Source organism: Sceloporus occidentalis, unplaced genomic scaffold (genome assembly GCF_023333645.1).
Source record: "Sceloporus occidentalis isolate IW3139 unplaced genomic scaffold, rSceOcc1.0.p SCAF_8, whole genome shotgun sequence".
Classification (NCBI taxonomy): domain Eukaryota; kingdom Metazoa; phylum Chordata; class Lepidosauria; order Squamata; family Phrynosomatidae; genus Sceloporus; species Sceloporus occidentalis.
The window spans coordinates 26,764,335-26,833,469 of NW_028316988.1; the positions used below are offsets into that span (position 1 = coordinate 26,764,335).

At 44.6% G+C, this 69,135-nt stretch overlaps 5 protein-coding genes and 1 non-coding gene across 11 annotated transcripts in view; 2 read left to right on the forward strand and 4 right to left on the reverse strand.

Moving 5' to 3' along the window:
• The window catches only part of DAZAP1 (DAZ associated protein 1), a 47,420-nt gene extending 46,269 nt beyond the window's left edge, over positions 1 to 1,151 (reverse strand). The window contains exon 1 of one of the 3 annotated variants that reach the window (XM_089535720.1): positions 852 to 1,145. In XM_089535720.1, coding sequence (XP_089391846.1) covers positions 852 to 883 — 32 coding nt within the window. In that variant the 5' untranslated portion in view covers positions 884 to 1,145. Of the gene's footprint in view, positions 1 to 851 lie in introns of all 3 variants that reach the window. The other 2 variants (XM_089535721.1, XM_089535722.1) reach the window with 2 other exon arrangements.
• A 5,136-nt stretch (positions 1,152 to 6,287) lies between these two features.
• Positions 6,288 to 17,640, forward strand: LOC149308398 (HAUS augmin-like complex subunit 8). Of its 3 annotated transcripts, none has more exons than XM_089535725.1 (14): positions 6,288 to 6,337; positions 6,432 to 6,472; positions 6,580 to 6,630; positions 8,899 to 8,946; positions 9,049 to 9,104; positions 10,587 to 10,686; positions 12,238 to 12,318; positions 13,093 to 13,163; positions 13,553 to 13,627; positions 13,754 to 13,912; positions 15,128 to 15,269; positions 15,891 to 16,032; positions 17,061 to 17,221; positions 17,555 to 17,640. In XM_089535725.1, exons 1-13 carry the CDS (start codon positions 6,303 to 6,305, stop codon positions 17,179 to 17,181), a joined length of 1,122 nt encoding a protein of 373 aa, XP_089391851.1. In that variant the 5' UTR covers positions 6,288 to 6,302; the 3' UTR covers positions 17,182 to 17,221; positions 17,555 to 17,640. The 3 variants fall into 3 exon arrangements, with proteins under 3 accessions (XP_089391851.1, XP_089391850.1, XP_089391853.1); XM_089535724.1 differs by having other exon boundaries at positions 17,551 to 17,634; XM_089535727.1 differs by lacking the exon at positions 8,899 to 8,946 and having other exon boundaries at positions 17,551 to 17,634.
• NDUFS7 (NADH:ubiquinone oxidoreductase core subunit S7) lies at positions 17,568 to 40,996 on the reverse strand. Of its 2 annotated transcripts, XM_089535729.1 has the most exons (9): positions 40,855 to 40,996; positions 38,127 to 38,163; positions 37,645 to 37,707; positions 36,482 to 36,599; positions 35,203 to 35,382; positions 34,158 to 34,204; positions 33,171 to 33,259; positions 32,171 to 32,255; positions 17,568 to 17,735 (listed from the first exon to the last, which is right to left on the reverse strand). In XM_089535729.1, the coding sequence occupies exons 1-9, from the start codon at positions 40,868 to 40,870 to the stop codon at positions 17,654 to 17,656; spliced, it is 717 nt and encodes a 238-aa protein (XP_089391855.1). In that variant the 5' UTR covers positions 40,871 to 40,996; the 3' UTR covers positions 17,568 to 17,653. The 2 variants fall into 2 exon arrangements, with proteins under 2 accessions (XP_089391855.1, XP_089391856.1); XM_089535730.1 differs by lacking the exon at positions 17,568 to 17,735 and having other exon boundaries at positions 32,031 to 32,255; positions 40,855 to 40,990.
• Positions 17,751 to 31,407, forward strand: GAMT (guanidinoacetate N-methyltransferase). The gene is made up of 7 exons (XM_089535728.1): positions 17,751 to 17,777; positions 21,556 to 21,754; positions 23,497 to 23,642; positions 27,139 to 27,202; positions 28,683 to 28,750; positions 30,172 to 30,282; positions 31,078 to 31,407. Exons 1-7 carry the CDS (start codon positions 17,766 to 17,768, stop codon positions 31,213 to 31,215), a joined length of 738 nt encoding a protein of 245 aa, XP_089391854.1. The 5' UTR covers positions 17,751 to 17,765; the 3' UTR covers positions 31,216 to 31,407.
• A 450-nt stretch (positions 40,997 to 41,446) lies between the features above and the next one.
• Positions 41,447 to 41,520, reverse strand: TRNAN-GUU (transfer RNA asparagine (anticodon GUU)). Its single transcript has one exon. It is a non-coding gene; the product is annotated as a tRNA-Asn (tRNA).
• Positions 41,521 to 46,276: 4,756 nt separating this feature from the next.
• The window catches only part of PWWP3A (PWWP domain containing 3A, DNA repair factor), a 23,381-nt gene continuing 522 nt past the window's right edge, over positions 46,277 to 69,135 (reverse strand). The window contains exons 2-14 of the mRNA XM_089535731.1: positions 64,327 to 64,451; positions 63,469 to 63,560; positions 61,297 to 61,367; positions 57,626 to 58,537; positions 55,604 to 55,723; positions 54,352 to 54,422; positions 53,572 to 53,648; positions 52,500 to 52,560; positions 51,566 to 51,641; positions 51,042 to 51,092; positions 49,698 to 50,125; positions 47,958 to 48,046; positions 46,277 to 47,318 (exon numbers count right to left, since the gene is read on the reverse strand). Coding sequence (XP_089391857.1) covers positions 47,261 to 47,318; positions 47,958 to 48,046; positions 49,698 to 50,125; positions 51,042 to 51,092; positions 51,566 to 51,641; positions 52,500 to 52,560; positions 53,572 to 53,648; positions 54,352 to 54,422; positions 55,604 to 55,723; positions 57,626 to 58,537; positions 61,297 to 61,367; positions 63,469 to 63,560; positions 64,327 to 64,389 — 2,169 coding nt within the window. The 5' untranslated portion in view covers positions 64,390 to 64,451 and the 3' untranslated portion in view covers positions 46,277 to 47,260. The remainder of the gene's footprint in view (positions 47,319 to 47,957; positions 48,047 to 49,697; positions 50,126 to 51,041; positions 51,093 to 51,565; positions 51,642 to 52,499; positions 52,561 to 53,571; positions 53,649 to 54,351; positions 54,423 to 55,603; positions 55,724 to 57,625; positions 58,538 to 61,296; positions 61,368 to 63,468; positions 63,561 to 64,326; positions 64,452 to 69,135) is intronic.

The window sequence follows — 69,135 nt, forward strand, 5'->3', positions numbered from 1 at the left end:
TGTCCAAAGGAGGGCGACTAAAATGGCGAAGGGTCTGGAAACCATGAAGCCCTATGAGGAAAGACTCAGGGAGCTGGGGATGTTTAGCCTGGAGAAGAGAAGGTTAGGAGGTGATATGATAGCCCTGTTTGAATACTTGAAGGGATGCTATATTGAGGAAAGAGCAAGCTTGTTTTCTGCTGCTCCAGAGAACAGGACCCAATGGAGCATTGGACGCAAGCTCAGAATGGGGTGGGACTGGATCCCTGGGGTTCCCTCCAACTCTGTGATCCTATGCTTTGTCTTTCAGTTGGACCTACCTCAAAGGATTGCAGTGGAGCCTCCTTCTTTGGAGGCCTTTATGCTGGTGTGTGTGTGTGTGTGTGTGTGTTTCGATTGCGACCCTCTGAGGGGTGTCTCTTCCAACTCTAGGCTTGTGACCCAGTCTCTCCCGGCTAATGTGGGGAGGAGGGGGGGGGGCTGAAGAGAGGGAATTGGGGTGCCCTTGGAAAGGGTTAATGGAGGGATTATTAGTGGTGGGGTTATGAGGGTTATTTGGGGGGGGGTTGCCCCTCAACGACCCTCACAACCCCCCCCCCACTATTCCCTCATAATCCCCTCCATCCTGAACTGGGTCGGGAGGGGTCCTTGGAGGGGCTTGTGAGGGAGTTATGAGGGAACAGTGGTGGGGGTCACTCCCCCCCCTCAATAACCTCCATATCCCCTCGCAGCCCCTTCCTAAACCCTTCCAAAGGCTGCCTCCATTCAGCCCCTTCCCAACCGGTGCCACGTGACCCCGCCTCACGTGACCTCCCCTCCCCTTCGACCGTTTGTCCTTCCCTTCCTTTCCCTTCCCTGAGGGAGGGCCTCACCCGATTTCGTCGGCGCCCCCGACACTGTTCATGGTGGCGGAGAAGGAGAAGAAGGGAGGAGCCCGGGGCTGAGGCCCGGCCGGCCGGCTGCCTGCCTTGCCTCTTCCTTCTCCGGTTCCCTCAGGCGGCCGGTCTCTCTCCCTCCGTTCCGCTGCTGCTGCTTCTTCCTCCTTTTACCTCAGACAAGAAAAGGGCCCCGGCGACGACGAAAGAGAGAGAGAGAGAGGGGCTGCTGCTGCTACTGCAGCGCGCAGGCGCAAGCGCACGCGCGCCAACCGCCGCTCTGGGAGCCACCGCGCATGCGCAACAGGCGCGCGACCGAGGCTTTTTTTTTTCTCCCTCCTTCCCTTCGCTTCTGTTGTTGCGGCTGATGCTTCCGCCTCCTCTCTCCTTTCTCTCGCCCCTCATTGGCTGACCTCGCCTACGGGGTTTCCGCGCACCAGAGAGGGGGCCCGTGATTGATAATGCGCCTGCGCCGCCGGCCGGCTTTCTGAGGGGGGGCTTTGCAATGCGGCACTGCGCATGCTCCGTGACTGACAACGCGCCTGCGCCGCCGACCGGCTTTGTGAGGGACTTGGCAATGCGGCACGTGCGCATGCTCCGAAACGAAATGCATGATGGGAAGTGTAGTTTTTCTGTCAAGAATCCTAAAAAGGCTAGGGATAGGAATGACCTCTATATGAAAGGACTAGATAACAGCCCAAAAAGCCAAGATATATATAAAGCTGGACACTTCATGTTAAGGTTGTCCAAGTCGTTCTGTTCCTTATCAGCGTGGAAGAGTTGGAGAATGAAGAAAGCTGACAGGGGAAAAAAAGTCATTTGAGTTGTGCTGAAGTGGAGTTCAGTCAACAAGGCCCCTCCTGTGTTCAGGGTGACCAGGTGTCCTCACTACAAAGGAGGACAAAGGCACCATGAAATGGAGGACATTTGACGGGGAAAATGGTGGACATCACCAAGTAATAGCTAAAAACACATAAATATAAACCCATGCTTCTTAGGCTGCATCTACACTGGAGAAATAACCCAGTTTGGCACTGCTTTAACTCCTTCTGGCTCAAGGCTATGGAATTCTGGGAGTTAGAGTTTGTTGTGGGCCCAGAGCAGAGTGACTTGAAGGCAAATGATACACACACACACACACACACACTTCTGGCTTGTACCGCCAGCTCTGCTGTCCTCTTCCTTCATGGCTGTGTGGCATGTTGGCATCACCACAACCACCGATGTGTCTTTTCCCATCCAAGGCTGACCCACAAAGTCTTGGTGTCCATTTTACACACAAACACACAAGAGCATCCCTGTCTCCAACCTCCAGCCCACTCCTGTCATGCAATGCAAGCGAGGGATAGCTCTAGAGCAGCGATTCCCCAATGCTGGCCCTTCCGATGTTTTGGACTTCAGCTCCCAAAATCCTAGACCGTTGGCCAAGATGGAAGGTAAAGCCCTGGAAGCTGAAGTCCAAAATACTTGGAGGACCAGAGTTTGGGAATCGCTGCCCTAGAGCAGTAGTTCCCAAACTTTGGTCTTCTGTGCGTTTTGGATTTCAGCTCCCAGAAGCCCCAGACACATTTCTGGGGGTAAACCAGGGACAGCTGGACTCTCAGGAAGCTTTTCCCCTTCCCTCTCCGTCTCCTTTCCTTTAAATGTGGGGGGCTATTGCTGCCTGAGGTGGGGAATGAAAGGCTGCAGCTGGTACCAGACATTGCCAGAAAACTGACCAGGACAACAACAAATCTTGTTGGGATGGTCAAAAAAACACCCCAAGACCTCCCCTCCAGCAACCTTTCCCCCAAATGGAAGAGTCTAGAATGTGCTGCACTTGAAGCATAACTTAGCTGCACCACCCTTACAAAAACCAAGTAACTTGTTGTGTTGCTTCCAAGTTGTGCAAAACGTCTCCACAAACTTCACTGAGTTTCAAAGGGCCACGTAAAGTACGCACAGATCTCTTTTTCTCTGTGCCTTCCTTTAACTCCCACTTAAAGCGATTGAGGCTAAACAGCTTGAAAGGGAGGCCAAGCAATCTGTAACAGACAATCTGGTACAATGGACATCCATAGCTCTATGTCGACCTCAAATACCAGAGTCTGCGGAGCAATAATAATATGGGATGGCCGGCCTCTTTCTATACTTATCGTATGCTCCAGTGTGACCAACAACCTAGATTTTGGCTGCTATTAAGAGCATACTAAGCATTTGCAAATAATAAAACACCATATCAAGTGTGGACGAACACAGCAACGCTGCGCTCTCCCTCGCTCACACATCGTTTTGTATAGTGTAGTTAGCAACAGGTCACACAACTCATTTTGGCAAAACAGGTACTGTACATAATTCTCCACTTTAATGGTCTTTCCTCATAAATCAACCTTCTCCCCTTGCCCCAATCCCAACAACCAAACATCCCCTTGCCATTGCTCCAAATCTGGCGCTGTTTCGGTTTAAGTGCTATAAAGAGTGTTCAGAAATGGGCACAATCACCAAAATAATTGCAAGGACAACAACCATAATAATAATAATAATAATAATAATAATAATAATAATAATAATAGTGATGATGATACTAATAACAGGAACAAGCTTTAAATAACTTGGTCTTAACTGCCCAGCAGAATGGAAGCATAGGACAACACCTGGAGCTTTCTTGGTGCAAAATACTACCAGCCGTGGTGATGGGAGACTGGCGAGAAGGAGAGGAAGACCCCTCAGCTGTTGAACACTTAACGCCACCAAAAATGGCACACCTGGGACAGGATCCATCCTGGCTTTGATTGGTTTTCTTCCTGCGGGTTCTTTCTCTGGCCGCACAATCCAGCCCCAGATGCATTGGACAAGGGAAACTGCTAGAGTTTGGGGGACTGGCTGGAGCTGGCTCACTCCATGGATCACAGTTATGATGGCGTTCCTATGGGTCTGTCCCCTACGGTGCAATGGATCCCGTGGCCATGCAGTGGGGCTCACATAGATGTCTCACTGCTGAGGTGTTTGTGGGTTTCATTCTCCTGGTAAATGAGGTGGTAGGGCTTCTCGTTCTCCTCCATAACTGAGTTGCTCAGCTCCAAGTCCGGCAACTCCAGCTCACGGCAGGACAAATGCTCCACAATGCCAGCGCCCAGGGAGTCTCCCAGTACGTTGATGGTGGTCCTGAGCCGGTCCCTGAAAGTGACAGTTCACAGCCTTCACAGAACCATAGAGTTGGAAGGGACCCCAAGGGCCAACCCCTCCAACCCTCTGCCATACAAGAAGACACAATCTAAGCCCTCCCTGTGACAGATGACCATCCAGCCTCTGTTTAAAACCCTTCAAAGAAGCAGAGTCTGCATTGGAAAGAGCAGGGAGGAGGTTAAGAAAGTGAAGAAGGTATGAGTAGGTATGTCTGGAGGAGGAGAGATCAGTGAAGAATGACGATAGATAGAGAATGTGCAGGAGATGATAAGGAAACTGGAATGGTGGTTGTAGGGTTGATGGACAAAGAAAGTCATATTGAGGAGAGAGCAAGCTTGTTTTCTGCGGCTCCAGAGAATAGGATCCAGTGGAACAATGGATGCAAGCTCCAGGAAAAGAGATTCCAGCTCAACATTCGGAGGACCTTCCTGAAAGTAAGGGCTGTTTGACAGTGGAACACACTCCTTCCTCAGAGATTATAGTGGAGTCTCCCTCCTTAGAGGTCTTTAAGCAGAGGATGGATGGCCATTTGTCAATGGGGATGCTTTGACTGAGAGTTCCTGCATGGCAGAAGAAGGGGGTTGGACTGGATCTCTTGAGGTCTCTTCCAACTCTACGATTCTATGATTCTCTATAGAGCAATACGTTTACACTAAAATTACAAAAATATTCCATAGAAAACCATATCGCAGTTTCCCATCCTCTACTCCAGTTAATCTAATCTGTTTACTGCAGATTCCCATGCAGGCCTTGATCCTCAAAGTCTAATTCAGTTTAGCTGCTTCCACAGCAAACCTTGCAGTGTTGAACACGACAGACCCAGTTGTCTTAGCTAACAAGTAAGTGATGTTCTCCAAGTCATCGTGGTGAGCTACAAGGTCTAAACTTCTCTTCAGAACCTTTTATCTCTTGGGGTTTTATCTATCTTGTTAATGTACTGAAGGTGGAAATGTCCAGATGTGGCAATGGTTGCAGAAGCCTAGATTGGCCACAGCTGGAGTCCAGACGCTGAAGGTCAAGGGAGCCGGACTCAATGTAAATATGCTGTGTCTTCAGTCAGAAGAGGGACTGGGTCTATGGTGCATTATAGCCACTTGTATAGAAGAGGCTAGGCTTAGTGGCCGCCTCATGTACCTCTGTATATAAGCAAAACGCTGGTCTTTACTATGTGGGATTGTGGGATAGTGTGGTGTCGGTGGGTAAGAGTCTTCCTCTCAGATCCAAGATGGCAGTTTAAGGAAAAGCACGAGGGACAAGGAAGGCAGGCTGGTTCTTCTTCGGTCCCTTTCTCCTGCCTCGGGTGCCTGCACCTGGGATGTGTGAAGCCTGCCAGGACCATGTGGCACCCTTGGCCTGGAAATGACATGGATGTGGCCACTAGGTAGGACTGCCAAAGAGGGAACTCTAGTTCAGGTGGCAGCAGGTGTGCCTGAGTCAGCATTTGGGAGCTGTGTATCATGGGACATCTGACCCACAGTCCTTGGAGATTGTGGCGGAGTCTCCTTCCAATCCTTGGAGGCTGTCTTGAAGCAGAGGCTGGATGGCCATCTGTGTCAATGGGGAGGCTTTGACTGGGAGTTCCTGCATGGCAGAATAAAGGGCTTGGGCTGGATCAGGGCCCTTTTTGGGGTCTCTTCCAACTCTATGAACCTGGAATTATAACCAGCTCTCTTTTCTTGTATTGCATCCTATTTATCTGTTGTATTTGATCTGATTGTATTCTCTGTATTCTTATGGCTGTCATCCGCCTGGATTCCTTGGGATTGGGTGGGCTATCAATACATCATCACCATGATCATTATTCTGACCCCACTCTCCAGCCAAGGCCCTCAAGGCGGCTTACAATGTGTCCCTTAGGCCTTGAGGCCTCCTTGGTCCAGAGGAGGCTGGCCATCCTTTGAGGATGCCCTGAGGATGGATGCCATGGCTCTCTGTGAGGCTGAGAGAGTGGCACTGGCTCTCCTTCAGGCCCAGCAGAAAGGAAAGGCTTCCAGAGGGAGGGAGGAGGAGGAGGAGGAGGAGGAGGAAGCACGTGCCTCGGTTGCCATGGCAGCCGTAGAGGCGGAAGTGGAGCTGGACTACAACTCCCATGATGCTCGAAATCAATCACATTCCTGGCTGTGGACCAAGAGAAAGCGGGGCCTGCGCATGCGCAGCTGCTGCTGCTCCAGAGCGGAAGTGGGCCTCTCTAGGCGCTGCCCTTCCGACCCTTTCAGTGGTGCCTGCCTATTTCTGGGCCTTGCGCATGCGCGCTGGTGTCCGCGTCTTCGTGCCAGGAGCGAAATGGCGGGAAAGCCTCCTGCGAGCAGCAGCGGCGGGTGAGAGGACTAGGAAGCCGGGAAGGGAGGCAGGGAGGCCGGGAGGCCTCTGGGCCTTTCTCTCACGCTTCTCCTCCGCCTTCTCTCTCCTCAGGAAAGCCCTCCAGGAGCCCGAGGCAGCGCCCAAGCAGAAAGGTGAGGAAAGGATGCCTGGGCCATTGGCCTCCCTCTTCCATCTCTCTCTCTCTCTTATTTCATCCTGGCTGTGTTTGTTTGTTTGTTTGTTTGTTTGTTGTCTTTAGGGGGAGGAGCCATGCCTGACGCTGAGCCCGGGGCCAGGCCCAAGAAAAGAGGTGAGCAGCTGCACTGGTCCTTTGGACCGAGCCTTCTTTTTCATGGCACTGATATGGACTATTATTGCACTCTCCTTTTGTATTGACTGAGCTTATATCCTGCCTTTCTCCCCAAATAGGAGTCTCTTAAAGGGGTTTGTTTTGCATAAAAAGAAAGGAGGGTATAATGCCTTGGAATTTAAAATTATGATAGATAGATAGATAGATGATAGATAGATAGATGAGAGATGAGAGATAGATGATAGATAGATAGATGATAGATGAGAGATAGATAGATAGATAGATGAGAGATAGATGAGAGATGAGAGATAGATGATTGATAGAGAGATGAGAGATAGATAGATGATTGATAGATGATAGATGAGAGATAGATAGATAGATGAGAGATAGATGAGAGATAGATAGATGAGAGATAGATAGAGAGATGAGAGATAGATGAGAGATGAGAGATAGATGAGAGATAGATAGATGAGAGATGAGAGATAGAGAGATAGATGAGAGATGAGAGATAGATGATTGATAGATAGATAGAGATAGATAGATAGATAGATGAGAGATAGATAGATAGATGAGAGATAGATGAGAGATGAGAGATAGATGAGAGATAGATGATAGATAGATAGATAGATAGATGAGAGATAGATAGATAGATAGATAGATGAGAGATAGATGAGAGATGAGAGATAGATGATTGATAGAGAGATGAGAGATAGATAGATGATAGATAGATGATAGATGAGAGATAGATAGATAGATGAGAGATAGATGAGAGATAGATAGATGAGAGATAGATAGAGAGATGAGAGATAGATGAGAGATGAGAGATAGATGAGAGATAGATAGATGAGAGATGAGAGATAGAGAGATAGATGAGAGATGAGAGATAGATGATTGATAGATAGATAGAGATAGATAGATAGATAGATGAGAGATAGATAGATAGATGAGAGATAGATGAGAGATGAGAGATAGATGATAGATAGATGAGAGATAGATAGATAGATAGATGAGAGATAGATAGATAGATAGATAGATGAGAGATAGATGAGAGATGAGAGATAGATGAGAGATAGATAGATGAGAGATGAGAGATAGAGAGATAGATGAGAGATGAGAGATAGATGAGAGATGAGAGATAGATGAGAGATAGATAGATGATAGATAGATAGATGAGAGATAGATAGATAGATGAGAGATAGATAGATGAGAGATAGATGAGAGATGAGAGATAGATGATAGATAGATGAGAGATAGATGAGAGATGAGAGATAGATGATTGATAGATAGATGATAGATAGACAGATGAGAGATAGATAGATCAGAGATGAGAGATAGATGAGAGATAGATGATTGATAGATAGATGATTGATAGATAGAGAGATAGATGAGAGATAGATAGATAGATGATTGATAGATGATTGATAGATAGATGATAGATAGATGATAGATAGATGATAGATAGATAGATAGATAGATAGATAGATAGATAGATGATTGATAGATGATAGATAGATAGATAGATAGGAGTCTTGGAATTAAAAATCGTGTGTCTGTGTGTCTGTGTGTGTATATATATATATGTCTTGGAATTAAAAATCCCTCTTGGAAGTGGGAATGAAATGTTGTGTGGATGCAGCCTGGGTTCTTAGCTCAGCTCAGACGTTGGAAGGCAGTGTCTCTGAGCATCAACAGAGTGTCTCTGAGCATCAACAGAGTGGCTGCCACTCATTGCTTGAGCAGCTGCACCTTGCTTTATCGACCTGGATTCGTCTGATGTAAACACCTTCAGAGGAAGGACTCATGAAAAAAATAATCCGGTTCGATGCCACTTTAACTGCCCTCGGCTCCATGTCGTGGAATGCTGGGATTTGTAGTTTGCCGTGGCGTCTGACAGAGATGGCTAAACAGCTCCTCAAAACTACAGATCCCAAGATTCCATAGCAGCACGGAGCCATAAGGGAAGTTAAAGTGGTGCCATTGTGAGGTAAACACTCGACCCTCTTTTTGTGTCGGGGGGGGGGCTCTTAGCCTCTGAAAATGGTGGCTCTTAGTCTGGACCCCCCCTTCCCAAAATCAATCCTTCCTTCCTTCCTTCCTTCCTTCCTTCCTTCCTTCCGCAAGGTGTCCATCTGCCTCTTAGCAAAGCCACTTGGCTGAAGAAGGGATTCATGGGCCATTGGCCTCCGTCTTCCATCTCTCTCTTTCTTTTATGTCATTCTGGCTTTGTTTGTTTGTTTGTTTGTTTGTTTGTTTGTTTGTTGTGTTTAGGTGCAAGAGTTGCGCCTGAGACAGAGCCCGGGGCCAGGCCAAAACGAGGTAAGGAAGGGATTCATGGGCCATTGGCCTCCCTCTTCCATCTCTCTCTCTCTTTATTTCATTCTGGCTGTGTTTGTTTGTTTGTTTGTTTGTTGTCTTTAGGGGGGAGAGTCGTGCCGTCCAGATACATGGACTATAAGAAGAAAACCATGGGGAAGGTGAGGCCCAGATTTGGAACCATTTATTTCCTCAGTGTTCTTGTTTGTCTGTTGTCTTTAAGACCTGTGTAAGGCCTTGGGCATAAGAAAAGCTGGCCATCTGCCTTTTCAAAAGGGAGCAACTGCATTGTTAATGTCATGTAAGTCTGAAGACCAGAGAGGTAAGCTATTCTATCATAGGAGTGACTTCGGACCCAAACACCCTGCAGAAATAATCCAGCCTGAGGCTGCTTTAACTGCCCTGGCTCAGTGCTAGGGGATCCTGGGAATTGTAGTTTATTGTGTCACCAGAGCTCTCTAACAGAGAAGGCTAAATGCCTCGCAAAACTACAGTTCCCAGAATTCCCTAGCATTGAGCCAGGGCAGTGAAAGCAGTCTCACGCTGGATTGTTTCTGCAGTGCGTTTTAACCCTGCAGAGAGTCACCTCTCTGTTCTTATGAGCTAATATTGCTCACAAGTCAGACCTTGGTTTGTTTTCTGCTTCTACATGAGCCGAATTACATCCAGGAATGCAGAAGGGACTCCTTTTTCCCTCTCTTCTAATTGAAACAAACAGGCAGGGATCTTCTTCCTTTTATGCTTTGCTTAGAGAACCATAGGTATTTTCCGAGGGCCAAATAATAAGGCTGGAGGAAAGTAAAAAGTAGTTGCTAGCCTCAAAGAGAACAGGTTTTGGGGGCTTCTTATTCACCCAAAAAAAGAGAAGGGGATCAGGAAATGAGAGGGGATGAGTTGGTGCCAATCCTATCTTTTACATTAGATTTTTAATAGAGAATGCAAAGAGAAATGAATTTGTTATACCGTCTATACTTGACTCTAAGTCGACCTCATGTATAAGTCGAGGGTAAGTTTTGGAGCCAAAATTATGGATCTTGCTATGACCTATAGATAAGTCGAGGGTAAAATTTAGGGGTGCATAGCAAAGATCTAAAGGATGAAGCGAAGCAAAACAATGCCAAAGAACTTATTAAACTCCATCAGACATAACTCTTTGTGCTTACTCTTAAGATGGATGGATGAGAGAGCAAAGGGGATCAGTGCTTCACATGTTATGCTCTTGCTTTTCACTAGGAGATGGTTCCTTCTTTTAAATAAGAGTTAAGATACAGTACTTAAATTGACCCATGGATAAGTCGACTCAGGTTTCTGGGGTCAATTTTTTGTCCTAAATTTCTAGATGTATACATGAGTGTATATGTACATATACAGTAGTTCATAAGACTGGGAAAGGTAATTATGAGGGTTAAACTTCCCCTTTTTTCTCCTTGCAAATTAAGACCTACTGAAACCAGAGGAGCTTTCTCATATGTTGCTATGCTCTGGATTGGGAGGCAAGACTCCGATGTGCGTTGGCTGATCACAGGAGTGTGTTCACACATGCCCTCACATGCATCTTTCTCACATCCTAAATCTCAACAGTGGTCTTGTAGCAGGGAGCTGCTAACTTACTCTCTCTCTCTGTCTCTGTGTTGAATTTGCAGTCTGCCTCGGATACCAGCTTGTCCTTGCTCAAAGGTGGGGAACACGTTGCCTCTCCCAAAAAATCATCCGTTCAGTGTCAGAAACGTAAAACTTCAGCAGGTAGGTTTAGTCTTCTCTGAGCTCAATGCTGCTTTTTTCATTTAGCCTGCATGTCTTGGTAAGGATTTCTAAGGCAGGCTTCCCAATTTCACAGAACAGAGATTCCACCTAAACATTGGGAAGACCTCCCTGATGGTTAAAGTTGTTCAGCGGTGAAAGACGTTGCTGCTGCCTCAAGAGTGTGGTAAAGGGCCTGAACAGACAGGACCAAATACAGCTGCTTCGGGTCACTTTGGACACACGCATCTTCAGAGGCCAGAAGCTGCGCCAAAGCTGTGCTCTAGTCCTTAGCACCGGAGCATGTTTTTGGCGCAGCTTGGGCCTCTTAGGACGCATGCATCATTTCAACAGCATACTTCCAAAGTGACATGAAGCATCTTTATTTTCGCCTGTATGTTTCGACCCAAAGTCTCCTTCTCTGGAGGCTGTTTTGAAACAGAGGTTGGATGGCCATGTGTCACAGGGAATGCTTTCGTTGTTCTCTCTGCATGGCAGAGGGGAGTTAGACTGGATGATCTTTGGGGTCTCTTCCAACTCTATCATTCCAGAAAACATTCTGGGCGACAGAGTCAATCGTGGCCCTGGCTAGAAGTGGTTGAGCACTGCTAGTTCTGGATGAAGAAAGTGATCCGAATTACACCCTACAGTGCCCAGGGCTCCTCCTGGCTCTGTTATGTGGGAAATGCAGTGCTCCTTAGCAGAACTTCCATAACACTCCTTGGCCATTTGACTAGAACACTTCTGGCAGCTGTTATTAGCTTTTTCAAGCTTTACTCTTAAGCAAAAGGCTGCCTGTTAAGGTAGCTTGTCAACCATTTTGGCTACTATATTCAGCTTAGGTTCAGACTGTCTAAAAGATTGTATCTCTCCTTACAACCCTATCCAAGTTTCAAGATCTTTGGGACAGGGTTTTCTCTCTGTTCCACCACCACCACCATCGTTATGGCTGGCGAGGACCTGGGAAACAGGGCCTTCTTGGTGGCTGATCCTGGACTGCAGCTCTCTGGCAAGAGAGGATTGGTTGGCTCCCTGCCTGCATCCCTTTCACTGACAGGCAAAGACCTTCTTATTCAAATAGTCCTTCGGGTTTTAATTATTTGGGGTAGAACAACTGAAACATTTTAATGTGTTCTACTTGTTTTAAGTTAATCCTTTTAAGTGGGTTGAGTTTAATGCTTTTTTAATTTTGGGTATTTCAGACTGTTTTAGCTGCATTGTATTAATGTGTGGATGTACATAAGGTAACTAAGTAAAATGTTGTTGGCCTGCTCACTCAGGAGCAATAGAGGCTTCTAGTAAAAGGGACACAATCTGGCAGGATGGGGAAATGAAGCAAGGTCCCCAAAGGGATCCTTGCTTATGAGGAACCTCTAAGGAGTGGGCAAGTGCCGCCTTCCAGATGTTGTTGGACTGCAGCTGCCAGTGTGCTTCATAACTGATGCTGTCCACCAACATCTGGAGGGCCACACTTTGCCTTCTCCTGGTCTATGGTTCTTTCAGTCAGGATCCTGAGTGGACAAATTCAGCAGGGATAACTTTCTTTTCCTCCAGAAAGGACTTGTGTCTTGCAATCCACAATGCTGGACAGCTATGGGAGCGGCCGGCCCGACCTGGAGTTCTCAGCCATTAAAGGTACGTTGGGCTAGGAATCCTGTGGCAGCAGAGGCAACACATGGGGCTTGCAGCAGTTCCATGGGGCTGGTTTCTTTTTAAACTCGGGTGGGCCTCTTCAGAGGTAGCTATTGATGCTGCTTCTGAGAAAGTGGGGACTGCTGTTGCCCCGAAGGAAGACCTCTTTAAACCCACCCACCCCGATGTTGGGAGGGTGGGACCTTAAAGTGAATTGAATTGATCATTATTTTGTTAATTCACTGGTTGAAGCTAGCCATAGGATTGAGCCTGGACCCTGCCTTTTACTACATCTGGCTCAGGAGCAATAGAGGCTTTAGCAAAAGGGACACAGTCTGGCAGGATGGGGAAATGAAGCAAGGTCCCCAAAGGGATCCTTGCTTATGAGGAACCTCTAAGGAGTGGGCAAAGTGCTGCCATCCAGATGTTCTTGGACTTTTACTACATCTGGCCATAGGAACCTGGTTTCAATTATTATTTTTTCAAATGATACACTCTTTATCGTGTTGTTTTCTTCTGAAGGGCAACAAGATTCCTGTATCTTCTTAATAGTGCCATGGAGAACTGTTGTTCACAATCCAGGCGATCGGTCCTTCTTAGTTTTGGCTACCGTATCTCTCTTCTGTAAAAGAAACAAAACAGGGAGTGTACCATTCCTTGCAGCCACAGTGGGAGCTACACTCTTCCCCACTGAAATCTGAGGGTCTGGCCTAATAGCTCCCAACCGTAGGAGAACATTACTTTTATTTTGGGTCTCTCTGTTTGCCTGCTTTCCAGATAAAACCTGCCGCAGGACAACAATTTCAAAGGTCGGCATAAAAGGCTCTAGAGAGACAAAGCAAACTTTGGTGAGTGATGCCAGGTCACAATTGTTGTTGTGTGTGAGCCATTCTTTGACGATGGAAACTATGTTCAGAGCTATCCCATTGCTGCCTCTGGATCTCGCTTCCACTGTGGATAGGATCTGGGCAGCTTCCTTCAGGCTGACTTGCCTCTCAACTGTTCTGCAATGTGACACATGAGCCATTTTCCTAACATAAGGAAAATGGCCATGGTCTTTGGGATGACTTTTGCCAATGGTGGAATTCTCTACCAGATTATGTGCACTGATGACCACCAACTTGGACAGCCTCAAAAAATAACTAGGTGAATTGATGGAAAATAAGATTGTCAGTGACTATGGGGTATGCTGGCTATACGTTAGGTCTGTTAAGAAGGAAACCTTTTTTTCTTTCAGTCGCCTGCCAGTACCGAAGATCTGATTGAGATGCTGGATTCGCAGTCATTGCTGTTAACGTATGCCTCCATCAAGGTAAAAGGCTGGCAGGCACCAACTGCTTAGTTATCCTTTAAAGATATAGACACAAGCGAGTAAATGGAAACTTTTTGAGTGGCCTGGCTTTGTGATCTTGAACTTAGAAATCTTTTACCATAATAGATGGAGAAAAACCTTGCCCGCCTGGAAGGGGAAGCTGAAAGAAACCTGCTCACTCTGTCTCAGGAAGCTGAAAGGCTCCAGATAGAAGCTCAGAGAAAGAAGCGCTTGCTGGAGCGTCTAAAGCAGGAGAGCAAGCTAAGTGAAGCCGTGGACAAACAGGTCAGGCATGTGGTTTTATATCAATATTTGTATGCTGCTTCCATGAGTACTGGGATATTCCAAGGGGGAAGGCATGTGCATTACCATGACCTGCCAATATAATTTGTCACTGTGTACCTTCAAGTCATTTCTGACTAATGGTGACCCTAATGTGAATCTATCATGGAGTTTTCCTTGGCATGATTTGTTCACAGGGGATTTGCCATTGCCTCCCCTGAGGCTGAGTCCGTGTGGCTTGCCAGCTGTCCAGAAGGTACCTCAGGAAGCCATAGGCAGGAGGATGGATGTTGAGGTTGCATTCTGTTCTGACCCCTGAGCTCCCATCCAACTCAAGTTCTATGACTTTGTTCAGTGTTAAGACAATATTTTATAATGGCTGCTTTATCTCAGCAGACCAGAAGACAATAACAAATGACAATCAAGAAAAGCTTTCAGTAAAGATAATGTAATCCATGCAATGCAGTTGAAAAAGGTTCAAATCTGCTCAACCATGGCAACCTGCTTGGTGACCAGACACACACTCAGCAAACCTCCTCAAAGAAATCTTGCCAAGACAAATCTTTGATAGGTTCCTTTTAGGATCACGTAAGTCGGAAGAAGCTTGAAGGCACATAGTAGCAACAATCATAAATCCATGCAGTGAATAGAACAACCTAAGTGCCTCCCGTTTCTGCAGAGCTAGAGTCTTCACATCATGGAGACTGCAGCTGTAGTGCAAGTGCAGTTCCATTCACACCTTGAAAGAGGTTTGTTTTGTTTTTACTGCAGCTGCCAGTATCCCACTGGCTGAGGGATTCCAGGAGTATATGCAGTATACAAACAAGGAAACTATGTGTGATGGCATTTTTCTTCAAGAGAGGTTGACTACAGGAGCATGTTCTAAATTTGGTGGTTCTTGTATGTTGAGAAGATAGTGGAAAGGTTTGTGGGAAATTTTATGTGAGATAGAGATTCTGCCTAAACATTAGGAAGAGCTTCCTAACCGTAAGAGCTGTTAGACAGTGGGACACGCTGCCTCGAAGGGTGCTGGAGTCTCCGTTTGACCTTTTTAAGCAGAGGCTGGATGACATCTGCTTTGGTTGGGTATTGCTGCATTGCAGAGGGTTAGACTGGATGGCTCTCCTCCAAATCCATGGTTCTAGGATTATTTGGGGTTCTGGCTCAGTTGGGGTTTTGGGGTGACCTCCCATGACTTTTCTTTGCCCTCGTCCCTAGCTCGAAGCGCTTGGCCCTATAGCTGAGCAGTGTGTCCACTTCCGAGAGCAATACAAGCACTTTGCCACAGCCCTGGAGTCAACAAGGCATGAGCTGCCTGTGAAGGAGATCTACACGGGAAAGGACAAAGGCCAGTACCTTGGTATGGAGAAATGCAATGCTTTCTCACTGCCACCCCGTCTTTATGGAACAGATTTCCTGGTGTAGCGTTTTGAAATCTTTTTTAAAGTGTTATGTTTTAACTATGGTTAATAGTTTAATTTGGTTCTCATGTTGGCTTTTCCTGTGAGCTTTTAAATGTAGGAGCCACCTTGAATCCTAATCGTGAGAAAAAGGCAGGATAGAAATGAAGTTAATAGTAGTAATAGGACAGGTCTTTCCCAGTGTGCCATATGATCAAAGCACATGAAGCTTCTTCAAATCTGCATAAAACTAGCAACAGCTTGATAAAACACTGTGTTTCTAAACATTTACGAGGCATCCCCAATCTTTCAGTGTAGGCTACAAAACAGAAGTAAGTAAAGACTTACATAAAAGCAACCATCCTTTTTTTTCTGGCCTGAGCAAAGAAAAGTGTAACTGGACACACTTGGTAAGATTCCCTCCCTCCTCTTGGGCCACTTGGAGTGAAATGTTAAAGTAGGCAACTTGCTATTCATAAGCTTGTTTCAAGCAGGAACAGTAGTGTCACTTCACTAAGTGTTACGGCCACTGAACAGACTCCTTGCTAATGGCTGCATCTTTTGACTCTTCCTTTGGGTAGCTGACTTGGAGAAAGAACTGGCTGCCACACAGGAAGCGCTGAATGAAGCCGTGCAAGAGCAGAGTGCCAGAAATGCCAAAGCGCTAAGCATGGCGAAAGAGTTGGAAGAGGCCTCCTTGGAAGTGGATGCACAGCTGCCAAGGTATTTAGCAAAGCAGAGCAGAATGACAGGTGTTTTGGAGTGTACAGCTGGGTGGGCAGCTTACAGGTCTTATCTGTATATGTGACAGTTGTATATATCCTGCTGTTCAGAGTATACAGTCTTCCAAAATGGCTCATAGCTAACAACAGTCTTTACTCAAGGCACAATAGATACTGCTTTTTATTGTTTTAAAACAAACTTTAAATAAGCTCCCTCAGGGCACTTCCCACAGGGCAGTCCATTTGGGGCAGACTCTGGGGTGCTATTCGCCTCTTTCTCTCTTGTCACTGCCTCAGGGAAGGTGGCCTTAGCAAAGGCCCAGATGGTTTGGGCCAGGGATCCATGAAGGATAACCCTGGCGTGGTCATGAATGGTGAAATGGAACCTCCATATTCAATTTAATGCATTTATATCCTGCTCTTCAGGCTTGCAGAGAGTCAGTTAGACATTTCCCTGCCCTCAGGCTTACAATCTAACAAAGACATGGCCCAAAAGGAGAAGGGCATGGCAGTGGGAAGGGGCCTATGTCCAGCAGTTCTTCTCTTTCTCCCAGCCCTGGACCATGGCAGAGGAACAGGAGGGAGGGCTGTCCTTCTTACTTAGGAGAGGCCTGATGAAGCTGGCTGGCCTTTCTCTGAGGCTGGATGATCTCAGATGGCAAAGAGGGAGGGCTTTTCTTCTTTTAGGCTGGCCTTTCTCTCCCCATTAAGCGTTTGGGAACGTGTCTTCAGCCAGGAATGGGGTGGAGGGCCACTCTTAAATAGAGGAGACATGATTTCAATGAAGCTCAGAGTTTCTCTTAGGTTAGGATCACAACATCTTAGAAATGAAAAGAGCCACAAGGGCCATCTAGTCAAACACCAGGAATCCACAACTAAAGGCCTCCTGCAAGATGCCCATTGAACCTGTGTTGAAGGATCTCCCTAGGAGTTCTTAACTTTTTCACCAACCCTTGTCATGGGGCTGGTATTTCTGCTCCTTCCCCAGTTGTTCCAACCCATTCTCCCCCTTTCCTTTCTCTTCCTCAGGACTTTTGCAGATGTGCTGGACCTCTCTGCAGATGTGAGCAAGGAGGCCTCGCTGCACCATCAAAAAATGGGGGAGGACTTGGTGGATCTGGAGACCATGAAGCAGCTGTACTTTAGTTAGGCCCTGCTTGAAAGCGGCTTTCCCTTGGTTGTAGGAGAAGGTAGGAGGAGGATATTAAGGATGACTTAAGAGAGGAGTTAAAGTAGATGGGGAAGAGGGAGGTAGGGAAGAAGATAGATTTGTGAAGGCAATAAGTAGAAGGTTTAAGTAGAAGATGAAGGATATATCACATATAAAGGAAAGAAGAATTAGGAAAAATAAAGGTTGGTCCTTTTCTATTGAATGAGTTGGTTACTTCCTCACTCCTGAGTATATGTATATAAGAACTTAAGGTATTGTTTGAATATAATGGTGTGTATGTTAATAATTGTATTGAATTGCTTTTTTTAACAATAAAGTATATTAACATTTTTAATTCTTTAAAAAAAGAAAGCAGCCTTTGAGTTGATGATTCCCACGAACGAAGGGCTGTCCCTCCTGTTCCTTCGGCCAGGATACAGCATTCGGACAGAAGCTGCCATCGTCCTCTGGGTCAAGTCACAACGTCACATGCCGTCGCTGGAAAGACTTCAGAAGAAGGCACTGAAGAACCGGGGGCAGCTTGGCACCAGGCACTGAGAGATGGAGAGACACAAAAGGAGCACATGGCACTTCAGGTTTTCCTGCCATCATTTTTGTATTAAAACGCTTTTGTTCATGATCAATTCCAGGTTTCCGCTGCCTTCTTTGGGGAAGAGTCAGGGATGATAACCTGTTCCTTACTCTGCAGTGGGGAGGTGGGCATGTAAGATAAAAGCAAAAGAGATCTTGTAGCACCTCTTGAGACTAACTGAAAGAAAGAAAGAGGTTGGCAGCATGAGCTTTCTTAGACGTAACTCTACTACCTCAGATGCATTTGGGCCTCAGTTACTTCCTCAGCCGCATTGCCAAGGCTCATGCTGCCAACCTCTTTCTTTCCCTGAGTCTCAAAGGCACTACAAGAGCTCTTTACATACTTATTTTACAGACTGACACAGCCATCTATTTGAATTCAACCAAATGTTCTTTTTAGTCTTGTCAGGGAACCATCGCATATAACTTTAACGTAGAACTTACCTGACTGGCCACAGAGACGGCTTAATAGAGATCAACTCTTTGCAGCCTTGATGATAAAAAGCTTATAGTGGTTTGAGTACTGGACTAGGACTCTGGAGACCAGGGTTCGATTCCCAGCTCGGCCATAAAACCCAAAACTGGGTGACGCTGGGAAAGTCGCACACTCTCAGCCTCGGGGAAGGCAAAGGCAAATCCCCTCTGAAGAAACTTATACAGGTTGTAGTCATCGAACTACAACATTAATTAAAACCCTTTAAAACTTCTACAGTCAATTCGCAGTATAACATATACAGGCTGCATCAATAGAAGTATAGTGTCTAGATCAAGGGAAGTCATAGTGTCACACAGCCTTGAAGGAGGAGGACAACAGAGCTGGCGGTACACCAAACAAGCCAGAAGTGTGTGTGTCATTTGTCTTCAAGTCACTCCACTCTGGGCCCCACAACAAACTCCAACTCCCAGAATTCCATAGCCTTGAGCCAGGAGTTAAAGCAGTGCCAAACTGGGTTATTTCTCCAGTGTAGATGCAGCCTCAGTCAGGCTCAAAATGGAAGCCACTTTGACATTTCTCCTGGTGGAAATGTAGGACATGGTCTGGAAAAGGAGGATGGTCTGGTCACCCTGTCTGGTCCAAAACCACACGGTAGAAATAATCCGGTTTGAAACTGCTTTTAACTCCCACCCACCCCGCTCAATGCTGGGGAATTCTGGGAACTGTAGTTCTGTAAGACACTGAGCCTACTCTGTCAGAAAGAGCTCTGGTGCCACGATAAACTACAATTCCCGGGATGCCCTAGCACTGAGCCAGGGCAGTTAAAGCGGTGTCAAAGCGGATTATTGTTGCAATGCAGATACACTCTATATTGCAGGCAGCAAAACTTTATTCCAAAAGCCCCAGAGGTATTAGCAAGAAGACGATCTGCAGACAGAAGTGCCATCATCATTCACCACCATAACATCAACAGTCCCACCCAAAACAATTTCATTTACTTAATTGGTTTACTAATTAAAACATCCCTCGACAGCCTCGTTTCTGACTTACGGCGACCCTATCATGGGGTTTTCTTGGCAAGATTTGTCCAGGGGAGGTTTGCCATTGCCTTCCCCTGAGGCTGAGAGAGTGTGACTTTGCCCAAGGGAACCCAATGGGTTTCCCGGCTAAACAAGGAATCGAACCCTGGTCCTCTGAGTCCTACTCCAACACTCAAACCACTACACCGCGCTGGCTCTGATCTAAAACACTATAACACCACTGTAACGCCACCAAATACACTAGAAACCCACCACTATAACACTACCAAATACACTATAATACTACCACTATAACTCCCCCAAATACACTAACTCCACCACTAAAACTCCACTGAAAACACTAACACCATCACTATAACTCCACCAAATACACTAAAACTCCACTGAATACACTATAACTCCACCATTGTAACACCAGCTATACTAGAACTCCGCCACTAACTCCACCGAATACACTATAACTCCACCACTACAACGCCACCAAGTACAGTATAACACTACCACTGTAATTCCAGCAAATGCAGTATAACCACCATAACTCCACCAGATACACTACGGTATATCTCCACCAAATGCATCTGAGGAAGTAGACTTAAGTCTACGAAAGCTCATGCTGCCAAATTCTTTCAGTTAGTCTCAAAGGTGCTACATCAAGATCTCTCTCCATACTGATCCTACAGACTAACGCAGCTATATCTTTGAATACTGTAACACCCAGTTTAACATGCTTTTGTAGTACAACAGCAATAGGCATCTTATGAAAGAATATAGGCCAGACGTCTGAAGGAGAGTGCTGAGGGCGAACCATTGGCTCCTTGAACAAATTAAGCCTGAACTCTCTTTGGAAGCCAAGAAGACTAAATTGAGGCTGTCCTACTTTGTTTGGACATGTCATGAGAAGGCAGGACTTGCTTGAAAAGACAACAATGCTAGGAAAGTTAGATAGTAGTAGAAAGAGAGGAAGACTGCATGCCGGATGGATAGATTCAATGAACCTGAACTTAAAGGACTGGTGGAGAGCAATGGAGGGCAGGAGGTCTTGGAGATTGCTCACCCATAGGGTTGAGCCGGGTTCAACTCAACCATGGGTCTGGTTCAACTCAAGAGTAATTAACACCACCACAAACTCATAAATGATAAGTTTTATATAAGTATGTCGGCTCTCTATGTGTTCTTGAACCATAAAACCTAGTAGTAGTTGTGTGCCCTCCAGTCGTTTCTGACTTGCGGCAACCCTACGGCGATCCTATCATGGATCACCGTAGGATTGCCACATCATGGGTTTCCTTGGCAAGATGTGTTCTGAGACAGTGTGCCACTGCCTTCCCCTGAGGCTGAGAGAGTGTGACATGCCCAAGGTCGCACACCAGCAAGATCCCGCAAGAAAACAGAAGCTAAACATGATTTAATTTAAATTCGAATTTAAACAGAACTTGCAAGTTTGGGAAGTTTACTGCACCGAATCGCTGCTGAAACGAAACAACGCGAAGTTAATCCGCAGTTAAAGCGGAGAAAACCAGCAGCTTTTTAAATTCGGAACAGACCGAATTTAAAAAGCTGCTGGTTTTCTCCGCTTTAACTGCGGATTAACTTCGCGTTATTTCACGTTGACTGCGACGTTGTGTGATAAACTTTGGGCATTTCCGGGTTATCTTCCCATCATATCACGTTTAACTCCCGTTTTCCCGCTAGTGTGATAAACTCGTAGGTGGGTTTAATGGCTGGGCAAGTAATCGAATTCTAGTCTCCAGAGTTGTAGTCCAGCGCTCAAACTACAATGCCACACTGGCTCTCCGCTGCAGAGATAATGCAGTTTGACACCACTTTAACACCACGGCTCGATGCTATTGTAGTTTGCGATTGTGATTGTAGTTTGTCGTCACACCGGAGCTCTCTAACAGAGAAGGCTCAATGTCTCACCAAATTACAAACCCCATGGAGCCGTGGCAGTTCAAGTGGTGCCAACCTGGGTTATTTCTGCAGTGTGGATGCTAATCTCTCTCTCTCTTTGAGGAGTGTAATAAATCTGTTCCTCCAGCAGGTGTCATCTCCTGCCTCCCAGCACTGAAGCTGAGTTTAGCAGCAAGCCCCTTTCCCCTTTGCACTCCAAAGTATCCACTCCCCTTGCAAACGTCCTGTTTGCACACTCAGCTGCTTCCCATTCGTGCCCCTCTGCCTGCCCCCTTGTCTATTTAAAGCCAGCTCAGAGTCCAAGCCATTCCTTTTCTGACTCCTTCCCTGCCTTACTTGCTCGGTTTCTTTCCCCCCTGACTCTCACTTGGTTTGGCTCTTCTCTCCAAACTCCAGGCCACCGTCAGGATGACTTCCACCTCTGGACTTGCTGCTCCAATCTTTACCGAAGGAGAGAACTGCAAGACTTCGTGGAAAGAGGCCAGTGCCGGCTACAACCCGACAGACACCCACCTGGAGATCATGGGGAAGCCGGTCATGGAGCGCTGGGAGACCCCCTACATGCATTCCCTGGCCACAGTGGCAGCTTCCAAAGGTACGGGCAGCCTCTGCAACAAAAGGGCACGCTTGTTTCCTCAGCCCACCTTTTACGGGTGGCGTACTGTCAAGGGAACTCATAGAATCATAGAGTTGGAAGAGACCCCAAGGGCCACCCAGTTCTGCCATGCAGGAATACGGAATACACCCCATCCTGCCATGCAGGAATACAGAAGCAAAGCACCCTCTGACAGATAGTTGTCCAGCCTCTGTTTAAAAACCTCCAAAGAAGGAAGCTCCATCCAAAGGAGTGTGTTCCACTATCAAACAGCTCTTATGGTCAGGAAGTTCATCCTGAGGTTGAAGTGGAATCCCTTTTCTTGCAGCTTCCATCCATTGTTCTAGGTCCTATTCTCCAGAGCAGCAGAAAACAAGCTTGTTCCCTCCTCGATATGACATCCCTTCAGATATTTAAACAAGGCTATCATATCTAGGCTAAACAGACCCAGCTCCCCAAGTCTCTTCTCATAGGGATTAATGGCTTTTAGACCATTTTGGTCAGCTGGATGGCCATCTGTCAGGGGTGCTTTGGTTGTGAGTTCCTGCATGGCAGGTGGTTGGATTGGATAGCCTTTGTGGCTTCTTCCAACTCTATGATCTATTTAAAAACCAGACCAGGAAAGCTGTGGGGTGGGTCTCTGACGTTGTAGCGGGCCCTGACTATTTTTCTAGTTAACCCTGCATCCCATGAACTGGGGCAGTATTGAAGGCATTCTGGCACCCCTTTTGAAGCCAAGTTAAGAATAGCCAGCGAAATCCCTTCTCAAACACTTGTGGGTTTCACTTCAAGGGTCGGACATTTCTTCCGACAGCTGTGTGTCAAAAGTCCCCAGTTGGAAGGATGGCTCATTTTGTGGATGAATCCAAAAGTCAGTTTTCTGATGTTAGCTACGACACTTTTCTGTATGGCTTTTGGTTTTTTAAAGCTGGCTTTTAAAAATAGTTTTGATTTCCCCCCCTATTTTATTAACTAAGCAGAAAGATCACATTAAAATACAACAGAAAGGGATGAATTAAAAAAGAGAAAGACAGAAATAAAGAACTGAAAATAGCAGTGAAGAATGTTCCGTCTGTACATTTCAAGGGGGAAAAGGGCCAAATGTCCAAATAGGTATCAGTATAAGGGTCGTGCCTATTTTCTCACATATTCAGATTCTGAAAAGGTTCAAAACTGAGAAGAATTAAAGGTAAGATGATAGCCGTTTTTAAATACTTGGGGAGGATAGCATGCAGAAGATGGAGTGAGCTCCAGGGACTAGGACACAAATCAAGGGATTCAAATGACGAGAAAAAATATTATATTTAAACATTAGGAAGAACTTCTTGACTTAACGGCACTTTGGCACCACTTTTAGCTGTGATGGCGGCATCATATCGGATCCTGGGATGTGCAGCTTTATTAAGTATCTGCAATTCTGTGTCAGAGAGCTCCAGTGCTTCATGGAACTACATATCCCAGTATTCTGTGGGATTCCAGCCATGAGCAGCAGTTAAAAGTGGCCCCAAAGTGCTTGAATGGTGGATTATAGGCTGAGTGGTTAGATCCACCTGCTTTGAATGCAGGAGGTTCCAGGTTCAATCCCTGCTAGTTAGAAGGTCAGAGTAGCAGGCGATGGAGCAGGAGACCTTTTGTGTGCTGTAGACCCTAAAGAAATGGGACCAGTCAGATTGCAATGGGATACGATGGACAGAAATTTGCTATGCCATCTCAGGTATCTCTTTCTCCTTATCTTTCCCCAGGCGGACGTGTTTTGGAGGTGGGCTTTGGCATGGCCATTGCAGCCACCAAAATTGAACAGTTCAACATTGAGGAGCACTGGATCATTGAATGCAATGAAGGGGTGTTTCAGAGGCTCCAGGAATGGGCCAAAACTCAGCCTCACAAGGTATGACCAAAGGGACTTCAAACCCCAACTGTCCCAATGTGGCAAAGGATTCATGCTCTGCCTTCTTACTTTTCTAGCCGCTTTTAAAATGATGTGGCTTCTCTCTCTCCTCCCTCTTTTGTTCTCAACTTACTTCAGTTTCTGCAAACTGAAATCAAAGTGGGAAAGTAGTTTGTGCTCTTATCAACTCAGTGGCAAGAACAGGAGAGGACTTGGCAATAAATATCTCTATTTATATAATAGATATAGGAGTTTATATTTCTAATATAATAGAAACTATTTTAAACTAGTCAATCTGGAGGGAAAGCAGAAGACTGGGGTACCTCTCCTACTGCACACATTTGTTTAAAAGCAACAATAGCAACAACCCTTCCCCCCCTAAAGCAGGCCACTTGTAGCCTTCCAGAGGTTGGACTTCAGTTCCCATCTGCCCCAGTTAGCAAGGCCAGTAGTGGTCAGGGTGATGGGATATCCAGCCCAACAACATCAGGAGGGCTGCAAACATTATCATGAGATTTTTTGATATACAAAAGGGTAGATACATTTAGAGAGCCAGGTTTGAGCATTGGACTATAACTCTGGAGACCAGGGTTCAAATTCCCAAACCTTGGAGACCCACTAACCTTGGGCAAATCCCACTTCCTCAGAAGGAAAAGCAAACACCCTGTGAATACTGGTAGGCCTATTGCGTTTCTGCACCTTATGTATATTGCCTTTCAATGTGCTCTCTGGGCGCACCAAAACTGGTATTGTTATGCTTTGAGTGATGCAACGTTTCTCCTCTTCAGAAACTTAAACCATGCATGGACTGTGCAGACTATTGAATGGAATACCTTAAGAATATGTACAGGTATTTCAGAAACAGTGGAACTGAGTCAGATTCAGGGGGAAATCAAGTCCAAAATGGAGAGGCTGGGGTAAAGTCAAAGTTTACATCGATGTCCGATTGTTGAAAAACTGGTATTTCCAGTAAAAAGGAATGTCTGTGTCAAGCTTCCACTGGTTTTTGACCATCACCTTCCACTGGCAGTCCTGCTCTCATTTACCTGGGAATCAGCCAGGGCTGCTGGCGAGTGAAGCAGCTGCTTCAGTCATCAGATTCTCAGGGGCAGCCATAGCACTTTCTTTTCTCCTGAGCCCCCCAGTTATTCTCCTCTCTTAGAGGACATACCTCTGCTCTTAGGGCCCTCCACTTTTGCTGGGGTTAGGGGCACAGGACTCCTGAGAAAGCAAAAAAACCTGCAAGTTAAAAACTATGGCTTTACCCGGGAGAACAGCTCTCAAGGAACGTCTAAGTCTGCCAGTGCAACTCGATGGTCAACATCCGTCAGAGAGGTTGCCCATCGGATTGCTCTGCAGGACCTATAGATGCCTAGAGAAGTGTTTTTTCTAATAACCTCTAGATCCTTCAGCACAACTCTATGGTCCAACTTCCAGGAGAGTTGCAGCTGCAATGGATGATCTAGAGCAGTGATGGTGAACCTTTTCGAGGCTGAGTGCCCCAACTGCAACCCAAAACCCACTTATTAATTGCAAAGTGCCATGTTCCTCTGGCTTTCTAGTAAAAAACTCTGTGCTGGGGCAACGGCGCATGTGCCCACAGAGAGGGCTCTGAGTGCCACCTCTGGCACGCGTGCCATAGGTTCGCCATCACTGATCTAGAGATTCCTAGAGAGAACATACTAATCAAATCTGCCAGCAACCACATCTGCAAAAATCAAGTCTGCAAATGTGGATGGTTGACTGTAATGCCCCATTGCCAAAGCTGGGGATGATGACAATAACCCAGTCTAGCCCTTTGCCTCAGGCAGCAAAATGAGGTGGGACATTCCTAGACTAATTCTGCAAAGAATTAAGATGGTAAAAGTTACGAATGGGAAGACAAGCTAGGAGACGCTGCAGCAGTTTGCTTTTGCCTGAGCCAACTGGGAAGGGCAAGATTCTACCCCTTTCTCTCCCCTTTACTGAGTTGACTGAATGGAAATGGCTTTTGCACATAGAACTCAGTTTGCAGCAATGGAAGTAATTTGAGGACAAAGGTGGAAAGTGGGAATAGGAGAGACTAGGGCATTTTGAAAGCAGCTGACAAGTGGGAGGTCAGGACAGTTAGAGGGTATGCAGCAGTGTGGTGTAGTGGTTTGAGTGTTGGACTAATACTCTAGATATCAGGGTTCAGTTCCCACCTTGGCTAGGGAAACCCACTAGGCAGTCTTGGGCAAGTCACACTCTCTCAGCCTCAGAGGATGGCAAGGGCAAACTGCCTCTAAAAAAAGTTGCCAGGAAAACCCTATGATATATTCGCCTTAGGGTTGCTATAAGTCAAAAATGACTTAGAGGCACACGACAAGAATCTTAGAGTTATAAGGGACCCCAAGGGTCATCTAGTTAAACCCTCTGCCATGTATGAATACACAACGAAACCACAGCTGAGAGATGCCCACCCAACTTCTGTTTAAAGACTTCCAACGATTGTGAGTCCACCACCTTCTGAGTAAATTCATTGCGCTGGTATGTTCCCTATACTAAATGCTCAGGGGTTGGGCTGGTATATTGAGAAGTGCTGGTGATGCCCTCCTCTGTGTCTCACCAGTGGAAATGAATCCGTCATGCAGGGAGAGGGCCTTATTTGTTGTGGCATCCTTCTTATGGAACACTCTTCCCTTGGAGGCCTGATTGGCACCAACACTGCTTTCCTTCATCTGCTAAATGAAAACATGGGCATTTATTAAAGCTTTTGGGGCCTGATCATCTTTCTCCTCTTTTTTTTACAAAGTGTACATGTCCAGTGGGTCTTTGGGTCCCACTGTTCCAGGACCGCCACATGGATACCAAAGCCCATCAATGCTCAAGTCCCATTAAATACAACGGCATGATGAAATGGTGCCCCTTGGATAAAATAGCAAAATCAAAGTTTGCTTTTGGGAGTTTATATATTTTAAAAAATATTTTAAAGCTGTGGATGATTGAATCCGTGGATAAAGAATATATGGATATGGAAGGCCAACTGTACATGCTTTGAACTGTTCTAGCTTTTTCTACTGTTTGAACCTGCCTTAATACCCTTTCATCCTATAAATTATTACCTTTACCTGGCACTGTTTTAAACGGTTATGTACTTTTATCGTGTTTTAACTGTTTGTTGCCTTTACCTGGAATGGTTTTAAATTAATTAATACAGCCGGCCCTCCATATCCACGGATTCAAAATATTAAAAAAGACCCCATATAAATTACGAAAAGCAAGCCTTGATTTTGCCATTTTATATAAGAGGCGCCGTTTTATTATCCATTACATTGAATGGAAAAAGCATCCACTTGGTAGTGGTCCAGTGCAATGGGAAAGAAAGCTCGGATTCGTTTTTACTGGATAACCCGCATAAGTTAATCTGCAACCCCGCGGAAGCAATGCAGAAAGTCTGAGTTGCTGAGTAAGGGTCTGTGCTTGGTCATTCATTTACTCCTGTGATAATAGCTTCTCTTCTGCCTTCCTCCCAAAGGTCGTCCCCCTGAAAGGGTTGTGGGAGGACGTCGTCCCGACTTTGCCTGCAGAGCATTTCAACGGTAAGAGAGAGGTTTGAATTCTCCCATTTTGTCTGGCAGCCAAAACCGAAGAGAGCTTTGGCATGATTATTTTTTTATGTAAGCCATGGTGTTATGGTTTGAGTGTTGGACTGAGACTCTATGAGAGCAGGGTTCAAATCCCCGGTTAGCTGTGGAAACCCACTGGCTGACCTATGGCATGCCACACTCTCTCAGCCTCAGAGGAAGGCAATGATGGCAAACCTCCTCTGCAGAAATCTTTCAAAGAAAGCCCCATTATAGGTTCACCTTAGGTTTGATAGAAGTCAGAAATGACTCGAAAGGCACACAACAACAGCCTGGCTTTGTCTGCTGTATGGCATTTAGACATTGCTAGGTGAGTAAGGGATGTGAAATTTAATAGAAATCATGGAATCATAGGCCTGTTACAGACTGCCAAAATAAAGCTGCTTCGGGTTTCTTTGGAGGTATGCTATTTAAATGATGCCTGGGTCCTAAGAGTCCGGAGGTCGCGCCAAAGCCACACTCCATTCCTAAGCACTGGAGCGCAGCTTTGGGGCAGCTTCCGGATTCTTCGGATGCATGCATCATTTAAATAGCATACCTAGTCCAAAGAGACCCGAAGCAGCTTTATTTTGGCAGTCTGTAACAGGCCATAGGTCCGTAAGGGATCCCAAAGGTCTAGACCAAAATATATGTGCTTGCGAAACATGAGCAGTATTACATCTCCGACAGTTTGCTGACTTAAAAACACTTTCTTGAATCACTGAATTTCTGCTGTATAAGACATAGTTGGAGATCTACAGACATACTAGTTAGAGATGTTAAAACTGATGGCCATAGGTAAGTCAGAACAGGATATTTCAATTTTCTGTTCCATTCTTGTAAATTTCTCATGTCATGTTTATTTATAGATAACATGGACCTGAGGAGGTAGACTCAGATCTACAAAAGCTCACGCTACCAATTTCTCTCTTTCGATTAGTCACAAAAGGGCTACAAGATCTCTTTGCATAATGATTTTCCAGACTAACAAAGCTATGTCTTAGAAATTCATATATATAAATTGTCGGTTTCTATTCTTGGTTGGCCTGAATTTAATATTAAGGGAACCTCAGAGGTCCATAAAGCTGTTCTAGATCTTACCATTTAGCTGATAAAGATAGCTTAAATCGCTCTTAAAACTGAAAAGGACAAAAACGCTTAATGAACACCAACACCCGGTATCTGATTTAAGATAACAAACCCATTATTGGCCCACACCTTCCATGAAAAATAACCTGGATAAAAGTCAGTTTGGCATGGGCATCTGGGTCAAACTGCAATCGACAAGACAATTATTTGCCACACAATTCTAAATGCTGAAACTGTTGGCAAAACGCTGCCCTCACTTTTAAAGAAAATGGTAACACAAAAAAAAACATTTGTTTCCTTGTGGCCACCACTCCTGAAAGGTGAAGATCTTTTTGGGAGATCTCAAATGTCTTATTTTCCCATACAGGAATCCTTTATGACACTTACCCGCTGTCAGCAGACACCTGGCACACTCATCAGTTTGGCTTCATTAAGGTAAGATCTGGCTGTGATCAAAATGATTCTTTTTGTGCAGATACTTTGTAAGTGTCTGCACAAAATCAGGTTGTTTTTTGTGCTGCTGCGCAAATACATTTAAAGAGGAATTCTAAAAAGCAGGCACCTGAGGTAGAGCTGAGAGCAGGGCTGGTTTAATTTGTCCAAAGGCCTGAAGTAGGTCCAAGAGACAACATAAATATCATACTCTTAGGAGAGGAAGGGACCACAAAGGCTATCCAATCCAACCCTCTGGACAACTACAGCACTCCTGAAAGATGCCCATCCAGCCTCTTATTTGAAGACCTCCAGAAGGAGAGTCCACCAACCTCCGATTCTGTTCTACAGTTAACAAGTTCTTCCTAATATTTAGTTGGAATCTCTTTTCTTGTACTTTTGAATCCATTGATTTTTGTTCTGATTTCTGGGGCAGCAGAAGACAAGCTTTCTCCATCTCACTGATGGCGAACCTATGGCACGCGTGCCAGAGGTGGCACTCAGAGCCCTCTCTGTGGGCACACATGCTGTCGCCCCAGCACAGTTTGCCAGAGTTTCTTACTCGAAAGCCAGAGCGACATGGCACTTTGCATTAAATAAGTGGGGTCCGGGTTGCAGTTTGGGCACTCGGCCTGTAAAAGGTTCTCCATCACTGCTCCATCTTGTACATAAGATCGCGTCTCTGTCTTTTCTAAAATTGTCGTGTATGAACTGACTTTCTGGCCTGCAACCTTAGTGAGATTATGTCAGAGTGCAAGACCAGAATCCTGGACAATCAACCAGTCAGCTTGATTGATGAATCAACAGCACTTTATTGATAGATCCAGAATCAGCAATTCTACATCACCCAGCTTCCTAGCTGAGACTGACCCCTCCCAACCAAACCAACAGCTAAATCCCCTTAGTTAGACTACTCCTCCCATTAGCCAAAAGCCCGCGCAGAAAACCCCACCTCTTTCTCACTGGTTCCCATCCTCCATCACTCCCCCCTCGGCTTCTATCCCCTTTAGCTGAAAGCTGCATACCGAGCCTCTGAGAGCAAGGCCTTCAAGGACACTAGATAAGAACCACCTGGCTCTACTGAACACTACTAGCCAAAGCAACCCCCATTATCCACACCAATAACATATCTGATAGAATACATCAGGATTCTAACAGATTAACACCCTGAGTCCATAGGTTGGTACGGAAGTAATACACACCATGTAGATAACAGAAAGATTTGGAGAGGTGGGAAATGACTGGGGAAGAAGACACAAACAACACAAGGGTGTCTCTTACTGCTAGCTGTTGAAAAGGTGAACTGCCAGTCCTGGCGGCTTCTAAATGCTCAACTGATGTTTTACGCTATTGCAGTGCTAGAAATCTGCGAGCTGAAGAAAAAACTCATTCTCCAAAGCTATGAGATTCTCTCGTCTCTGCAGGGCCATGCCTATCGGCTCCTGAAACCTGGCGGCGTCCTCACCTATTGCAACCTGACTTCTTGGGGTGAGCTCCTGAAGACCAAGTACTCCGATATTGAGAAGATGTTCCAGGTGAGGACGAGAGGAAGGTGGGATGGGTGGTGGTCACTGCAGCTTTTGGAATAGGAAAGCTGATGGATAGGGCAAGGGTCCAAGACATTAACATTTGGCAAAGTGGTGCCTTCTGGCAGCTGATTTAAGCCAGCAAATCTTTGTTTCTCCATCTTTAATGTACTGGCTGTGCCTTCAAGTCGTTTCTGACTTACGGTGACCTGAAGTCAAACCTATCACAGGGGTTTCTTGGCACCTTTGGTTCAGAGGATATTTGTGTTTGCCTTCCTCAGAGGCTGAGAGTGTGTTACTTGCCCAAGGTCACTCAGGTTTCCAGGGCTAAGCAGGTTTTTGAACCTTGGGCTTCCAGAGTTTTTGTCCAATACTGAAACTACCACATCATATTTCCTTATACCAGTATTGCATTTCTATCTTAGGGAGAGCTTTAAGTACACCTTGAGTTGGATGGAGGCCAGAATGCCAGTTGCTGCTTTTCATAGAATGCACAGAATGATAGATCAGGAAGGAGACCCCAAAGGCCATCTAATCCAAACTGCTGACAAAGTACTGCCCAATTAAAACCTATTATTTACCAGGTATATTTCTTTCCAAGTGTTCCTCTAAGCAGCACGCATGGGCCCTCTTCACAAAAATTCTTGTGAGATAGGTCAGGCTGAGTTTCATGGCTCACTAAGGACTAGAATCCCAAGAAGAAAGTCTGTCCCTTGCAGGGCTTGTTTTCATCATTGCTACAATCAGTGTGTCAGTTGCAAGTGTGTTTTTGAGCTTACTGTTTGACACCAGTTTATTCTATAGGAAACTCAAGTAGCCCACCTAGTGGAAGCTGGGTTCAAGAAAGAGAACATCCGCACCAGCGTCATGGATCTCGTCCCTCCGGCTGACTGTAGATACTACTCCTTCCCCAAGATGATCACGCCAACACTCACCAAATAGACTGCAGTCCTGAGGGGGAAACTGAAGATAAACCAACGGAGGCAATGATTAAGTTCACCACCATTAAAAACCTCTGAATGGAGGAAACAGGAAGAAGCATAAATCTCTCCCTCAGAGACTGGAGTCAGCATCTAAGCAGCGTCTTTTAACAACAAATGAGCCATTCTTTCATAAAGAAAATTTAGCTTTTGACACCTTTTCCAATATTGTGTCTTCTTGTCTCCTTTCTCTCTGCCGAAACATTCACTATTGTAATTCCGCTACTAGCGGTTTCTGAACAGCCAAAGCTGGCTCACATCTGCACCAGACCACCAAAACATGGATTTGTTCTTGATCACAATCTCATCATCCACAACAAGTGTTCTGATGGGAGTTGTAGTCTAAAACCACCTCTGGCATGTCTCTGTCTTCACAGCAGTGGTTCTTAACCTTTAGTCTTCTGCATGTTTTGGATTTGATTTCTCAAAAGCCATAAGGAACATGGGAGCTGAAGTCCATTATATCTGAAAGGTCAAAGGTTGAAAACCACTGCTCTGCAATGTGTGTGGGGGCTGCTTTTCCTCCAAATGTTTAACTACATCTCCCATCAGTCCTGCAAGCATAGCCAACAGTCAGAGATGATGGGAGGTGCAGTGCAACCATATTTAGAGGCCATACTGTAGAATAAACTGGCTACCTAGTTTATAGCGTGAGTGAGCTAGCACACATTTGAACTGTGCTTCCTATCATCCTCCCATGAGTGTGCTCCCCCCTCCAATGATTTCCAAGACATTCTCAGAGGAATGAGTGGAAAGTGAAGCCTCTAACCTCAAATGTTATATACATACATTTGCAAAGTTTATTGGGAAAGCTTTGTGCAAAGTGGTTCAAAATGTGCGCTGAAGATATAGGCAGGGTCCATCCCTGTTCAACCTCATGGGGGTTATGCCAACAGGTGCCTTGCTATTTCCGGTACCAGATCTGAAGTCTTTTCTCCCGTTTGATCTTCCTCTGGAGTTGCAAGATCCCATAGAGAAGAGCTTCAGCAGTAGGAGGGCAACCTGCAGGAGAGGGGAGGGAACAGGTCATCATGGGGGAGAAGCAGACAGAGCTTGGAGAAGTCTTCTTTTGGAATACAGCTCCTTTGTTGAAAAAGTAACTTCTCCAACTTCTAAGAGTGTGGGGAATAGAAGAACATACTGAGGGTACCCACAACAGAAGTGGGGGACTGAGGCCAATTTCCAACGCACAAGTCCAGATACTGCAATTTTCCTATGCAGTCCCTCTCAAAATGGCATCTGTCACAGTTCTGGGACCTTGTGGGTTTGGGGTATTGTTGCATACAGTCAGCCCTCCCCATAGGTGGACTTTTCTTACGCGGCTTTGAGCTTACGCGGAATGCAAGCCACAGCAAAAGTAATGGGGCGCGTATCTGTGCCGCTGCAAGCAAGCGCCCCATTATTTTCTATGGGGCTTGAGCATACGTTCTTTTCCCCATACGCTGAGGGGGGGGGCGGCGGTCTGCGTATGAGGAAGGCAGACTGTACTTTCACACTCTGGTGAAAGTATGCAGATTTATGGGAAATATCCTCCATTGGCATCTCACGTTTTGTACTGAGCACACACAGAAGTGGGACAGAACGCTCTGGATCACCTCCTACGCTTATTTAGCCTTGATACATTTTTTTTTTGGCCACTGCCACCCAGCCAGGCAAGCACTGAAATGCAGGACTGATGCTGTGCCTTTGAATACGTATTTGAAGAATTAAACCCACAAAATAAAAGAAGCACAGGACAACCTATGTCCCCCAAAACTGCTGGAGCCCCAAATCCCAACATCGTCGACCATCTGTCGTGCGCAGGAGATTATAGGAATTGGAATCCCAGGACATCTTGGCAGCCACACGTTTTTCAATATCTGTCACCTGTAACCAAACCCCACTTTCTGTTTGGCTTCTCAATTTTGGGATTTTTACCTGGCACGTAAATGTCCACAGGCACAATTCGGTCGCAGCCCCTCACAACAGAATACGAGTAATGGTAGTAACCACCACCATTGGCACAGCTGCAAAGAAATGGAGAGGGGGGAGAGTCACATTTTTGATGTGTCTGGTTTTAAAAGTCACACTTTGCAAAAGACAAGGGTACCAGCCTCTTCCAATCTCATGCAGCTCAAATGTGTTGGACTACAGCCAGCATTCTCAGGCACATGGGACCTGTAGTCCAACACATGAGAAAGCCTGTTCTACATAGAGGGCGCTGAAAAGGCTGGGTGTCACAACCAAGGAGGCCCTGGAGCAAAATAGCAGATAATATATATGTTGCATTTCTCACTAATTCTCCACGCTCAAAAGCACTTTGCAAAGGTTAGGAAGCGCTGACTGGCCAGGGTCAACAGTTGCACTTCTGGATAGTCCAATGATCCAGAACTTGGAAATGTTCCTTTTTTGGACTACAGTTCCCAAACACAGCCATCTTTGTTTGATTCGTGACTTTGAGGTCATTCTTGGAAAAGCAAAACCTAGGACCAGGAAAACAGTTTTGACACTGAAGTGCTCCATGCAGCTGTTTTCAAAGCACTTTCATTAAGGCCTAAATACTGTGAAGGCACCAGATCCTGTCTGACCTTGGAAGCTAAGCAGAGTCATCCCTAGATAGTACATGGATGAGGGATCAGCAAAGAATACTAGGTGATGTAGGCTGTATTTCAAAGGAAGGAACTGGCAAAACCAACTGTGGGTTCCTTGCGTAAGAAAACCCCATGAAACTCATAGGCTGGCCAAAAGTAGCACGCAGACACACTCTCCCAGCTATGTTCAGGATTTTGTGGTACCAAATTGTGGCAGAAACACCAACAAAGTGTCAAAGAGACAAATTAGAAAGAGGAAATCCAAAAGGAAAAGAGAAAAAAGGGAATCAAAGACAGACACGACTGTAGGTATCAACATAACAATTTTTTTTACCTTCCCATGGACACGACGTAACGCGGCTCAGGCATCTGGTCATAGACCTGCCAAGACAGAAAATGTGACAGTCTAGTGGAAGTTCCCAGTTGTCCCTCTTTCTGTTGCCCCACCAACTTCTTTTCAGCTCTTGTATGAATGCACAGGAAGTCTGAAAAGGACCAAGCTTACGGAATGCCTCATAGAATACAATACATACAATCTTAGAGCTAAAAGGGATCCTGAGGGCCAGCTAGTCCAACCCCCTGCCATGCAAGCACCCACAGCTAAAGCACTTCTGAAATGACAACTCAACTTCTATTTCAAGACGTCCAAAGTAAGAACTCCACCACCCTCAGAGGCAGTCCATTCCACTGTCTTACAGTAAAAAAGCAAGCAAGAGGATCTTGTAGCACCTTTGAGACTAACTGAAAGAAACAAGCTGGTAGCATGAGCTTTCATAGACCTGAGCCTACCTTCTCATGCACCCAAGGAAGTAGACCAAGTCTACAAAAGCTCATGCTACCAACTTCTCTCTTTCTGTTAGTCCCAAAGGTGCTACAAAATCTCTTTGCATTATGATTTTCCAGACTAACGCGGCTATGAATTTAACAGTAAATAAGTTCTTCCTAATGTTTAGGAGGAATCTCTTCTCTTGTAATTGGAACCCAGTGGTTTGTACTCTTGTCTCTGAAGCAGCAGAAAACACGTTTGTGCCATTTTCTACCTAACATCCTTCCAGATATTTAAAGATAGCTATAATGTCAGTCTTCTCTTCTCCAAACTAAACACACTCACAATGTTTTCCAAATCTCTGACCATCTTGCTCAGCCTCCTCTGGAGACGTTCCAGCTTGTCAATATCCTTCTTGAACTATGGTGACCAAAACTGGACGTAGGATCCCAGGTGGGGCCTGACCCTCGATCTGGACACTAGATGCCTATTAGTGCAGCATCACACTGCTGACCCAGGTTTAACTGGTGGTCTACTAAGATTGCTAGATCCTTTTCACATGCATTGCTTTCACATCAGTTGCCACACATCCTATATTTATGCTAACCCATACCTTCCGGAGGGCAGGGGCCATCTTGTTGGTCAAGGTGCCTGCCACGATCATGACATCGGCTTGCCGGGGGCTGGCTCGGAAGACCACACCAAAGCGGTCCATGTCATATCGCGGGGCGGCCATATGCATCATCTCAACAGCGCAGCAGGCCAGCCCAAAGGTCATGGGCCACAAGGAGCTCTGGAAGGGGGAAGAACAGGAACCTGTTGTGTTCTGCAGTATTCCTTAATTTATACCCTCTGTTTTTCTCTAAAGGATCTTACAAGGTAAGAAACGAGATAGCAGTGAAAATATGTATAGCTAAAAACATACCATACATATTTCAGTGGTGTACTCTTACATGACAGGGGTTGGATTAAATGCCCTTTATCAACTCTGTGATTCAAAGAATATCAGCCCTTGATATATTTGGAGAGGGCTACAATATCATTGACTGAGGAAAGTGGCACTCAAGAATTTTCCTAAAACTGAATTTGGCCAACAAAGGTTCCCCATTCTCAATCAATGTGACTGCAGGTCTTTTTAAGGAAAGGATTTTAAAAGCTTTGTTGCTGTCATGTGCCTTCAAATCATGTCCAACTAATGGAGACACTGTCATTGAGTTTTATTGGCAAGATTTATTCAGAGGGGACTTGCTACCTCTGCCTTCTTCTGAAACTGGGTGGGTTTCCATGGTTGAGTGGGGATTCTCACTCCCTAGCTTCCAGGAGTCCAAGTCCAACACTCAAACAAGGGCTCCTTACACACTTCAAACTATTAAGCTTCAAACTTCAAACTAGGCTCCAGCTGTAAACTAGCCATGCTACAGGTCCTCAAACTAAAAACCAGACCTCATCTTTGTTGTTAAGTGCCTTCAAATCAATTCATGGCAACCCTTCTGTAGGGTTTCCTTGGTGAGATTTGTTCAAAGGGGCCTTTCTCTGAGCGTGAGAGTGTGTGATTCCCAAGACCACCAGTGGATTCTCAGGCTGAGCAGGGATCTGAACCCTGGCCTCCTGGAGTCCTAGGCCAGCACTAAAACCACTTCACATGCTGTCTCTTAAAGGGTCTCTGTCATTTAAAAGGTTTGCCACTGCCTCTCTGAGGCTGAGCAAGTGTGACTTGACCAAGGCCACTCAGTGGGGGTTTCCACAGCAGGGCAAGGATTCGAACCCTGGTTTCCCAGTGTCCTGGACCAACACTCAAACCACTACACCACGTTGCCTCTCTTTTCCAAAAGTTAGACAAAGATAAACCCATGGTGGGAGCAGAAAAAGAGCCTCTTCTCCCTGAAACTCACCCGACGAACCCAGTTAATCAAGTCATCCAGCTTGGTGATGACATACTCTCCTCGACTGTTGGGGACGAGAGGCTTCTTCTGAACCATCACGTTTTTCTTCAACTGAACAGTAGCGGGACTGTGGAGAAATGGTACCAGTGGAAAGAAGGCCTTGGCCAACAGACAGAGCTAAAGCACCTATAATACTCTATCTCATCAGTAAAACCCAGCTGGAACAAGCCCTCCCTCTCCCAAAAAGCTCCACCTCATCCAGAATTTTGGATTCTCTGTGGGGCTACCAGTTTCCTCTGGAGCATTTGCAAGCATTTACACAGATCCTGATGACCTCAGAGCCCAGACTGGTTCATACAAGAAGATACGATCTGCTGAACAGAATCATAGAATAGCTTGGACCAGAGCAATATAGGACTTTATAGGTTATAACCAGCACTTTGAATTGTGTCCAGAAACAAGTAACAATGGGCCCTTGGTATCCACTAGGGTTTTGTTCCAGGACCCCCTTGGATACCAAAATCTGTGGAGACTCGCGTCCTATTAAATACAATGGATAGTAAAATGGTGTCCCTTATATAAAATGGCAAAATCAAGGTTTCTTTATAATGTTTTCCCATATTTTCAAGCTATGGAAGCTTGAATCGGTGGATAAAGAACCCGTGGGTACAGAGGTCCAACTGTAATAATGAAAACCAGGGCACTGGATGTCCAATGCTAAAAACTGTTGACTGAATATTGACACTTAAAAAAATGTGTTGCGGGATTTGGGTAGGGAGAAACTGCAAGGGGCACATTTGTCTATCCACATTGTAGAGGGTTAAGGATACATGATTTCTGGACTACAATTGCCATCAGCCTCAGATAACATGGCCAATAGTCAGGGATGATGGCAGTGGTTGGATCTGGAGCATTCTAGAGGATGCTCTGTTAAGCTCACGTTAAGGAAAGCTGCTACAACCCTGATGTCAGGTGTGGGGAACCTCTGGCCTTGGGACTGGGCACAGACCTTCTCTCAAATTGGAATTCAGCCACCAGAGAGGGGCTGAAAGGTACTCCTCCCTTGTATTACTTCCCTACTAGGGCTCAAAACCTTCCCTCTCCACACCCTTCCATCCACACCCTCTGATTTAGGAGGCCTGGTTGCCCAAGAAGAAAAGATTTGGGATTACCTCTCTGCGCCGTCAACGGTGGGCGTCTGGTGGACTGAAAGCGCAGTGGACGTCGTGACCGGCCTGTTCAAAGAAAGAAAAAACAGTCCTGATGGTATTCCAGAAGGATACCCAGCTTCCCTGCCAACCCCATGTCTACTCACAGGAGGCACTCAGGGGACAGAAACTGCAAAGTGACTTTTGTCCAGACCTGCGGTTCTCAACCTGTGGGTCGCAACCCCCTTGGGGGTCGAATGACGCTTTCACAGGGGTCGCCTAAGACCAATTCATAACAGTAGCAAACTTATAGTTATGAAAATGATTTTATGGTTGGGAGTCACTACAGCATGAGGGACTGTATTAAAGGGTCACAATATTAGGAAGGTTGAGAACCACTGGTCCAGACTGTCTGTCACCTTCCTTTGGATGTTAAGTCAATGCCAATTCCTCCATCAATCCTTTGCGACAAGGCGATGGGAAGCTGTGGGAGCGGGTGCGCTTACCTCAAAAGAAGCCAGCCACGTGGGGCCACACGAGAAACTGGAACGAAACCAGAAAAAGAGGAAAAATTAGAAAACGTTGGCCATCTGATTGCAAAGGTGGGCAAGGAATTATAGAGCGGACTCCCACCCATTGAGTGCGGCCAATGCAAGCAAAGTGTTCCTTAACTATAGTTTTCTGTGGGTTTTTTGAGCTGTGAAGACGCCAGCCACAGTTGCTGGTGAAATGTCAGGAATAAACTCTTCTAGAACATGGTCACACAGCCCGAAAACCCACAAAAAACTATGGATGCCAGCCATGAAAGCATTCAGTTTCACATTGTTCCTTAAGTCTCTCTCCTCCAGTGGGGAAAGCTAGAGAGGCTGGGGAAACTCCCCATAGTGGGCCATTGGGGTCAGGTTGAGCCCTTAGGTTGCTAAGGTCCAAAACACCCTGAAGAAATAATCCCGTTTGAGACCACTTTCACAGCCCTGGTTCAGTGCTAGGGAATCCTGGGAGTTGTAGTTTACTCTGACCAGGAAGGCTCAATGTCTCACAAAACTACAGCTCCCAGAATCCCCTAGCATTGAGCCAGGGCAGTTAAAGCAGCTTCATAGGTTGTTTTTGCAGAGTGTTTTGCACCTAAATTCATCTCCTGCAAATTCTCCAAGCATTCAGGATCCATTTAATGGGCACTTGTCTAGCCATATAAGATTGCAAATCCTCTATCATGGGATGGGTTAGAAGCAACCCTTGGGCTTTATCAGTGTATGGAACTGAAACTCCCATCAGCCCCAGACAGACACAATCTAAGACTAGGACCTCAACCTTCACTCAACTCTTCTGCAGAATTGGGTGAAGGCTGGCCTTGGTAAGATCTTGCATGATACCTCCCATCATTGCTGGCTGTGTAGCACAATGGGAGTTGTAGTCCCAACATATCCGGAGGGCGATGAGTTGGGGAGGTGGTTGAAGTAGGAGAAACAGTGTGTTCCCATTCTAACTGAGTACACAACTCCTTTGTTGCAACACCTCCATGGCTGTTGGTCTGTTTCCGGGCAGAATTCAAGGGGCTGGCGATGACCTACGAAGCCTTTTGCAGGTCCAGGCGATCCCAAGGATTGACTTCTTCCTTATGACTTCTTCCTTCTTTCTTAGATTGTACGCCACAGGCAGGTTTACTCTTATCTATTTCACTGTTTGTATGTACAGCGCTATATAAATAAAGCCTAATACAGTAATAACAACGACCCTGTCTGTGTATCCTATTGGTACACTTTGTGGGAACAGAGGAGACAGGGCCTTTTCTGCGGTTGCTCCCAGGCTCTGGATAGATGAGACTGGCTTCTGGTTATCTTTCCATTGGATGATGTTTTAAGGGAGGGAGGGAATAACTGGGATACTGGGTTTAGTATGGATTCTTTTAATGGTAAGCCGCCCTGATTGTCTTTCGACAGAGAGGCAGGGTAAAAATAAAGTTTATTATTATTATTATTATTATTATTATCATTAGAGTCAGTGAAGACCTTTCCGTTTGTATTTGCTGTTTGTTTTTTGTAATGTCTGTGCTTTTAACGGCTTTGAATTTTATTGATAGTTTAATTATAGCCAGAACTGGAATTATAAAAATAAAATATATAAAAATATATAATATTAATAATAATACTGCTGGGTGTTGTAGCAGAATTATTATTATTATTTATTAATACTGAATTATTATTACTCAGAATTATTATTATTTAATAATAATAAAGTAATACTATAAATAATAATAATAATAGTACTTCTGGGTGTTGTAGCATAATTATAATTATAATTATAATTATTATGTATTAATCCTGAATTATTATTACTCAGAATTATTATTTAATAATAATAAAAAATAATAAAAATAAATAAAAATAAAATATAATAATAGTAATAATAGTACTACTGGGTGTTGTAGCATAATTATTATTATTAATTATTATTAATTCTGAATTATTATTATTACTCAGAGTTATTATTATTTAATAATAAAAATAATAATATAAATAATAATAATAATAATAGTACTTCTGGGTGTTGTAGCATAATTATAATTATAATTATAATTATTATGCATTAATCCTGAATTATTATTACTCAAAATTATTATTTAATAATAATAATAATAATAAATATATAATAATAATAATAATAGTACTGCTGGGTGTTGTAGCATAATTATTATTATTAATTATTAATAATTCTGAATTATTATTATTATTATTCAGATTATTATTTAATAATAATAAAATATTAAAAACAAATACTAAAACATAAAATATAATAAAATATAATAATAATAATAATAATAATTGTACTGCTGTTGCAGCAGAATTATTTATTATTATTATTATTATTATTATTAATTCTGAATTATAATTATTATTATAATTATAATATTATAGTATTATTATTATTATTATTATTATTATTTGATTTCCCACCCGCCTTTTTTCATGGCTCAATGCCTCACAAAACGACAGTTCTCCCAGAATTATTATTATTGTTATTATCATTCTCTGCCAGGGAGCTCTGGGGCCTCAATAAACTACAATTCCCAGGATTCCACAGCACTGGAACCCCCCCCAAACGCCTAGCTGGCCGGGTGTTAGGGGCCTCAAAGAAGCTTCCCGAAGCTCTTCCCTCGCAAACAGCCTCGAAGCCTTCCCTGGAAGGCCATTAGTCCTGCTGCCCGCTCCCTTCCTTCCCCTGAAGAGGACTCACCTGCCAAGGCAGCCATTTTGGCTCGCCGGCGCTTCTCCTCCTCCCTTTTTTCCCCTTCAAGCCACCTTTAGCGGAACAGCGCCGGTGCTGCCTCCTAAAGGCTCCGGGGGGAACTGCAGCCTCCGCCACTTCCGTTCCGGGGAAAAAAGTAAGGCCTCCGAAGCCTCGCTCGTTCGCCCCCTGGTGGCCAGGAAGAGAATAGGCCTCCTTTTAGCTTTATTCCTATTGGCTGGACACGCCCCTTCATTTACATAACCCGCCCCTCTTGGTTATGGGCGGAACAGCCCTCTTCCTCTCTGTTTCTTTCATTTACATAACCCCGCCCCTCTGTTGACGCCGGCGCGGCCATCTTGGTTATGGGCAGGCCCGCTTCCCTTGTCTTTTTCCTTGGCGCGCCCCTTTATTTGCCTCTTCCCCCTTTTTTTTGACGCCGGAGCGGCCATCTTTGTTACGGGCAGAACGGCCCCTTGCTTTTTCCTTCCTTTCCCCCCCAAGCTCTTAATTTGCACACGGAGCCCCTGGTCCGAAATCCTCCCTAGGATGCAACAGTTGTTGGTACCTGAATTATAAAGGAGCCTTAAAAAGCAACCCCCGTCCCTGGGTGGGCTCGAACCACCAACCTTTCGGTTAACAGCCGAACGCGCTAACCGATTGCGCCACAGAGACTCCGCTTCCTCCTCTGCCTCGCTGATTGGCCTTAGCCCTAAAATAAGCCCTAAAACCAGTAAAACCCTCCTCTGTTCAGGGACATTATAGTGGCTTTCCCAAAAGACAGAGCAGTTGCACTACTGTTAATGTTGGTATCCCAAGGGCCCACTATATTTGGAAGCATATTCAGGGGCAGCCTTTTTAGCCACGCACCACAAAGTGCAATAGCACCCCAAAACCCCAAAACAGGGATGCCTTTATGGGACCAACCAAAATGCACAAAACACATAATAATGCAAGCCTTCGAAGCTCCACTGGTTTCTTCATCGAGGTGTTAAATAAAAAACGTAGGGGAGAAAGAAAGAAAAATATGTAAAAGGGCAAAGTTAGTCACGAGCTTGGAATTTCTCAAGGTGTTGTTGTTGTTGTTGTTGTTGTGTTGTTCTTTGGAGGGAGATGTATGCAAGGGAGACTCCTGAGAAAGTTTGAGGCTTAGTTTTGTTCCAAAACACATTGCGGAAATAATCCAGTTTGAGACCGCTTTAACTGCCCTGGCTCAATGCCCCCATGAACATGGAAAAACCACAAATAACATAAACGCTGTGTTTTTACTTCAGAGGACGCCTCTCTAGGAATCTCTAGGTCCTCCAGGCAACTCTGTGGCCAACGTCCGACAGACACTGACCATAGAACTCCAATGGAGGAGCTACAAAGGCCTAGTAGAGTGTCCTCTCTAGGAATCTCTAGGTCCTCCAGGCAACTCTGTGGTCAATGTCCGACAGACACTGAGCATAGAAATTGCGCTGGAGGAGCTACAATGGCCTAGTAGAGTGTCCTCTCTAACAATCTCTAGGTCCTCCAGGGCAACTCTGTGGTCAATGTCCGACAGACACTGGCCATAGAGTTGCAATGGAAGAGCTACAAAGGCCTAGTAGAGTGTCCTCTCTAGGAATCTCTAGGTCCTCCAGGCAACTCTGTGGTCAACGTCCGACAGACACTGACCATAGAACTGCACTGGAGGAGCTACAAAGGCCTATTAGAGTGTCCTCTCTAGGAATCTCTAGGTCCTCCAGGCAACTCTGTGGTCAATGGCCGACAGACACTGAGCATAGAAATTACGCTGGAGGAGCTACAATGGCCTAGTAGAGTGTCCTCTCTAACAATCTCTAGGTCCTCCAGGGCAACTCTGTGGTCAACGTCCGACAGACACTGGCCACAGAGTTGCAATGGAAGAGCTACAAAGGCCTGGTAGAGTGTCCTCTCTAGGAATCTCTAGGTCCTCCAGGGCAACTCTGTGGTCAACGTCCGACAGACACTGGCCATAGAGTTGCAATGGAAGAGCTACAAAGGCCTGGTAGAGTGTCCTCTCTAGGAATCTCTAGGTCCTCCAGGGCAACTCTGTGGTCAACATCCAACAGACACTGACCATAGAACTGCGCTGGAGGAGCTACAAAGGCCTAGTAGAGTGTCCTCTCTAGGAATCTCTAGGTCCTCCAGGCAACTCTGTGGTCAACGTCCGACAGACGCTGACCATAGAACTCCAATGGAGGAGCTACAAAGGCCTAGTAGAGTGTCCTCTCTAGGAATCTCTAGGTCCTCCAGGCAACTCTGTGGTCAACGTCCGACAGACGCTGACCATAGAACTCCAATGGAGGTGCTACAAAGGCCCAGTAGAGTGTCCTCTCTAGGAATCTCTAGGCCCTCCAGGCAACTCTGTGGTCAACGTCCGACAGACGCTGACCATAGAACTCCAATGGAGGTGCTACAAAGGCCCAGTAGAGTGTTCTCTCTAGGAATCTCTAGGTCGTCCAGGCAACTCTGTGGTCAACGTCTGACAGACACTGGCCATAGATTTGCAATGGAAGAGCTACAAAGGCCTAGTAGAGTGTCCTCTCTAGGAATCTCTAGGTCCTCCAGGCAACTCTGTGGCCAACGTCCGACAGACACTGACCATAGAATTCTGGAAACTAGTTTTGTGAGACATTTATCCTTCTCTGTCAGAGATCGCTCTGGTGCCACAATAAACTACATTTCTGTGGATTTCCTAGCCTTGAGCCAGAGCAGTTCAAGCCATTTCAAACTGGATTATTTCCGCAGTGTGTTTTGGACCACAGTCACAAACAAAAGTAGGACACGACCAAACCAAAGCTAAAAACACTCGTATCAAAGTCAATTCAGGTTTTTTAGTCCTGCTCACAACGGAAGGCATTTTGGGAATTTCTCCAATCCAGATAGAAGGTTGAAATTGCAAAAGATTGCTTAGAGTAATAATAATAATAATAATAATAATAATAATAAGAATAAGAAGAAGACGACACATTTGTAAAGGGAAAAAATCCTAATTGGATCCAGGGGTTTTATTGTCCAGAAAAAGAATCAAATAAAAAAATTATCAGACGACGATGATACAATCGTGAAAATAGTTCGGTGAATGACAACATATACTACTCTGGCTTCAATTCAGACCGTATAAAACATATTTTAAGGGTTAAATGGAAATGAAATGCGGGGCCTGTCCTGGAAAAGGAGGACATCTGGTCATTGGTGGAGACTTTTTGCATTCGCTTTGGAGTCTGAGGCTGGGGATGGACGGGGGAGTGAATTTTCTGTGGCTGAACCACTGAGACATAGTGCTGCGGTGCATGCTTGCACACTCTGATTTCATAGAAACAGAACTGAAAGGGACCACAAAGGCCACCCAATTCAACCCTATTCTGCCATGCAGGAACTCACAATCAAAGCAGCCTAAATAGCCATCCAGCCTGTGTTTAAAAACCTCCAAAAAAGAGACTCCACTACACGCCAAAGTGTGTTCCAGCTCTTACCATCAAGCAAGTTCTTCCTAATGTTTAGATAGAATCTCTTTTCCTCTAATTTGGATCCACTGCTCCATGTTCTATTCTCTGGAGCAGCAGAAGACAAGCTTGCTCCCTCCTCAATATGACATCCCTTCAAATATTTAAACCGGACTATCATATCTCCTCTTAACTTTCTCTTCTCCAGGCTAAACAACCCCAGATCCCTAAGTCGCTCCTCAAATGGCTTGGTGGTTTCCAGACCATTTTGTTCGCTTCTGCACTGCGTAACCCATCATCCACCAGGCATGTTGGGAGGCAAGTGCACACTGGCTCAAGGCCTCCTAAAATTTCGAGTGATGGGGAATACATTTGATTGCAGACCGAGAAATACTCTGGGTAGGATTATATGTTGAAGGGCTCTTAACACCGGCTGTGCAGAGATGCTAGGGCTGGGATGCTTTTCTGCATCGTCTATAACAGTGGTTCCCAAACTCTGGTCCTCCAGATGTTTTGGACTTCAGTGCCCAAAACTCCTGATTGTTGGCCAACCTGTTTAGGGTTAGAGTTAGGGTTACTAGCGAGGTTAGCGTTAGGCTTAAAGTTAGGATTTGGATTAGAGTTAAAGAGGTTTGGTTTCGATTTAGAGTTAGCTGGGGTTTCTGAGGGTTGAAGTCCAAAACATTTGAAGGAGAAATGTTTGGCAATCACTGATCTATACCAATAATGTTCATCTTGTAGCAGTAACACAGGTCAGCGTTGGACACCGAAAAACCTCTGAGAGAGGACTGGAATTACATCCTGGAGAAAGGTTATTTCTTCCTTTTGCAGCTTGCATTACACCACTGAGTCAAAGCACACCAATTATTATATATATATATATATATATATATATATATATATATATATATATGGTTAATGCAAGCTGTTAGAAAAGGACTAGCAGAGGTATAACTTACCATCACAGGGACCATCAAAGGCAAACAGAAACTGCACCATTGTTCTTAGATGCTGACTCTCTAAGTCGCTCCCTACTGAACTAGAACTAGTACTTGAGTTTGCTTTTTTCGCCACCAGCCTCCCCTTCCCTTTCCCCCCTTTTTGTCGTGCCTTTTAAGTTCTAACGGTGAAGGCTGGGACTCCCAACGACTGCTCTTCCAATACTCCTCTGGGAAGTAAGTCTTTTCCTCTTCTGCAATGTCAAAAAAGAGAAAGCGCAGCACTTAAAAACCTCGAATGTACTCAACTATAAGTCGACGGCATGTACAGGTAGAAGTAAAGGGCAGGTTTTGGGGCCAAGATTTTGATATGACCCATGAATAAGTCGAGGGGCATGTAATAAAGGATAAAGCAAAGAAAAACGATGCCAAAGAACTTATTTCTAGACTTCAATATATAGAATAAATAAATTTCCTATATCTTGGCTTAGTTATTAATGAAAACAGATTGCAGTCAAGAAATCAGGAGGCTAGGAAGGGCAGCCGTGACGGAACTAAGTAAGATTCTCAAAGCGTAAAGATTAGTATTAAATTAAATACTGAAGTCCAAATCATCCAAGCTATACCATCTTCCATTTCAATGTATGGTTGTGATAGCTAGACAGAGAAGAAAGCTGACAGGGAGAGAATTAAAGAGAATTCGAAATGTAGGGCTGGTTCTGCAGAGTCTATGGGCTATGCAAAAGACAAATAAAAGGGTCCCAAAGCAAGTCAAGCAGGGATCTACCTAAATCCAAGGTGATAAAACTGAAGCTGTTGCAGTTTGGATGTATATCCCGGGATGCAATGGAAAAAGAGAATAATGCTCAGCAAAGTGGAAAGTAGTAGAAGACTGCACTGCAGATAGATGGACTGAGCCATGGATGTCACAGCTAATGGCACGAGTTTGCAAGACCTGAGCAGGTCTGCGGATAGCCTGGGCTCTTGAGAGATTTTTCATTCATAGGTTTACCATAAGACAAAGTCGACAGTCCTGAGGGATTGGTTGTAGAAAGTTTATTTTTCATGTCTCAAAAGAAGTTACAGACAGCAATGATGGGGGAAGGTAGCAATTATCTCTTAGTAAGTCAATCACCTCTGAATCTATCAGATTTTAAACGCTTTATATAATGTTTTCAACATTTTTGGCATCTTGACTCTATATAAAAGATGCTAAAGATTGATTAGTAGAGGCAATGTCTTGCTGAGAAAGGGGAGGGGAGAGCATTTCCTGTCTAACCCAACCTTTGGGTATGAGCATTGAATGTAGATGGGGTCTGAAAGTAGTGGATGCCATCATATGTAGCAGCAAAATGTTTTAAAGCAGCCCGGTTCAGGATGCAGTCAACTTAAAGGAATTAAGTTCCTTCTGTCTCCACCCTCTGAAAATTGAGGGACAATGGAGAGAAAATAATAATTCAAGTTTGCTGGCACAAGTATTGTCACTTCCCTCCCTCTGGTTTTACTGATTTGTGGGTTGTATTGATTGATTGGCAGTCCTGTGCAGCAAGGTCTTTGGTAGGGACAGCAGTTGTTTGAAGGTACAGTGCTGGAGGACATGAAGCCGAGGTCCAGCCCTTGCTCTTAAAGACAGGAATGGTGTAACCTCCATCACCCCTCCCTATTGGTTCTTCTGGTTAGGGATGATGGGAGTTAGAATCCAACAATATGTATCCCTAGCTTGCTGCTAGAGTTCTTGTCCTTCTAGCGTACTGTTTGCGGTACGGAACCACATTCAATTATGATCAAGCAGAGGGCAGGAAGCGACGCAGGAATTACATTACATCCTCCTCCTCCTCCAGCTCCCTTTTATGGTTACATAGAAATTTAAAAAAATAAAAAAATGTATCATCTTCTGTACAAAATAAATGCTATCAAATTTCTTTACACACAGACACACACACACACGCGCATGTACACATGGACATTAAGGCCTTGCGCAGAGTGGAGAAAGGCTTCCCCAGCTGTCTTCCAGAGTTTTTCACTCTACAGGTTCTTTCTCCTCTTCTCCTCCATAATTTGCTCTTCAAACAGTTTCCTCTCCCTGGAGGAAGAAGGGGGACACAGAGTTGTAAAGACACAACCACCGCAGCAAACCTTTCAGGTAGGACCGGGGAATAATAACTCGTAACATCTAAGATGCTTTTTGAAAGCAGTGGCGATTCTGAATAGGGTGATGTTAGAAAATCTCCATTTCCCTAAGCCAGTAACAGGCTGACAGATGTGGCCCTCTAGAAACCGCTGGACTATTGATCCCATCATTCACTACTATCAGCTTTGCTGGCAAGAACCAAAGGAAACTGCAGGTCAACGTACCACCTGGCAAAGCGTCTGATGTGGAGAAGCAGCATTATAATAACACACACATACACACACTGTGCCAAGGACTGGTACTATTCTGATTGTAAGCTTGTCAAAAGATTTGCACCCAATGGCTTGTGGGCCAGCCCAAGTTCACGGACCACCACTTTGAGCAACGACTCAAATGATAAATACATTTTGAGAAATGTTAAGAGAATCCGTGTCCTCTTAATAAAAGGGGGAAACTAGTATGATCCAAATTTCAAGAAAAGAGATTCCAACTAAACTTTAGGGAGATTTTTTTCTACTGTAAGAACTGTTTGATGGTGCAATGGACTGCCTCGGACCTAAGTCACATCAGGAGTAATTTAAAAGTAAGTACCTGTGGCCCACTGAAGGCCCCCGCATGTATTTCTCTTCTGCCTTCTTGTAGTCAATCTGATCCACAGCTGAAATTGCATATATGATGGCCTAGTGGGGAAAACAGACACGTACTTCAGACAGATTTGCCACATTAATACATAATCAAGTCTGGAATATGAGGAGAGGGGAAGGACCACAGTTCAAGTTCAGTCTCAGGCATTTGTACATAGGCTGTGAACAACCACTGTCCAATACTTTGTCACCTGTCAGGTTGTTGGATGGAGCTTCCAGCATCCCCTTACCACTGGCTAAGTTGTCTAGGGCTGATGGGAGCTGGAGGGCCACAAGTAGCCCAACTATGTCCAGTGAGCTACTGCTGGTCTCTGTAATGGACTAGGGATCAGTCTCAGCACATGGCAACTTCCAACTGAATCAATTGTAAGTCTACAGCGCTATATAAATAAATAAATAAAAATAACAATCCATTCTTTATCCAGAACAACAAGGAATAAAATTTTATCTAATTTTTCAAGGGAAGGACCATCATTTTGGGGAGAGCATTTGCTTTGCATGCAGGGCTGGATAATACATGGCCTGTTAAGACACCACTGGCCTGCAACTACATCATCCCTGACTGCTAACCAGGCTGATGGAAGCTACAGTCCAATAATACCTGGAGGGCCACAACAGGCTCAACTCTGAAACAAAGGGGGAACCTCCAAACTGGGCAAAAAAGGTGCCCATCTGCCCTAGAGAACTGCTCCCACTGAATATACATCAATACATCAATGGCTCTGTGGAGCGCCCCACCAACTGCACTCCCTCAGCTGTGGAATCTGGGCTTTCTCCATCCCCGCTGAGCTTCTGGCAGGTGGTCTAAAGACACCAACTCTGGCCTTTGATTATAAAAACTGGTTTGTTAAAATTGCTCTCAATCTGCTTTAAAAGTGTGTTTCAAACAGCTTTTATTATACAAAAAGTTAAGAATATTTCTGGTTTTTTTAAAGCTTCTGTAATAATGATTTAATTACAGCTTTACGGTTTTGAATATTCAGATTATACATATTTAGCGGAGAGCCAGGGTGGCCTAGCGGTTTGAATGTTGGACTGTAATTATGGAGACCAGGGTTCGATTCCCAACTTGGCTATGAAACCTACTGGGTGATCTTGGGTAAGTCACATTCTCTCAGCCTCAGGGGAAGGCAAAGGCAAACCCTCATTATCAAGAAAACCTCCTGACAGGTTCACCTTAGGGTTGCCATAAATCGGAAATAACCGGAAGGCACACAACAACGATGTATTTATCCAACTTGCTTCTTTTACACACACATATATATTTAATATTTACTTAGTTCCTTTCTTCTCCTGTCCTTTTTTTTTAAAGAATTGGATTAGATTGCACAGTAGTCTATTTGGCAGTCCTGTGTTTTGTTTTATTTTTGTGCAGTGCCATGTAGATTGTTGCTTCCAAATATATACATAAATGGCTTTTGTGTGAGGCAGTGTGGTATAGCAGTTTTGACTGCTGATCTCTGGGAGACCAGGATTTGAATTGCTGCTCAGCCCTGGAGATCTACTGGGTGTCTTTGGGCAAGTCACATTCTCTACTACCACCACCATCACCATCGCTTTTCAGGTCCTGGTGATCTGAATTGCTATTAACAAATAGCAAACAAAGAATAAAGTATTTTAGATAAACGCTTTTCCAGGGTTCCCTCCCGCTCCTCAAAAACTGCTTGACTAAGCATGTGTTTCTAACCTCTGGAAAGAGGACATCTAAGATTAGTCTGATACTGTCCCCATTGATGTGCTGTACGATCTCAGCATCTGTCTCCTGATAAATTCCCTTCAAATAGCTGTACACTTGATCTTGCTGGGAGTCGTCTTCCAGGTACGTCTCAATGTAGGTCAATTTCTGACGGGGACGGAGGAACTTTGTCAGCCACTGTGATGGCTTCTGCCTCTTCAAGATGGACCGGAGGTGCTCATCTGCCCCTTTGGCCTTGATGATGAAGTCCACAATCTTTTTGTTGGCTCTGTTCCTGGCTGCCCGCGTCCGGTCGGGAAGTAATTTCTTCACCAGCCTTGTGGGGGTCAACTCAGAATGAGACTCTTGGACCTCCTCCTCTTCAATCTGTGGGAAGTTCATCTGGGACACATTCAGGCCTTCTTTCCGAACTGGATAGCCTGGAAAGGAAAAGGTGGGCTTGATTATTACATCCCCTTAAGCCAGAGCATCTCAAGCTATTTTATGTCTCAAACTGGATACTTCCACCCGACTCAATGTGTCAGAGACTGCTACCATATTTGTGCCCAATGGCTACAATTCTTTCTTTCTTGGAAACTCACCAGGGCTGATAGCCAATGGCTTGTGGACCAGCACCTATTCATGGACCACCACTTTGAGTAGAGCTGCCTTACACTAGAGCAGGTTACTACTTAATTTATAAATCAGAAACACTGTGAACACTCTCAAGGCGAGAGTGCCATCACAGTTGGAAGTGTTATCAAGGGCCATGTAATCCAACCACCTGCCACTGCAGAAACCCTCATCCATTGAAGGAGAACCCACCATTTCCCAATTTGCTGTAGTAGTTTGAATGTTGGCCACCCCTCAGAGATCAGGGTTTGAATTCCCACTCAGCTGGGAAAGGCTTTCTCAGCCTCAGAGGAAGGCAGTGGCAAATCTCCTCTGAAAAAAATTGCCAGGAAAATCCTAGGACACAGAAGCCATCAAAGTGAACTTGAAGGTACATAAGAACTACCACTTTCCACAACAGTCTGTTCCTTTGCTGAACATCCCTCACTGTCAGGAAGTTCTCTAATATCTAGTGAACATTAGGAATAAAGGTGAGAAGATTTTTTTTAAAGGACACAATTCAAATTAATCCAGGACACTCATAAATTTCAGGCATTTGTCTCACAGAATAAACTGTAGCTGTCCACTTCTACAATCACAGGAGTGCCATCCCTTTTCCTCTGTTTTTTTTTTTTATGACAGCAAAGATGAGCCTTGCTGGAGCAAGGACAATTGCCCAAGATCAAGGACAGCGGAGTGCTTTGAGAAGACTAAAATAATGGAGCTTGTGACCTTAATACTTACTCATAGCATCAGAGCAATATTCCAAGAAGGATCCCACAAAAGAACTGCAACCTATATGGGCAAAGAAGAGATCTTGATTTAACTCCCATTTTGGAGATGAGAAAGTTAAAAAAAAAAGTTATAGGGAGCATCTCTGTCCCATATTCATTTTAGAAAGATGAACGTAAGGTTAAAGTGGAGGTAAGATGTTTTAGAGATTGCCTTGTGCAGTGGCCTGGAGTACTGGGCGAAGATTCCAGGAGACCAGGGTTCGAAGCCCTACTTGGCCATGAAAACCCATTCAGTGACCTTAGGTAAGTCCGATACTTCTGAGCCTCGGAGGAAACCTTGCCAAGAAAATTCTAGGATAGTCACCATAAGCTGAGGTCGACTTGAAAGCACAAAGCAGTAACAGTGATGTAGTTTTTGAAGCTATAGAAAGATCCAGATTTTTTTCTGCTGCAAGGCACACAGGAATGGCAAAGGAAGAATTTTCTTCTGGCCAAAGAGAGAGATGAAGACCACCACTCAGTGCTTTAACTTACCAATTCTAATCCAGTAGTCCTCTATCAAATTGATGCACCAGTCAATTTCATGTTTATAACTCTCTCGGGCTGCATCCTGGGAGGAAGAGTGGAGGAAAAAGATGGCGTAAATCTAGACGCCTTCCCCTTACAGAAATGACCAGTGCTTCCTGCCTGTACTAGGAGAGAGGCAAAAGTAGAACTAAAGCCTTCAAGGATCAGAGTGGAATTGGCCACATGCCCCAAATCAGGGCAGTGGAGTCAGTATGCCAAACCTTCAACTCTGACTCCTTTATTTTTCTATTGTCCAATTCTGACTCCTTCATAAACGGCAAATATAGAATCCTAGAGTTAGAAGAAACAAGGGCCATCCAGTCCAACCCCCTGCCAAGCATTATATATGATTAGAGTCAGTGTGGCATAGTGGTTTGAGTGCTGAACTATGACTCTGGGGACAAGGGTTCAATTCCCAGCTTGGCCATGAAACCCACTAGGTGACCTTTGCCAAACCCCACTCTCTCAGCCTCAGGAAAAGCAAACCTTCTCTGAAAAATTCATGCAAAGAAAACCCCACGATAGATTTGCTTTGGGGTCACCATAAGGCAGAAATGACTTGAAGGCACATAACAACAACAATGTATATTAGTAATAACAAGTGTAGCATAAGGTGTTTCATCACCACTGTGTGAGTCATCAAGTGACTTAAGATTTTAATTCTGAACAAGAAAAATTCCTAGAAGCGTAAATATCACCAAACTAGGCATTTAATGAATAAAAATGTAAAATATAAGTTGAAAAATTAAATATTTACCTTATATTGTTAAAATATTCTCAATTTTTTATTTTCAAGCTGAAGTCAGTACATTATTGGTGACGTCACCCAAAACTGCTTCCAACTCTATGAATCTGATTCCATGGCCCTGCCCCAAGTTCCACCTTTTGCTGCTTTACTTACTATCAGCTTCTTCTTCTCCTCACAGTCAAAGTGCTTGAGATTTTTGAGAGAGATGGAAAAGCTGCATCAAGAGAAGAGAGGGGAAAACAGGGGTCAAAACTGAGTCAAAATTGAGAGAATTCCTCAGCTCTCTGACCTCCAGAACTACAAGCGGGTTTAGCTGTGCAGTGCCAACTCCTTTCATGCAGGGGAATTAATGCAGACGGTAACCATACTTCCTTCTCACAACAGGAGGAGGAAGTATCTTCTGGAGCCTAATGGGGTGTGTGTAGCACCTAATGGAATCCACCGACAAAGAGATTCACAACAGAAATTGTTCAAGTGGCTTTCCTCAACCTAGTGCTGTCTGGACTTCTGAAGCAAAAAAAATTGATACGGTTTATAAATTGGCACCTGGGGGGGGGGGTTGATGCCAACAGTACATGGGGCTCTCCCTTTGCTTCCTTCCTTTCTCTCTCCTTCCCAGAGGGCTGCCAGATATAAGAATTACTTGTGGGAAGAGGCCTTAGAAATCCTGTCGGGGGTGCTTTGACTATCAATCAGGATGTTTGATTGTGTATTCCTGCATGGCAGGGATTTGTCCCTTGTGGTCTATTCCAATTCTATGATTCTATGAAATCAAGCCAGCCTATGCTACAGAACAAGGCCTGAGTCAAGCTTGAGCCCTTTTTCTGGTCTTGAACTCGCAACCTTATGGTTTTGAGTGAGTGGCTACAGTGCAGGCATTTAACCACTGCGCCACCAGAAGCAATGGCAGACCCACTCTGAACAAATGCAGGCAAGAAAACCCTAAAATGTGGTGACCCTATGTCAGAAATAATTTAAGGGCACAATAAGAACAAACAGTTATATGGAAAGACTATCTGCTGTTTCTCAGAGAACTGCAGGGCCATGGTGTGTCCCTGTTCTCTTTCTGGCCTATTTTCTGTAGCACAAGCTCACAGGCATTCTGGACATAACAACAGTGCGGGTGTGGTTTGAAGAGTCAGAAGGCAATGTTGGAACAAATCCTGTTTTAAAATGGGTGAGAGTGGGGAGCAAAACAACAGTGAATTTGATTTGCTCTATTTACCTTCTGGGTTTGTCCTCCAGGTATTTGTCTATGAAGAACACACTGGCCTTCTTTGCTTTCCGTTTCAAGTTTCTCACCTGTCAGAAGACAAACACAACAGCTAAATGCCTGGAAAAGGAAAGTTGTGTGGATCAGTGTTATTGAAACTGAGGTGGACTATTCTCTCATGTCCTGGAGTAGAGATGCCTTTCCAAAGACTGCAGAGGAGAGCACCTCCCAATTTTTAAACATCAGCCAATGAAGGATTTTTGTGGGTTGCTTTGAGTAAAACACTGTGTTTTACAAAAACTGAGGATGGAGAGAGGTGAGACACTTGCAGGCCGACAAGCTGCGTTTTCCCAGCCCTAGAATGTGCAAGCTATAGTTTTGTGGGATCTAGTTTCCCCTCACCATGACTAGAATCCTTAAGAGCCATCAATGGAAATTTGATGCAAAAATATGTGTGGTCCCTGGAAGATCACTTTGTGGTCCCTGGAACAAAGAGACTCTTGCAGCTACCAGGTGGATCTGCTCTTCTTCCTCCTCAGAGGCCAGAGAAATGACAGTTGGAATCTGGAGGGAATTATGGTCTCTCACCAGCCACTGGGTCAAGGCACAATGGGATCAAAGAACACTAGCCTAGTTTATCTTAAAGCTGTTAATTTCAGTTAAGCCACAGAAGAGAGGTTTAATTTTTTTTTCAAATGGAAGACAAAAACAAGCTTGTTGCACAAAGAGGGGAATCACACAAACGGATTTGGTAAAAAGAAATGTAAGCTACTGTAAATCTTCAGTTCTTACCACAGCAGGCCAGTATGGGTATCTTCGGAGCTTGCACCAAACCACCTCCCCTTCTTCGATAGAACCCAGTTCTGAGGGCACAAAGAGAGAAAGACTGACTGGATAGGAGGATATAAATCTGTATAAATTTATCTTAGAGCATGTCCAAATGAAGGGATTTCCACTGTGAGATTCATAGTCAAAAACTGAATATATTACCAGCAAAGAATATATTGGGGCAGGACACTGTACCACTATTCTTTCTTGTCTACATCTACTGTTTACTCTAATGGAATGTTTCTCTTATTCAGATACAAATTGAAATATTTTCTGTTTGCAGAGTTTATATAAGCATTCATGTATATAAAAGAAATCTGCCCTGGTGCAGTAGGTGCATACAAGATAGACAAGTTGCTTACCTGTAACTGTAGTTCTCTGAGTGTTCATCTGTGAAATCACAGAAATGGGTTATCTGTGACTGTGCCACCCACCGTTCAGAACCTTCTAGAGCCCTTACATAGGCATTTTGGTGGTAGTCCCATCCACTCCTCATGCATATGGGTGAGGTTCCCACCCAAGCCCTCAGAACCACCCAATTTGGAGTGGGTAAGGGTGCTGCCAAAACACTCTAGAAGGTTATAAATGGCGCAGATAATCCATTTGTATGGCCTGTTACAGACTGTCAAAATAAAGCTGCTTCGGGTCTCTTTGGAGGTATGCTGTTTAAATGATGCATGCATCCGAAGAATCCGGAAGCTGCACCAAAGCTGCACTCCAGTGCTTAGGAATGGAGTGTGGCTTTGGCGCGACCTCCGGACTCTTAGGACCCATGCATCATTTAAATAGCATACCTCCAAAGAGACCCAAAGCAGCTTTATTTTGGCAGTCTGTAACAGGCCTATAATTCACAGAGATCCCAAAGAAGAAATATCTTTCTCAATAGTAGGTCTGGCTAACTCTCCGTGTCCTTCCTTAAGGGCTTGCTCATATTTGAGATCTTCTGGGGAAAACCCGTCTCTCTGTCCCAACACCCGCACAGGTACATCTGATGGGAACCTGGCAGGCGACCTTCTGGGTGGCTGTCCCCAAGCTCTGGAACTCCCTTCCCAGAGAGGCTAGACTGGCAACCTCCATCTTTATCTGCAGACCAGGAAAGATCTTCCTGTTTCAACAGGACTTTGAGGACCAATTGTTGGATCCTTGATTCACCAGGTCTTCTAATTTCTCCTAGAGTTAACAGGGGAAGGAAAGTTCCTTTCAATACACATCTCACCTTGAGACGAGAGGAAACTGGGCAATTCGTCTTCTTCACTGTCATCTTTTAGAGATGGGCTCAAGGAGCTCTCTCTGACAGGACTAAGTTGTAGGGAAAGATCAGAGATAGACTCCAAGTCTGCGGACAAAATGACACCATACTGATTTTCAACATTCTGCACAGATGACACTGAAAGCTAGTTAAGTTTTGCATTTGAAGAAAGAGGCAGACCGAAAAGAGCTATGACACATTATCCAACCCGCTATTTGTCTTGCAGTCTAGGGCTTACTTAGAGGTTTACTTAGAGGTGAGTATTTTATATTATTTAAATATTTATACCATCCCCTATATCTGAAGAGCTCAGGACACCTGACAATAAAATCAATTTAAAATAATAAACAATTATTTAAATACTACTAATACATTACATTAAACTTGTTCTCACTTAAAAACACACAAATTAAACCTCTCCTCTTCACTTTGCTTAAAGTTTATCTGTACTTGATCAGCACATCACATTGATGTCATGTAGAAGATGGAGAGCGCTTGTTTTGTGCATCTTAGAAGTCTTCAAATAGCTTCGATGAGGCAAATTTGGAAAAGCAAGATCGAAAGTGAATAAATAACATGCTCCTCAAAATAAACATTTTACACCAAGGCTGAACCAACTATGGCCTTTCAAGCCACCTTGAGTTCTAGTTTTAGAAAAAGGCAAGTTGAAAAAGAAGACGATCCTGATGATAATGATAAGAATAATATTGTTGATTTCTCTGATTATTTTATTTATCTCACACCTTCCTTCCCCAAACTCAAGGCAGCTTGGAGTGCTGTTGGGTTGCGGGTCCCATCAGCTCTAGCCAGGATAACAAATACTAAGGGTTTCCCTTGCTCCCCTTAATGGAGTTTTCATTCTGGGGCAACTTTCCCTCCTCCAGCAGTGGATCAACTCTGCAGAAATCAACATCAAAGGAGGAGAAGTGACAGTCCCATGACTTTAGAAGAGGGAAACTATGGTGTATTCTGTGGAATGAACCCTAAAATTTGTGACCGCCCCAGATTGATTTTGGTCCCTTCTCAACCTTTTCCTAATGGCAAGAGCTGTTCAACAGGGGAACAGAACACACTGATAGGCAATGGCTCATCTTCATTTCAGGTTTTAAATAGGTTAGATGTCTACCTCTCAGGGGTACTTTAATAGTACTTTTTTTTACCTATACTAGCAAAGGGGATTAGATGGCCCTTGGGAGCCCTTCAAACTCTGACTCTATGCAAATTGCAACCAAAATTATATCGGGTCCCAAGCTGTTTATTCTTCCTTTACACTATCATCTCTTATACAAACTTTGTAAAGCTAATGTGCAGCCCTGCATTTGTTGTCAGCCTGCAGCTCCTGTCAGAAGCGTCAGGATGGAAGTTATGGGATTCCTTACTCTTACTATTACATACCATTATTAATTGACCCCCACAGGACATTCAGCCAACCTTATAGGCCCTCCCTCCAAAAATGAAAATCCTCCTCTTTTTGAACCGGACATATAGTTGGCCCTCCATATCCACGGATTGAACATATAGATAGATATAAATTCCAAAAAGCAAACCTTGATTTTGCCATTTTATATAAGGGACACCATTTTACTTTGCCACTGTATTGGATGGAACTTCATCATCCACAGATTTTGGGTCCTGGAACCAAACCACAGTGGATATCAAGAGCCCACTGTACTATACCAGGGGCAGGCAAAGTATAGGCTGTTAGCCATGTGCAGCCCCACAGCCATTCTAGTGGCATCCTACGCTCAATTTTTTTCCTGTTCCTGTATGGGGAAGTGTTTTTGCCACTTTCTGCCCCCACACCCTGGCCAATCTGCACCCATGAGAGGCCTTTATACAAAACAAGAAATGAATCAGAAGGTCCTTCCTGGGCTTAAAATGGCCCGGGGGAAAAAACAAAACAAAACAAAACCAGGGTGAATAAATTTGTGCAGCAAGGGAGCCTAATGCAGCCCTTAGCCTACCACAGTTGTCCACTTTGTACTATACCTCCTTCAGCATCAGATTGTTCTCCATCCATATTCTGGCTTTCTTCTCTCTCCCGTTCTAAAACTGATCCCTCAGCAGGCCCCGATTTTGAGTCCTCCAGGCAAAGCCTGCGCCGTCTCTTCAAAGAAGGAGACAAAACCGCATAGTTCCGAGTGGGAGTTCCATTCGAGCCTTCAGGATGTTGATGGCCGCTGGACACTCTGCTGTATTTCCTACGTTCTGTCTCTCTTTCCTTGGAGAATTCACTTGCCACCAAAGCACCTTCAGTGGGAGATGCTGACAAAGTCTTTTGTGGCCCAGGTCTCATGCCTGCCTTCTTGCTGACTAGTGATGATTTGGAGCAGGATTTGCATGAAGGAGACACCGCTGGGGTGCTGGTACTAACCGAAATTTCCAAAGGGTGGAAGGAGGGACTGCCTGCAGCTTGGTGGCATTTCACAGCCTCCTTTGAGGAACAGGTTGATTTTCTCTCCACACAGGTTCTGGGTGATGATTGCAGTTCTTTCCGAGATGTTCCTGCCCTTTCTGCTTTGGAAACACAGCATGTTTGACTTGTGAACTCCTCATCACCTGAAGGGCCACACCATGTAGATTTATGGTTCGACGAACTCGTGGAACAAAAAACACTTTCATTTTGGATTGCCGTAACCTCACATGGGATGGGAGTGTCACTAATTTTCTGCTCTTTCCCCCTCTCTGGTGGGTCTTTGTGAGGGGAAAGCCACTGAGTAGTTCTAAGAGACAACCAAGCTTCTTCCAGGGTGTCTTTCTGGATTGGTAGCTTTTGTCTCCCTTTCAATGGAGAAGCATCTCCAGATGGTGCGACAGGTTCCAAGAGATCCAGAGCTTCCCTCAGAGCTCGGCGGTAGATCACCGCCTCGACAGATTTGCAGCTTCTCTTCCTCTGACCTACTGAGAGAAATGTTAGCCGTCCTTTGAAAAAGAGAGAAACCTGTCTCATCCTGAACCAGACCTTTACTCCCTATTGCATGGTTGTAGAAATCATGGTCCTCCATCTGATGTTGGAATTCCATCAGTCCCTGCCTGCCTGGCCAATGGTGAGGAATTATGGGAGTAGCAATTCATTGATATCTAGAGGGCTGAAAGGTCCGAACTTTTGGCCTGCACTGACTGGGAATGGCTTTCTAGGAGTTCAGAGGTCAATCTGGGACTTTCTGTGTGCAAAATAACTACTCTACCAAATGAACCATAACTGCCCTTATATTATAGTGGCATAGGTAGAGAAAAGGCCAATCCACTGGGCCTTCCTATTATTCTACTCTACTAGGCAACAATCTTTGTAACTAGGAGCTAGTACTCAAGCTCTATTTTATTTTCTTATTGATTCCACCTCACTAACCCTTCATAAGTGATTCAGCATGGTACAATGAATCCCTGCCTAAGGTTTGGAAATCCACTACATAACCTTGGGCAAGTCACACACTCTCCGTTTCAGAGGAATGGAATGGCAAAACCCCTCTGAAGAAATCTTGTTAAGAAAAACCTTTGCTAGGGTTGCCATAAGCTAGAAGTGACTTGAAGGCACACAACCACCATCACTACAAGAAAACTCTTACAATCCCTGACCACTGCCCATGCTGGCTGTAGCTCCTAGTTCAGAACATTCAGATGGCCAAAGGCCACCTCTGTTTGAAAGAACCTGATGTTATTATGTCATATTTTCAGACCAGCTTATATAAAACTGGCACCTTCCAGATCAGTAAGAATGCTATATTCATATCCTCCAATCAACATGGGTCTGCCAGATGGTAGAGGGACCATTTGCCAATTCAATTGGAAGGTGGTAGGCTGGGGAAAGGCTGACTGACGTTTTGGTGGCAAACTGTCTTAAGATGGCTATGCCCAGAAAAGTCGGCCTTGAAATATTTAAAGAAATATCTCTGGAGCTCATGGACGTGACTGTTGAAGTGAGGAAGAATGTAAAGAGTTTGGTTTCTCAGGCCCGTTACAAACGGGCAGGAAAGTGCGCGCAGAGCGTGTACTAGGGTTAGAAAGGGGCGGTGCTTCTGCACCCCCCTAATCTTAGTGTGCACTCAAAATGGCGGCGGCCGTTCCACACGGCCACCGCCATAAGGATGTCATGACCGCGCCGCCTCTATACGGGGTGGCACAGACGTGACGTCCTCGCTCTGCACCAGGGTGCTTAGTGCGCCCTTAGCGCGGAGCAGGAAGGAGCTCCATTTCGGAGCTCCTTTCTGGTTTGGTCCACTGGGCGCAGCCTTCACACGGCTGCGCCCAGCGGACCAAAGGAGAAAGGGGCCAAGTGGCCCCTTTCTCCTCCTCCCTGCCGCCGCGGGGTGTCCTTGGGGCTTGAAGCCCCAAGGACACCCCTTTCCAGGCTGCAGGGAAGGGGCCTTTTGCCGCTTCCCCGCAGCCTGGAAAGCGGCAGATCGGGGCCTCAGCGGCTGCCGCTCTAGACGCTGAGGCCCCGATACCCCAGGGAAAGGGGCGGGTGCAGCCTGCCCCAAACAGGCGGTCTGTAACCCGCCTCAATAGATTTATATCTGTCTTCCTATTCCTTTTGGATCGCTTTATCTTATGACTGTCAACTGTTATTAGAAACTTAAGTTCTTCTTCGTGGTCTCTAGCACAGAGTGGACAAGTGTGGTAGGCTAAGGGCTGCATTAGGCCTCAGGAACATTAGGCAGTTATCCACTCTGTGTGCAATCTAGGCTTGCACAGTGCATCATTCAGAACCTTCTAGAATTATTACATAAGCAATTTGGTGGTAACTCCAGCCTGCTCATGCATTATACCAGTAAAGCCTTTCACTCTTTTAAGAAGATGCCTGCAACACAGATTGTTCAGATAGCCTCAGGCGGTGGTCTTCTACCTGAACAAGCAGGGAGGTTTGCACCCCGACATCCTCCATCTCTTGATGCAGCTCTGGGACTGGGGCATTTAGAGGGGCATTCTGCTCTCTTCAATTCCTCTATTGGGAGAGGAAAACACTCTTGTGGATGCCTGGAGCAAGGTTCCAGTCTCCTACCCTTTGTAGGTGCATACAGACATTGCTTCACACTATCTTCCAGAAAAGGGTCAGCCAGTTGTGGGTTTGTTCATGTCTCTGCAGAACATGTGGTGAAACATCTTCTGCTCAAGAGGTTCAGTGACAAGGGGCTCTCTATGAAATGCCTTCCTGTTCAATTGGAATGGACCCATCCCACACATATTCCCACTAATCTCAAGACAGTCATGAAGATTCAGCAAGATAAGGCCAGGTGTCCTGCCTTTCCCTAGCTTCTTAGATGTTGCTACATCATAGTTCCTCGAACTAAGGGTTTAGGTGGGAAGTATGCTGGTATAGTGTGCAGCTGGAGGTGAGGCTATCTCCAAAACGCTTATGTAATAGCTCTAGAAGGTTCCAAATCATACATGTCTGAGTTCATACACGACCACTCAAAGAATTATAGTTACAGGTAAGCAGCCTGTCCTTGCTTTCAGCACCATAGGAAAAAAACCTGGTAAGTAATGGAGTCCACTAGCAAGACTCTGGCACTGTTGTTTCCCAACAGAGGCCTCTTCTTACTCAAGGGTATCTATGCGCTCCATGCATGGGCAGTTAATTTAGCCATGCAGGATGAAGCTTTATCTACTGCAGCAAGCATGCACCGAAAGACCTTAAAATAAATTAAAAAAGCAAATTATACCTAACTTGGAGGCAATGTCTTCGATGGTTTCCTTCTTCATGGGTTCCACAGCAGTACAGCGTACATTAACCCTTAAGGGGAAGAAAAAAGTGAGAGGGGGGAATAATTCAGAAAACTGATTCTGTGGTATCAGTTGGCATTCAAAACATGTTGTAGGGACATAACTATCAACAATCATTCTTCTTGGTAATAACTATTCTATTGATACCAACATTTTGTAATGTTAATATTAAGTAATGATTTGTAATACAATGAACCCACGATATGAAAATATGTTACTTATACATTCCTTTTGTGGTGTAACTCTATTTTAAGCTAATACAGTTATGATGTTGCCGCTTCACTGCAGTGTGAAGGAAGACTATTTGTTGGTTTAAGGGCTGGGTGCGTCTTCACATTCTGCTGAGGCAAGATTGACACAAAGAGGTGTTTTGTGCCATAGACATACAAATGTACAGAATTAAAATGCATTCATTTAAATAGATGATTTAAAAGTTAGTAACTTTTAATTTAAAAGTTAGGAACTTTTTGTAACCTTAACGATAGTAGAGTTATCTTTCAACTTTATAACTATAATGGTATGTAATTTTTGGATGCCAGCTCGGAACTGTAACAAATCACTTTTAAAAGCAACTCTTCAATTTCTGCGTGTGAAGTTAACAGCACTAATTTGTTAAAAGAAAATCAAACCCTCTGTACATCTTCAACAAACACTGTGAACAGAAGCATATTTAATGGTGTGCCCTTTTTGTTGATTTTAAAAATGGGTTGTCTTTTAATGAATTTTAAATGTTTTTAATTGTGTTTAACTGAGACAGCCTTCTTCTCTGTAAGTGCTCCTACCCCACGGATCTCCCTCCTTCTGGGAAGCAGGCTGCCTTCTCTGAGTGCTTTCTCTCTTTTTGGTGCAGTTGCCAGGCAAAAACCTTTTTGTTCAAACCAGAGCTTTTTAATGAGTAATAACTTGCAGTGAGCTTTTAAATGGAGTGTGTGGGTGCTCTATTCTTAATCTGTGTTTTTTTTTTAATTTTTTGATATATATTTTAATGTGATGTTTTTTCCTTGCAGTTATTAGCAATTTAATTTTTATTATTAGATTTTTCAGCTAATATTGCTTTCACTTTGTGAGCACGCCTTGGGTCCGACATTCTGAGGAAGCATATAAATGGATTAAATAAAATTTAATTGGCCATGATTCTATATAACCTACTTAGCTATATAACCACCTTAAATACATAGTATGTTAGATATATGGCTAAGTACGATCTCCCAGACCAATCATCCCAACCCATGTTTACTGGGCAGCAGCTGCTGTGAGCAGCCTGAGTATGTTCTTGTCGATCAGGAAGCAATTGACTGATGTTTTCATACCCTCCTATGAGTGATCTGTCACAAAGCAGTGTTCCATTCAAAGATCAATGATGTAAAGGGGTGGTAGAAACATTAGTTAGCTGTTTCCCGATCAACAGGAGAACAGACCTCCATTGCTCACAGTTACTGCCTAGTAAAACATGACTGGGAAACTTTCACAGTTCCTAAATATTCCCTAAACCATTACATATGTGGAGAGCATTAATACCAACTAGTCATGAATGCATAATTCTAGTTTACACATTCCTAACTGTCTTAGTATATCCTGGCCATTGTTTTTAGAATAATTTTTACTGTATTGACATTTTTGTATAGCTTTTAATTTGCACTCATTTTAATAATTTGTAAGCCACTTTGAACACCTGAACCCTCTTACCCCTGGTAGCCTGAAAAGGTTACCTTTTTGGGCTACAAGTCCCAGCTGGCCAGGAGAGTTGTGCTCCAAAGAAGTCACTTTTCCAAGCTCTGGCATTCACAGAATCATAGAGTTGGAAGACATCTCAAGCGCCAGCTAGTCCAACATTTTGCCATGCAGGAAGGCACCATCAAAGCATCCCCAAAAGGTGGCCATCCAGCCTCTGTTTAAAAATCCCCCCCCAAAAAAGACTCTGCTACTCTCTAAGGCGGCAATGTACTACTGCAGTGTCAAACAGCTCCTACTATGAAAGTGGGAAAGTCTAGTTTAAAAAAGAAAAGGGTGGAACTGCAGCTCTTACAGATTCAGTTACAAAAGTCAGTGATATCTGTCAATCAAAAGGTCTCAGCATTTCAGATGTCATGGTGCGTGAAATGAAACTTAACTGTTTCTGCAGGCATAAGATTTCGAGGTGCATAGACACAAACTCCCCCTTCAGATTCATCTGCCTTCTGGAAGTCTGGCTTCTAGGTAAAACCTGAAGGATGTAGAAAAACATAAAGAGCTGTGCAGTTTCCCCCCCCCCCCCCCAGGTGTGTTTACAAGTTCAGATTTAAAAAGAGAAAGAGCACAGAGGATGGTGGCAAACGCACGCAGAATGTAATGGAAAGGGATGGTGGTGGTCATCCGCTGCTCAAGAGGAAAAATATATGTCAAGTGAAGATTCTCCAAAGCCAGCCAAAGGCCATGAATGCTGCAGTCAGGATGCGTGTGGTGACCAAGGGTTAACCCAACCAGGAGCTTGTCTGTTCCACATATGCTGTACAGAGAAGCCCTTGGTATCCACTGGGGTTTGGTTCCAGGATCCCCGTTGATACCAACATTTGTGGATGTTCAAGTCCCATTATATATAATAGAGCAGTAAAATGGCTCCCTTTATATAAAATGGCAAAAATCAAGACCTGTTTTTTGGAATTCATTTTTTAAAAATATTTATAAACTGTGGGTGACTGAATCCATGGACCAAAAAATCTGTGGATGCAGAGGGCCAACTGTATCATTTTGCTTTCATGTGTCCAATCTGCATACCACATCTCTGGTAGTTTTTTTCTCAATGCCAGAACTGAATTTATGGCCATTTCTTGTTGCTTTTCTCTGAGGTTGCCCAAGGCCACCAATGGGTTACCAGAGTGTTTACTTATAACACATCAGGTCCCCTAAACCAGGTGCACTGCTGCCATATCTGAAATGGAAATGGAAGACCAGAGGGAGGTGGAGGGACAGAGAACAGTCAAATAAATCACCTTCGCTGGCCACAATCGCTTCTTCCATTTGCAGAGGACATATTCTCCCTCACTCACTGCCATTGTTCATGGAGCAAAGAAAGGCATCAAGGTGGAAGAGATGTGGTCAAGGTTTCTCAGGTACCCTGTGTGGCAACACGGACAGTCGGAAAACATCAACTTTAGTAGGATCAACAGTCACATTATGCAACCCTCCCACTGCAAAAACAGTTCAAAACACATGATGGCTGGCATCCTGTTAGTGGCAAATGCAGGTGCAAATCTACTTTATATCTACGTCATTTTTTGGTCAATGCAAAGGTTAATATTCCCTTTATCTCCCCAAGATTTGAAAGAGAACTTCTGGAAAATGGAGCATAGATTGCAATTAACTCCATTAAACATTGCTAAAATTTATGATACAAAATCAAGCGTTGGAAATGCCAACAGTCTTGAAAGTTAGATTTGAATTAAACCCAGAAATTTATTTGCTAAATATGTTAAATACATTACCCCCCCTCTATAGAAAATAAAATGGTGGAGAATCTTACTGTTCACAGTCTCAGCAGCAAGATTAATGGTAGCGCAATTATGAAATAACGCAGAGCTCCCAATGTTAGATGACTGGCTTTTGAAACTGTTTGACATGCAAGAGATGGACAGATTAACCTCATGGTTGAACCATAAAGACCTTATAGAAAAACAGAGGAAGAATGGTTTCCTGTAACAGAATTTTGCAAATAATAATAATAATAATGATGGCAGTGACAAAGCAAGTAAGAGAGTTAAGATATTAAGAGAGAGATATTAAGAATAAGAGATAGAGGGGAAATAAGGAAATTAGAAGCAGGAATTGGAGCTGAGGGACTCTTTGATGGAACTATTATGATGAAAAAATGGCATATAATATTTACTTTGAAGCAATAGGTTTCAATGTCAAATAAACTGGGGAAGTTTAATTAGTAAAATATTAATTTTATAGTTTAGTAGGTATATTGGTTGATATAACATAATGGAGTCGGTTAATTCTAGATATGTAGGAAGAGTAAGGAAATGTGAATTAAGGATTTGTATATTTGAATAAGGACTATATAGTCTTTTCTTTGTCTCCCTGCAACAACCAAACCCCCTCAGCATAGAGCTGCTGAAGCACCCCTCTTATGGCCATTTTGTGCCTTGTGAAGATTTGGGGTGGAGGGATGGAGAAGCATCTGGCTACATTCCTGTAGCGAGACACAGGATGAATCCATCATTTGCTGAGACCTCCAAAGGACTTCAGCAGATGATGCAATTATTGCCTATATGGCTCGAGGAACACAGCTTCTCCAACATCCTCCCCACTCTCTGCCAGGCATGGAATGACTATTGGGGGGCTTCAGTGGTCCTATGCAAATACAAGGGTGTGTGTGAATGCAGAAACTGCTACCTTATATTGGGCCATATAGGTTTCCTTCATATACATGGAGGGCATATGAGTATAAAATAAGTGACACTGAAAATGTCGTATGGGATAACATCTCCCATCTGCCTTGGAAGCACTGCCAAATACAATGCTTGTTGGACATTACAGTCCAACATAATTTGCAGAGCCGTATATCCCCATCCTGGGAATAGAAGGGAGTTCCTCATTATTTCCTCCTCAAGACAACCCTGTAAGGTAGGTTTGACTGAGAAGGAAGCAGAAGCAACTGCTTTTTATATCCTGCCTTTCCCCCAAGTCTCAGACGCAAGGCAGCTTACAAAACCTAAAACAAATTCGGCTTAAAAATCCACACCATACAAGTTAAAACTTGACTGCAGAGTGAAAGTTGGAAGCCAGAACCCTTTGCCCACGAAATGCATGAAGCATGATGTACTACAGGGCTGGACTACTGCCAGGGGTTGTGGCTGCGCTAGTCCCACACAGGAACTTCAAGGTCTGCACTTCCGTGCCATGCTCCCCTGCGCCAGCTTTCCTGGATTGTGCTTTTGTTTGTTTTGGAGTTAAAAATTGTTCCCGACAGCAATCTTGCCTTCCCCTTGCAATGGGGCCATTTTAGAGATAGAATAGGACCAGGAGATAAACCAGAGGCTTTCTGTTTGGCAGAGGAGCCTCCTCAGGACCTACAATGGTCCATGGCAGCCAAAAACGCAGCAAGGTCACCTGGCAGACAATCTTAGACAACAATTGGGGGCAAAGGGCCTTTTGAAATTTTATGGCCCTATACAAATAAACAACACCAATAATAATCATGTTACCCCACTCTCGATATCTCTTCATTATCCATTCCTCCTAGGATTCAATGCAAGCTTCTTGTTTTAACATTTAAAGCCTTACACAACCTAGTTCCCTCCATCTTATCTTCCACCCCTTATTTCTATTTACCAGCCTCTTCAAGATTTGCGTTGTAGGAATTCAAGGCTCCGCGTCCAACCAAAGATTCCCTATTCCTTGGTTAAGCTCCATCCGTTTTCACCGCTCTTGGAACTGTCTCCCTGTATGTTTGCAACCTGCTCCTTTGTGCGATATTTTTAAATCTGAATTAAGAACTGCTTTGTTTTCTAAAGCATTTGGGACTTCAATGTTTTATAATCCTGTATTACCTGTTTTATATTATACTACATTTGGGATATTCTACCTAGATAGTGTTTTTATAACTCTGTTGTGTGCCCTCAAGTCATTTCCGACTTATGGGGGACCCCAAGGTGAATTCATCATAAGGTTTATTTGCCAGGTGTGTTCAGAGGAGGCTTGTCATTGCCTTCCTCTGAGGCTGAGAGAGTGTGACTTGCCTAACGTCACCGAGTGAGTTTCATGGTAAAGGTGGGAATCGAACTCTGGACTCCAGAGTTGTAGTCCAACACTCAAGCTACTACACTATGCTGGCTCTCAATGCTATACTGTATAATTTTATTATCCCTTCCTTCCTTCCTTCCTTCCTTCCTTCCTTCCTTCTTTCCTTCCTTCCCTCTATGTTAACAATAGCAATGGCATTTACATTTCTATACCACTTCATAGTGAACTAAGCATTCTCTAAGTTTACATTATGTAAGCCAATTGCCTCAGCACTTTAGCTTGTTCACCTCTGGTTGTTGTACCTGTAAAGTGCCACATACGGTACGTTAATGGCAATATATGGGCCCGAAAAGACAGGCCAAAATAAAGCTGCTTCCGGTCACTTTGGAGGTGGGCTGTTTCAATGACACACGCACCTTAAGAGGCCAGAAGCTGCGCCAAAGCTGTGCTCTAGTCCTTAGGACTGGAGCATGGCTTTGGCGCAGCTTCCAGCCCCTTAGGATGCATGCACAGATATAGAATCATAGAGTTGGAAGAGACCGCAAGGGCCATCCAGTCCAACACCATTCTGCCATGCGGGAAATCCAGATCAAAGCATCCCTAACAGATGGCCATCTAGCTTCTGTTTAAAGTCCTCCAAGGAAGGAGACTCCACTACACTTCGAGGGAGTTTTTCCCACTGTCGAACAGCCCTTACTGTCAGAAAGTTCCTCCTAATGTTGAGGTGGAATCTCTTTTCCTGGAGCTTGCTTCCATTGCTCTGGGTCCTAGTCTCTGGAGCAGCAGAAAAGAAGCTTGCTCCTTCATCAGTATGATATCCCTTCAAATATTTAAACAGGGCTATCATATCACCTCTCAACCTTCTCTTCTCCAGGCTAAACATCCCCAGCTCCCTCAATAGTTCCTCATAGGGCTTCATGGTTTCCAGACCCTTCACCATTTTAGTCTCCCTCCTTTGGACACATGGCTCCAGTTTCTCAATGTCCTTTTTGAATTGTGGGGCCCAGAACTGGACACAATATTCCAGGTGGGGCCTGACCAAAGCAGAATAGAGTGGCACTATTACTTCCCTTGATCTAGACACTATACTTCTATTGATGCAGCCTAAAATCGCATTGGCCTTGTTAGCTGCTGCATCGCACTGTTGACTCATGTTCAACTTGTGGAGCAGTGCGTAAGCAGGGCTAGGAAGCTGTTGACGCCAAACCTTTGCCCTCGGCGCCCATTTTCCAACATTCATAGGGATTCAGTAATCCAAGTCAAATTGTTCTAGCAGTCTAGGCAACCTGGAGATTCAGAAGTGCCTTCTGCTACCATTTTACTACAGTCAATGTGGTATTACAGTGGGCCCTTGGTATCCGGTGAGGCTTGGTTCTTGGTCCAAAAGGCTTAGGTCCCATGAAATACAATGGCAGCGTTATAAATCATGTTGTTGTTGTTGTTGTTGTGTGCATGCGACTCATACAAACCTAAGGCAAACCTTATCATGGGTTTGACTGGCAGGTTCCTTCAGATGGCCCTTGCCATCCTCTTGAGGCTGAGAGAGTGTGACTTGCCCATTGCAATGACTCACATATTATGACAGCAGGGCGAAAGCAAATGCGACTCCTGGCATGGGGACTGCAAAGATAATCCAGTTTGATGCCACTTTAATTGCCACGGCTCCATGCTATGGAATTCTGGGAATGGTAGCAGCAGTTAAGGACAGGATGTAATAATTATATATGTCCACACTGCTTTAACTTGTTGTCTGGCTCTTTGCTATGGAATTCTGGGAGTTGGAGTTTGTTGTGGGGCCCTTTGGGCCCCACAACAAACTCCAACTCCCAGAATTCCATAGCAAAGTGCCAAACAACACGTTAAAGCGCTGCCAAACCAGGTTATTTCTCCAATGTGGATGCACTGGAATACATATATTCTCAAGGAAGGCTTACCTGACTTCGCCTTTCAAATCTTACCTCCGCGCCCACTTTGGGCGAAAGGCGGCCTCGAACTCGCCGCACCCGAAGCCCTCTGGCCTCTTCTTCTTCTGAGCCGTTGCTGCTGACGTCACC

What these genes read in the sequence shown, in the direction of transcription:
- LOC149308398 (XM_089535725.1), top strand. Translation starts at nt 6,303, where the DNA reads ATGGCGGGAAAGCCTCCTGCGAGCAGCAGCGGCGG. An exon ending in GGCAGCGCCCAAGCAGAAAG is followed by an intron (nt 6,473 to 6,579) that starts GTGAGGAAAGGA and finishes TGTTGTCTTTAG; the next exon opens with GGGGAGGAGCCATGCCTGAC. An exon ending in GTGAAGCCGTGGACAAACAG is followed by an intron (nt 13,913 to 15,127) that starts GTCAGGCATGTG and finishes CCTCGTCCCTAG; the next exon opens with CTCGAAGCGCTTGGCCCTAT.
- GAMT (XM_089535728.1), top strand. An exon ending in ATCAGTTTGGCTTCATTAAG is followed by an intron (nt 28,751 to 30,171) that starts GTAAGATCTGGC and finishes TCGTCTCTGCAG; the next exon opens with GGCCATGCCTATCGGCTCCT. An exon ending in ATATTGAGAAGATGTTCCAG is followed by an intron (nt 30,283 to 31,077) that starts GTGAGGACGAGA and finishes TTTATTCTATAG; the next exon opens with GAAACTCAAGTAGCCCACCT.
- NDUFS7 (XM_089535729.1), bottom strand. An exon ending in ACCGTTGACGGCGCAGAGAG is followed by an intron (nt 36,600 to 37,644) that starts GTAATCCCAAAT and finishes ATTTCTCCACAG; the next exon opens with TCCCGCTACTGTTCAGTTGA. An exon ending in TACGTCGTGTCCATGGGAAG is followed by an intron (nt 33,260 to 34,157) that starts GTAAAAAAAATT and finishes ATTTCTTTGCAG; the next exon opens with CTGTGCCAATGGTGGTGGTT.